Below are 70968 nucleotides of genomic sequence, written 5' to 3'. Positions count from 1 at the left end.
GGAATTTGATAACCTATAGGATATAAACTACGTTAGGAGAGATATCTCAGGAACACTTAATCATCAGAAACCCGTTCGTGACTGCCTTCTCGATGTTTCGCTTTTTTTAGAGGACCAAAAGTGAAGATAGGACGATGCGTTATCTGTGAAGGGGGCAAGGGCACTTTCGCCTTTGGAGAGGATGACTGTGAGAGGGGACTATGAAGCTATTCATCCAATTGTTAATTGCATTAAGGAGGGACGATAGGAAGGTATGCTTCTAAGAATATTTGTATGTTGCCTTGTGCCTTATGATAGTTTCATTTAGTAGTGAGAGTCTCAATCCAATTATACAGTCTCTTTTCAAAACAATGTCGCATTTAGTTGTTAGATGAGACACGCCGGTTTCTCTTATAATGGCATATAATTTGGAGTCATTTGGTTTGAGATTCATTCATGCTGGATTCTTAACCGCCAATCTTTTTCTCATGAATTCAGATGCTTCAGTTCTCATTCTTTCCTTTTTACAGTTGTTTCTCTTAAACTTTCCACAATCTGTTCTATACTACAAGAACTTCTACGTTTAGCTAACTTAGACATTAAAAAGGTATTGTGATAAGTTTACGGCTGGAAACATTTTTTAGATTAGAAGTTCCAAACTCATTGATGAAAAACGGAAACTTTGTAGTTCATCACGAAAAGATATTATACAGTTGACTGAAGAACTCATCATCTCAAAAAGTGTAAGTTCATGCTGACCACGACTTCTGCATCACTAGTTTTCTGTCATTAGTCAACCTGATCTCTTTGAAAATCTGAAAGATGAATTGCAGGTAACTGAAAAAGAAAAGTTTGTAAACGAGAGGAACTAGAAAATTTGGTTTTTCTGGAATATTGAGGAATAGAAAATTCTACAGAAAAATTTTTGAAAATAATCAAAAACACACTTTCAGTTTAGAAGACAAATGCAAAAACATATTCCAGAGTTGTATTCACTAAATTTTAAGTTTCAAATGATATAACCCTCATGATATAACTCCAGTATATTCTACGTTTAGATCATTCAATAACTAGAAAACGGACTTCTCAATGCCAAACTTTTGAGTAGAAACTTTGTCAAAAAATCAAGACTCTGAATTACTTGTTCGCTATTTCTCCTCAACCTAAACAAGTCACGAATCGAAGTTTTGCTAAAAAAAATTTCCTCTGAATAATCAAAAAAGGTATACCAGTAAATATATACACAAGTTTTACTTACAGTTATGAAGTGCTTGCCAAAGTATATCAATCACCTCATCTTTAGAAAAACCTTGGCCGTCTTAATTCAAACTAGAGAAGGTCTCCAGGTAACCGTGGAGTTATGGAACGTGACCTATATCATTGGAAAGCTGAGAAAACGCTGATTCCAAAAATATATTCTGTTTTTCCCCTCAAGGCCTGGTGCTCGAAAAAAAACAAGGCAAAAGTTTAGAAAATAACAAATTATTGCCTTTTGACACGCGAAAAAACGTTTGCAATATTTTTGCAATTTTCGCGTGTTAAAAAGATTAATTCTCAATTTTTCCGAACTTTGACCTTGTTTTTCTCGAATACCAAGCTTTGAGGGCAAAAACTGAATATATATTTGGAATGCCTTGTTTTTTTTCGAACACCAGGCCTCGAGAAGAAAAACTGAATATATTTGGAATCAGCGTGATTTCAGCTTTCCAATGATATAGGTTACGACCCATAACTCCACGCTTACCTGGAGGCCTTCCCTAGTAAGATCTCCCACTTTTTTTATTGACACTTCTTCCACTTACCATCTCTCTACTATTTCTCCGAACGCCATGCCAAGATTCTCAAGACTTCAAGATCACGAATGTCTCCTTTCCCTTCCCTTTCACACACACAAACAGTCATACCATTTTCTCATAAAACGGACACCACATCGGTGATTATGTATTCATTTCCTTCTTAGCCGTTTTTGGCTTTTCGCACACACACACACACAAGATCATGCCAAAACAATGTTTCGGATCGAGAAATCGTGCGGTGAAAACTGCGTTTCCCATGTGTCGAATCAAATTGATTTGCAAGCCGTTTGATGCGCTTTTTTCGAAAAACGACAGTGTACGCCCTTTTCTCCGAGAGAACCGACACCCGAACCTTTCGGTTTATATAGAGAGAAAGTGGACACTCGAAACGATGTTCTTCATGATTTTGAAATTAATCTTTTTGATCTTCATGTGGTTTCTTTGTGACTTCTTTGTGATTACTTCAAAATTTCAGAAATGTTCCCCCGACCGACAGTAATACTATCCTTATTACTTACGTTAAAATTGGTAGATGGATGGTTTCTAGGAATGGTAAGCTAGAATACAGAAGACAACAATTAGTATTTGAAGTTCCAGCTTGGGTGCCAGAATCGATGTCAGACTTACGCTGGATATTATCAGTCTCGGAATCCTAATCCTTATCCTCCACAACAGCAGGTAATCCAATAAAAGCAAATAATGAAAAGGGCAAGGTATTATTAATCTCAAAATGGCCTCCAAAAAAAGATATGAAGTGGGGAATTTCGAGAGAGGAAATGTGCCGGCTCCTGGCACACGCTCTCACACCCCCTCTCCGCCCATATCTCATTTATTTTCAGTCGAATGGGCACACTGTGAGAAACTTGAGATAAGAGCTGAAATAGAATTCGTGTGATCTTTTCTTCTTAGAATAGGGGAAAACTGAAAGATTTTTCTAGAATGTTGACGGATTCAGGAATGTGGGAAAGTTGACTAATTTTGAGAGAATCTTGTGTCACATGTTTCTAGTTTTTAAGTTCGAGTTTCTAGTGTTAGACAGGTATGGTTTCTTGACAAGAAGAATTTTAGGGGTTTCACTTGCAAATTAACTACAGTACCTGCCAAAAATATACCATATTATGTCTCTTTCAGTTGAAAATACCCAACTTTGAGAGTGTGTCATAGTAAAACTAACTGTCCCAAAAAAATTTTTTGTACAGACAATTCCTAGCAAGTTACATATCGACAAAGTAATTCCTCAATCAAATCGACCAATTTCAGTGCAAAATATGTAGTGCGATTTTTGAGCTGTCAACTTAAAATTACTATAACTCTCTAGAAAGTGTCCGCACAGAAAAGTTGTCAACTACAAAAATGAGGCTCTACTCTTGGACTGTTCGATCCCATTAAAAGTTATTTTGAGGGACAGTTAGTTTTACTATGACACACTCTCAAAGTTGGGCATTTTCAACTGAAAAAGGCCAAAATGTAAATCTTACTGCACGGTACTGTAGACTTGAAAAATACGAATATGGAAAATTCCGGTAACTTGACACAGTTACGCTTTTTCTAAAACATCTTAAACTATAACTAGAAAAATATTGAAAAATCAGAACATTTACTCTCAGAACTTCCAGCCGCAAATGCACTATGGTCTCCCCCAGACTCCTCCACCAAACCAGTATGCAACAGCTCCTGCAAACTACGGATTACCTCCACAATCCTATCCAGTTGCCCCTCAATACGCCATCCCAATGACCTCTTATGCAATTCCTCGTTACGCCGTCGCCCCCTCCTACGCAGTTCCTTATCCAACACCTCCAGCTTATGTAAGACCTCCACCAGTGTACGTGACACCTCCACCAACTACAACAACTACGACTACGACGATTCCACCACCAAAATGTTTCCAAAACACGCATGGATACAAGTGTTGTAATAGAGCGTTGGATCAGTTCTTGGATCAAAAAGTTGTTGAGATGCAGAAACCAGAGTGGCAGAGGTGTAACCTTCAACGATTTGCAACACAGCTTCAGGTTTGGTTCACGGGGCATTTGACAGGTGATAGTGGTGACATGAATTTGCATAGGGGATGGGTTTTCATGATCTTTTGGTCATTCAAATAGCTTTGTGAGAGAATAGTTTTTTTACTGAAAAAAGTTTGTTTGTCACGGTGTCAAATACTGTACAACTCTGGAAAAATATCAAGAATGAGTTTAGCGTAAAAATTCGAAATAGGTTTCGTTATGTGTTAAAAAAAATACAAGTTTACCGTAAAAAATGTATTATAACGGCACCTGTAATAGAACGGCACCTGTATTATAACGGCACCTTCTACATGCTCAAAATTCACCACTAGTATTCTCCTGGACATTTTCCATGGTTCTGATTAAAATCAACGTGATCAGAATAGCATTTACAATAGCAAACATAACATCTAGAAAAGTTTTTAACTAAACTTTTAAGAGTCTCAGAAACCCCAAAACTTATCTGGAAGGCAATTGAAAAATACAAGGGCATGCCGTTATAATACAGTTTATACGGTATTCTTGGCATCCCATTTCTCACTTCCTATTCTTATGTTTCCAGCAAGAAACTCAAATGATGTTTAACCACTCAATGGAAGCTATTGTTGCTAGTGGAGATATGGAGAACCTTTCCCAATACAGAGGAGATCTTTATTGCAAAAAGAGAAGTCTTGATGGAAAGGTACATATCTCATTTTTCATTATCTTTTTGTTTCAATTAATTATATTCATTTTGTTTCCAGGTAGTCCTCATCTATGGCTCAGCTGTCCCATACGCATTGGATGCCGGTGTCACCCGACCAATGAATGATGATGAGTTACGAATGGCTAACTATCCAGCGAAATACGAAGAGATCGGAGTGCATGATGGACATGAAGAAAATATTTGGTTTTAGGAATAGTCTATTAGCATTTTGTTTTCTTTTTATTATTATTCTCTCCCACTCTCACCAAAAACTGATCTGGCTTTCTTCTTTCCTTTATTTTTTTTACTTTTCAAAAATTAATTTTATTTCTTTGTTCAAATTAAATTAATAATTATTGTCTTTTCCGTTCCGCTGCCTTACTTGCTCATGTTGTGTTTGTATATAAAAATAAATGTCCTCTTCTCCCCGTTCTTGTTTGAATTCCGTCTCCATGGAGACCCCTGCATATTATTGAGCGAAGGGACACGCTCTTCGTCTCTCCTTCCTCTCTTCCTATTCTATACTATGAATATTTGGGACCTTGCCAAACAAAAACTAGTGGAAAACAAGCAGAGAGCCGCTGAATTAGAGCAGAAATTAGATGATGAGAATGGAGTGGCCACTGATAATTATTGTAAGTTTTTTTTTTCAAAATCGTTTAAAGTTTCATATAAATTGCGAAAAATTTTAGTGGCAGAAGTACGTCGAAGACATGAATCTCATATCATTATTGCCGGGAATCGGAAATGTGTAAGTGTTATTTGTGGAATTTTTAAATGTTTTAGTGTTTGAGTTTTTGTAGGGAAAATCTTCATTCATGTTGAATTTCTTGGAGCGGAAGGAAGATTTGAAGGAGTCTGTTGGATTGGAATTCACGTATGCAAGGAGGACAAGAGGAAATGTGAGTTGAATTCTTTTTAAAGAGAAATTTCAGAAGAAACAATGTGTCTTGAACTTATTATACATATCAGCAGAAAAACGTTTTATGGAGTTTTGATAGGAGACTTATTTCATTTGAAAGCGGAAGTCACACTGAAATCCGTATACTATTGTGATAAAGTCCGGCAGATCACAAAATGTTTTCAAGTTCATAACAGTCGACTGCAATAGGAATTTCAAACTAGAATTCAGAGAAACATCATCTTTCTAATAAGCTTTTCCCAAATTTCAGAATATGCGAAGTGCAGTAGTGTTCAAAAAGATACAAACTTTGGCCGTTTTCAGTTGAAATTATTCTACTTTAAGAGTGTTTCATGGTAATACTGTTTGTCCCATCAAGCAGATTTTTAATGGATCATACAAAGCCAAAGTAGATCATACTTTTTGTAGTTGGAAACTTTTTCGTACGGACATTCCCTAGAGAGTTATCGTCATTTTAAGACGACAGCTAAAAAATCACACTATTTTAAACTGAAATGGGTCGACGTGAAGGAGAAGTTACTTTCTCGAAGTGTAACTTGCTGGGGAGGGCCCGTACAAAAGAGTTGTCAACTACAATAATAAAACCCTATTTTTGATATGTATGATTCATTAAAAACCTACTAGGTGTGACAATCAGAATTTCCATGACACACTCTCAAAGTTGAGCATTTTCAACAACAAAAAAACTGCCCAAGTTCGTATCTTTTTGCACAGTACTGTACATATTCTGGGCAGTTTTATATTTGGGTTCTGTTATTTGACATCTATTGATTATCTCCATATCCGTACGGTAGTTGAAAAGTGATATCACAGGACACCTAATTGAATCTAATCTTCAAATTCAACTTCTCCTCATTTTCAGGTCAAAGATGTCGCCAATCTATGGGAACTTGGGGGAGGCTCATCTGTGACGGAACTTTTATCCGTACCAATTACAATGAAGAATGTGGAGTGAGTTTGGTTTACAAATTTGGAAAGCTTTGAAAAAAACCTATGCATTGTGACATCTTGTGACTTGTCATACTTTTCCGGAAGTTATTTTCCGATATGTTTTGATGATGGCAACATGAATCATTCCTGACGTCAGGAAAATAAACTGAGTCAGTATATCAATATTGACAATGTTTGAACATTTAGAGCGAAAATATAGCACTGAAATTCCAGTTTCGAGACTATATTTCATTACAGAACATGTTCCCTAATTGTCCTTCTCGATATGACAAATCTCGACGAGGTGTGGATTACAATTGAGAAAACTGTTGACACTGTTCGCCGACTCGTCGAAAATCTGGAAAAACAAGACAACAATCTTCAAACAAGACTAGCTGAGAAAATGCGTCTCCGTCTTGAAAAATATGATTCTGGAAGTTTGAAAATGTGTACTCCATGTCCAATACCAATGACTATTGTTGCTACGAAATACGATGAATTTCAAAATTTTGAATCTGAAAAACGACGACATTTGTGCCAATTTCTACGGTTTCTTGCATATTCATATGGTGCAAATCTAATGATGTACTCGTCTAGAATGGAACAATTTCCGAAATTAGTGAAGAACATGATTAGTCATTTTGCTTTTGGAACAGTTTGTCCGCAAGGATATATTACGGATCACAACAAGCCAATGTTCATAAAATGTGGATTTGATAATTTAGAGGTAAGGTTTTCAAGCGATTTTTGAATTTTTGGATATTTTGAACTTTTCAGTCAATTGGAATACCACCAGGATCTGAAAACTTTATGGGAGCATCCTCTCCATTCAACCTGTGGAAAGAATCATTCATTAGCATTTGGCCTCAAAAGGTAGCCTCTCAATTTAATCTTTTCATAATTAATTAAAGGTTCTAGACCGGAAACCTTGACGTGGAAGACACCAAAAAACAAGATCCAATGATTGATCCGGTTTTCAAAGAGCCAAATATCGACAATCTGGTGGAAATAAAACGAAAAGAGTTGGAAAATCATATAAGATCAAAAAGAGATCGAGAGGCTGCAGAGGCTCGTGCTGCGGAGAGAATTGCGAAAATCAACCTGCGATAATCTGGTGTTCGATGGTTTACAATGAATATTTTTGGACTTTGAGTGGTTTTTTGCAATTTGACAAGTTACATGGGGAATGAAAAAAAAGCGGTTTTTCAATATGTGATAGCTGTCCACTTTTCAATGTTCTATGATTTCTTTTCCTGAAAATGACAAACATTTGAGATCAGAATTGTTCATAGCGTGTTGTCCAAACCCAAATCTTCATTTTTGCTTCAAGTTCTCTGCGCTCTCTTTCGATTTGAAACAATGATTTTCAATCGTATATATCTGGAAAGCTAAAAGAGTTATCAAAAAGTGATCAACTACAAAAACAGAGATCTGGATTCGAATAACACAAAAAACAGAAAGTTGTTAAATTGAGACAATGTCTTATCTTGTCTTGACACTGTCAAAGTTTCCTTTAAGATTGTTTCGAGATGTTCTGATTAGTCCTATAGAATCAAATTTTTGGGAAAAGTTAGTTGCCTTAATTTCTACGTTAGATATGTGTTATATGTAGATACCGTAAAAACTGTATTAGAGCGACATGTCGCTCTATTTTTCAACCACTTCTCAGAAAAATTTTGTGGTTTCAGAAACTCATTAAAGTTAAACGAAAAAAACGTTTTTGAAAGTTCTATTTGCTGATCTAGAGGTAGGTTACTATTCACGCTGCTTCTAATCAGAACTAAGAAAATACACTGGGATAATCATATTCATGAATCCTGCTTATAGATGGGTTCCGTTCTATTAAAGGTGTCGCTCTAATACAGTTTTTACGGTATATCGACTGGTTAGACCGAGAGAGCAAATAAGTGATACATCGCTGAAGATGTTGGAGGTGGGGATGGCCAAAGGCACGTGTCTGAAAGACATCAATAGCTTTTGAAGCCCACTACACAGATAAAAACAAAGTTTAAGCAATCCAAATATATTAAAAATATTGAAACCAAGCAATCCATGGTGTTCTGGCATCCTATCAAAAGCTTGATCAAACTTTCTCATTTTAAAAGTTTTTTTTTCAAAAACCACATTCTTCTGTTTTATTTTCTTTGCATTTACCAAAAGTATAATAACCTTTTGATAGTTTGACCTTCGAGTAGTTTGAAAAAAATATTTTTAACCTGTCACTATCATGCGCGGAAACCCTTTCTTAAACAATGAATTACTTCCAAATGTAATTTTTTTTCAAAAAGGGTACATATCTCAATTCAATTCCGTTCTTTCTGTTTCCAATTCCAAACATCTGTCACAAAAAATACATGGAGTTCACCCTCTGATGTCATCCGTTTCTCTCTCCCCCCTTTCCCAAAACCAAACATACAAAACTTGACACAAAAAAAGCAATTTATCACAAAACCGTTTTATCAAAAGTAGAGAAAAAAATCGAACGAAAAAAATCGTCTTCTATTGTTCAACAGGAGAACAAGAACAAGGCATTTTTGGTTTTAAGGCGAGACGTCGTCACCGGAGAGACAGAATAGTTTAACAATTTTTGGGGTTGGCCGCCCTTTTGTCTTTCTTCAAGAAGATAGATCTCTTTTTTTTTCATTTCTCGCTTTTGATTACTTCAATCAGTCGTTTTTCTCCTTTTTTCCAAAGTTTTTCTCAACTTTTTGTGTTGCCGTTCTCTGTATCACACTGGCAAATAGACGTGTCTCTTTGTCTACTTTGTCTCTCTATTAACTTACTGTGAACTCAATACCCAGTTAGTTTCTCTATTTTTATCACCAACTTTAGCTATTAACTTTACCTATTTCTCCAATTTTCGAAATTGTTCCGGGTTCCCTTTTTCGGTGGAATGGGGAAGTCATAAATATTTTATAATGTTGGTCAGTTGAATTCAAACCTTCTCATATCTCTCTCATTTTCTGCCAAAGTGTTACTGTTCTTGATAAAACCGGTACGGTATTTGCAGTTTGTAGACTGGAAAGGCACGCTCCCGCTAGGTAGAACGCCTACATTGATAGGGATGTCATGGTCTCATTACCTGATTTTTTGGTATTGTATTGTTCGTTATGTTTTCGTAGTTGAAAATTTTTCAGTAGTTTTTTTTTCAGACTTTAAAATACAGTACAGGTCGAAAGGTTGTAAACTTTGGTCGTTTTCAGTTGAAATTCTTCAACTTTGAGAGCATGTCATGGTAATACTGATGGTCCCGTCGAGTAGGTTTTTAATGAATTGTACAGATCAAAAGTAGAGCTTTATTTTTGTAGTTGACAACTTTTTTATACAAACGCTCCCTAGAAAGTTATAGTCATTTTAAGACGACAGCTCAAAATTCGCACTATTTTACACTGAAATTGGTCGATTTGAACTAAGTCGATACGTAACTTGCTAGGAAGTGTCCGTATTTTTCCACTGAAAACGGCCAAAGTTTACAACCTTTTGACCGGTACTGTACATGTCTTCGCAATCAAATATCTGAAAAGTAATAAAAATGACAAATTTCAAGGAGGTGTAACAGTATGATGTATACACCAGCTTATCCAATTTTTTTACATTATATAGTTGAAAGATAGATCTCCATTTTTGTAGTTGACAACTTTTATCAAGCTCTTCTAGATTTTGAGATACGAGTCTTCAAAGATGGGAGAGTGAAAAATAGATCTTACAGCAGGCAAAGTTGCTTCTCTTTTACTGTTTTTCTCAAATCGTTTTGTAATATATTAGTTGTAATGTTTCTCGAATTGATCAGTTGGTCAGATAGATCTAAAGTTTGTGACCTGTGATCTGCCACCTATCTGTCAGGTTTTTCAAACCATCACTTCCAAATTATGTGAAGCAGAATGAAAATAAAAATGACTGCTGAATAGATTCGAATGTTAATGAAGGGAGGGGGATGGTTTTGCATATAATTTTTTTGATTAGAATTGAGAAAAATTGATTTGACATTCGACCACATAATGTGGGGTCAACCAGGGTTGGGAAATTCCGGACCGGCTCCTCTAGAAATTTGACATTTTTTGAAATTTTTTGTTTTGGAACATCGATAAAAACTGAAGCGTACGAGAATTTCAAGAAATTTTCGCTGTTTTTTAATGAAAATTTTAAAAAATTTCGAAAAAATTTGTGAAAAACGATTATGTCAGAAGGATCATTCTGTCAGGATTGAAACGATATGGTGATTTTCTCTCAAACTTTTTGAAACCGATATTCATTTTTTCCTCAAAAAAGTTTAACTTTCTGATTGAATTTCAACTTTTTCAAAAGCAAATCAAAAAATCTGAACAATTTACTATCCTAACGAGCGAATGCGATATTCAAGTCGTGTAGCCTTCCGATTTCCAACTTCCGGATATGAATCATAACAAACCTTTGGACTCAAAACATTCTTCCGCAAGCTTTTAAGCATCGTTCGACAACCTTGCTCCCCTGGTGGCGCCACCAACCAACTGGCTCCAAATAAAATAAGTCATAAATCTTCTGAAAACTTTCCCCCGAATCCTCCCACATCCCCCAGATACCGAACAGTTGGTGCTGGTTCTCGAAAAATTGATTCGGTTGCTCTTTGCACTAAATCCGAAATAAATCTCTTTTTCTTCCATTTTTCTCTTCTTTTTTCTATTTTCACGTGTCTTTTTTCTTTCTCGTTGCGATACACTTCTTCTTTTTCTTTTCATTTCTATTGTTTTTGCAGTGTTGGCGGCAACCACCGAGCCAGCTCCCTGCTGTCCATGCTGCTCCAACTTTTAACAATCTCGGTGGTCATCTCAACCGGTATAGCTGAATACAAGAATTATGACGGGTAAGATTTTAATTGGAGTAATTATCTAAATTAATAATTACAGGTTCAAAATTCTAGAGGTCAATTTTCAAAATCCACGTGTCAAAAAATATGTGCAAGAAATAGATAAAAATTTGGGATTTATGGTAAGCACTTATTAGTTCGGCACAATTCTTACAACTGCGCTCCACTGAAATCCCCTTGTCTCTTTTTCTTTGCGTCTCTCAATTTCGCACACAATTTTCTTCGGTTTCGGTAGAGCGCGGTTGTAAGAAGTGTGCAGTGCTAATACTCTTTTTCAGATTTTCGTAAAATTAAAGCAAAATTTCAGCCCGACTTCCTTGGAGAGAACTGGAAACAAAAGCAGGCTCACTACTTCATTGATAAGGATTCGGTGGAGAAAGTGAGGTCGAATTTGGCAATGAATAATATCACTTATCAGATGAGGGGTAAGAACAAGAATTGTAACAACAAAAAAAAGACAAAAAATTTATTCTAGATGTGAACCCGCAGTTATTCAAAGTGCGGAGAAAAAGAAGAGATCTCAACGGCGTTGTCACTATTAATGATGTCAACAATCGCTATTTGAGTTATGACGAGGTAGGGGAGTGCGCTCTATCGCACAAGACTTTCAGCTGGATATTTTCAGCAAATGCAATTCCTGAACACACTCTCTCAACAATATCCGGAGGACGTGAAACTTCAAAAATTGGGAAATTCGTATGAAGGAAGAGCTCTCACTGCTGTTCGGGTATGTCAAGTGATACGGAAATCACCAGTGGAGCGCGATTGCAATAGGTTCATGATCAAAATAAATTTTTAAGATCGGAGACGATGGATCAAATAAACCAATCGTTTGGATTGACGCCGGTGTTCATGCACGTGAATGGATTTCATATAATGTGGCGTTGTACTTGGTTTATACGGTGAGTAGTATAAATTCCAGGGAAAAAAATTATATGGCTAGAAAGCTGAAATCATGAGGATTTTGAATCAGTTTTCAAAATTTATCAAGCATCAATTTGAACGGAGTTACATTGAGATTAGTCAGAGCTCTGCATATGAGTCCAGACTTTGAAACTGTAAGATATGTAACTCAGCTCAATGTTGTCGTACGTGAATTCTGAAACCAGATTCAGAATCCTTATTTTTTCAGTTTTCTAGAAATCTAACACACGCTTGAAATTTGTGAACATTTCGCTGTTTTTAACGGTCTAAGCCCGAACTGGGGAAGGCCTCCGAGTGACCGTGGAGTTATGGGACGTGACCTATATCGTTGGAAAGCTGAGAAAACGCTGATTCCAAATATATACTCAGTTAGTTTTTCCCAGACTTGCAAGATTCCGGGCCGGCCCGGATTTGAATTTTTGAACTTTTTTCACTACAATTTTTTGTCCAAAAATTTATTTTCTGAAAATTTTTCATATTTTTCCTGAAGTAGATTTTTCAAAAACCTTCGAAACCTACAAAAATTGTTTTTAAGAAATATTTTTCAAAAAAAAATCTGGAAATTTTCGAAAAAAAAATTTGAATTTTTTCAGTACTGAACTTCCGGGCCGTGCCCTGGAAATTTTCATTCCGGCCCGGCCCGGCTCGTTGCAAGTCTGGTTTTTCCCTCGAGATCTGGTGTTCGAGAAAAACAAGGTCAAAGTTCTGAAAAATTCCGAAAATTGCAAAAAAATTGCATAGTTTTTTTTCGCGTCAAAAAAACAATAATTTGTCATTTTTCCGAACGTTGACCTTGTTTTTCTCGAATACCAGGTCTCGAGAGCAAAAACTGAATATATATTTGAAATCGGCGTTTTCTCAGCTTTCTAATGATATAGGTCACGTCCCATAACTCCACGGTCACTCGGAGGCCTTCCCTAGTCAGCTCAATGTTCTCGTACAGAAAATCTGAAACCAGATTCTGAATCCTTATGTTTTCAGCTTTCTAGAAATATAACATACGGTTAAAATTTTCCAACATTTTTTCCCTGTTTTTAACTGTCTAAGCCTAAACAGCGGCTATAGTCCACAATCCCTACAAATATCAAATGAATCCCATTTCCAGATCGTAACCCAACCCGCCTACCGTGATCTCCTAAACTCTGTCCAACTAATCGTCGTTCCCAACACGAATCCAGATGGCTACGAGTACAGTCGAACCAACGATCGAATGTGGAGAAAGACGCGTTCGCGCTTCTCGAACAGTCGATGCGGCGGAGCAGATGCCAACCGAAACTACCCGTTCTTCTGGGGAACACAAGGTGTCAGTCATCATCAGTGCTCTGAAATCTACTGTGGATCTCGTCCACAATCCGAACCCGAAGTATTGGCACTGACGAATGCGATTCAGCGAGAGGAGACGAGAATCAAGGGATACATTGCATTGCACTCTTACGGACAAGAGATTCTGTATCCATGGGGACACACGATGCATACTTATCCAAGTGATGTGAAGGATTTGATTCGGGTAAGAGGGAGCTCTTTTATTAGAGGTTTAATTTAGAAATGCGTCATTTTCAGGTGGGAAAAGCTATGGCGAAGGCTATCAAGGCGGTGAATAATACGGATTATAATGTGGTTAATAGTGGAGATGGATTGTGTGAGTTCTAGAATAATTGAGGGATTTTTTCAAGGGGAATATCAATTTTCCAGACCCTGCCGCTGGTGCATCAGATGATTGGGCAAAGTCTCGAGGAATCAAGTACTCCTACACCATTGAGCTCTCTCCGGTTGACGATTAGTGAGTAGTTGCTTCTCACACTTCCACACCTCATCTATCCATTTCAGCACTGGATTCGTTCTCCCAGAAGAGCGCATCAATCAAGTCTGCCGTGAGGCGTTTCAAGCCATTCAAGTGTTGATGATCGAGGTGAAGACAATGTTCGGAATCAGAAGTGTGACGTCATCCGCTTCATCTGCTCAGTCATCACTTCTTCTGAAGCACATGAGATCTACAATCAGTCGGGGATTCGGACGGGGATAGTGAGAAGGTTGACATTACAGAAGTCAGGAAGCTGAATCACGGGTTTTTTGAACATGATTATTGCTTTTTTTATATTCAGTATTTTTTGTTTCTAATAAAAGTTCCTATTTAGTTTTGTTTGCGAACTCTTCAAGCGCTAACACATGCAGGTAATCTTAAAATATTTTACATTCACGGGATAACGATTATTTACAGTTTAGAACTGAAAATAGTTAAATTATTGGAGAGAAAAAGTGACAGATATAATGAATTTGATTATGTTTCGAGAAAGGATTGGGGGACTATGACGATGGAAGAAGTGACAAGTTGAAAAAGGGAGAAATCTAAACGATGCAACTATTTCTTGAAGTAATGGAACAAATTTCGACTCGTCGGTCGTTTATCCGTCGGTTTTCGTGGCGTCATTGGCACAGTTTTGGGTTTAGCGGATACTGGAGTTGTGAGGGATGTCTGTTGGGTTTTGAGTACGAGTTTTCTCGGGGAGAGGAGGGCGATTCGCTCATCTTCTGGTATCACTTTGGCACATGCTGACTCGCCGAATTCGGTGACACTTGGTAATCTGGAAAAGGAGAATACAATTATATATTTTGAGCATACTTGTCAAGGCCCTTTCTGAATGATAATCGAAAAGTTTACTTTTTCGCGAAAAAATTCAAACATTTTCAAAAAAACTTGAAAACATTTGAAATTTGAACTTTCGCGCCAATTACCCGGGCTAGGCCTCGACAACTATGATTTTGAGGAAAAACTAAAGATTTTCAGAATTCAATCAAAATGGCTGAACTATCAGTCATTTCACTACAAAATATCTCGTTTACCTTGCTCTTGTCACCGTTGGCACATTCTCTCCCTTCTTAATCCACCAATCCTCGATTCGCTTCCTTCCAGTCTTCGACAACGACTTGTCACTACTCTCGTCTTCGGAATGGGGCGGCGACTCGCCGAGCATTTTGCGGCGGAATGTTTCATACACAATATTTGGCAAGTTTTTCGTCGGGTGCCTGAAAAAATTATATTAATTTAATACTAATAAAATAAACTTACTCATAGTAGAATGGATTCTTTTTTATCTTTTTGAATCGTATTTGCTGGGGAGTACAGTATCCCTGGATGTTCGAGTTTGATGGTTTCAGCGGGCTGGTGGATGGGGAGGATGACATTCTGTAGAAAAGTTAATAAGTTTTTGTTAAATTTCAATTTATGTATTATACTTTTCTGAAACTTACTTGAAAACCTTCGCCCTCGGCGATTGATGAAGTCTCAACGGTTTCGGACTGGAACAAATCGACTTAAACGGACTCTCAATAATCGGTCGTTTCGATCCCCGACTCTTCTGTGGTGATCCACTCAATCCAGAATCCGCCCGTTGTCTTGGTGACAAAGATATACTATCCAATCCTGTAATCGCCGCATCCGACTCTTTCAACTCGAATGGTTTCACTGATTCGTATGCTAATTCTGGATCATTTTCTGGAATTGAAGAAGTCGAGTACTTTGAATCGTCTTCATCAAAGCATTTCCACGGTCTCCTCTGAATCGGTTCCGTCCAAATTCGAATACCTCCTTCGTCACACGATAGAAAATATTTGCCACGAGAACTCCATCCAACATTCAGCACCTGTTTCAGATGTCCTCCACACGACCATCTCGGCAGTCTCGTTCTTCGTTTATCTATCTCATCTGGAAGTGTCACATCATTCCGATACGAGTACTGATCCTGTAGATCCCATATAACTGCTCGTCCGTTCTCACTTCCACACGCTATAGTATCGGAGACCGGAGAGCACGCAACTTCCGTGTAGAAGTTGTGAATGGTGGCGCCAGTGTACGAGTTGACTGAAATTATGTCATTGTTTATGTGTGTTTCGTGTGTTCTTGAGCGAAACACAGTAAATCGGAAAAAATGTGATCGCGAGGAATTAGAAAACACGAAAAAAGTGTGCCTTCTATGAGCACAGATAGCAAAAATGACAAAAAATGAGTGTTCTTGCTAAAAACAGGAAATTTCAAGGAGTTTTGTTGTGAAAATAAGGAAGCATTATACCAAACGTTAAATTCCGATCGAAAGGTTTGGCGAAATTGAGGTTTTCAATGTTTCTTTCAAACGAACTAAGATATCTTTGCTTATAAATGTTCAAATTTTTGGTTGGAAACAAGGAAAACCCAGTGGAACAGTTTGAGCAAGAATCTCGCCATATTTTATAAATTTATAACAATTGTTATTCAGAAATAAACGGTTTTGTCCTATTCTCTACCTGGTGAAATCGACTCTGACTGTATCGAGTATTCATAAATCGAAGAATCTGTACACGAAGCGAATAGTCGATTTCCGAATCGATCCATCGTCAAACAAGTGATTCCATATGATTTCTTATTAGAAGTTGGCACTTTCAGCACTCTTGCCGGATGCCCAATTCCGTTCTTTGGGGGTTTTCGAATATCCCAAATTCGTATTCCACTCGTCGCATTCTCGGAGGCACTTGCCACGTGGTTTTCATCGAGGAATAGAACTGACGTCACTTTGTGATTCTCTTGGAGAGAGTTTTTCGATTTTGGGGTTCCGCTGGTTTTGGATTTGGAGTCCGCTGGAAAAATAAGAAATCGTTTTATTTTTATTGTAAACGCCTGAAATCAGTGATAACTGTTATTTTTGAAGTAAAAACGCGTCAAAGGTGCACCAGACACTAGAAAATTTGTTTAAAATCGTCAATTTCGAGAAAAAATGACAAAAAATTCGTTTCAAAACGAGTCAAAGGTGCGCCAGATCCGAAAAATTTTGATTGTGGACCAAAAAATAGTCAAAAATCGCACTAGAACTTGAAAAAAGAGCGTCAAAGGCACGCCAGACACACCTGAAAGAAGTAATCCGTCAAAATAATTGAACATTTTCAGTTTTTCTGTCAAATTTCCTATAAAATTACGCTATAAACCGTATTTTAATAGAAAAAAGAGATCATGAAAAAGAAAATGTTTGAAACACAATGCTACAGGCACCATCTAACTAAAAACTATCGAATTCCAGATATAAACTCACAATTCTTCGGATGAGCTGACTTATATGTAATCGTAGCCATCCGGCATTCCTCATCTTGTCGCTTTACTGCAGACACTCTCATATCCCAAATCTTCACCTGAAAATCCCGGCCACCGGTCACGAATACATCTGAAAACTTATTTTTTCGTGAAAATTTTTAATTTTTAATTATAAACCCTACGCGGATTATCCTTAGCAAAGCAAATCGATCTGACAGATCCGGTATGTCCATAGAATATTTGTGACTTTCGATTCATTGCAGGTTGATTCAAATCCCAGCAGCGAGCCGTCGAATCTCCAGAAATCGATACGATTTGAGATTCTTTTTGTGGCACACCCACGACATCCATTATAGCACCATCGTGAGCGGGAAAAACTGAAAATTGATAGGTTTTATTGAATAACAAAAGGGAAATCTTACAATGAAGCTGGCGCTCCTCAAGCGGTACCGATCGATCATGAAACTTTCGCACATCGAAAATTCCGATATTTCCGGGATCGTCGCCCATGTATAGAATGTGTTCTTGATTCCAATGAGGAGAGAATCTGGCTGTAACCCAGCAATCGTGGTCATCTGTCTCTCCCGTTGGCATAAAATAATGTTTTGATTCTAGGTCTTCGTAGACTGCCGACGGGTATCGAAAGTACTTTTTATGTGTTCTTGTTAGTTGAAGAAAGTCCATTTTATGTCTGGAATATAAAAACAAAGTGTGGGAAAGCTTTTATTTGTATAAAAGAAGCGAAAGTGATGCGTCACTTTTTCAAATTTAATGATTTCGCGGATGTTACGACACTCCGTTATCCCGTTTGCGCCTGTTGTTTACCGTAAATCGACACTATTTATTTGGCTGGTTTTCGCATATCTCTCGAATAAAATGATGATTTCTCTTTAATTTCTTTGTTCATGTTGTATTTTTTATGATAAATATAAAATATACTTGCAGAAGAACCTAAATTAACAATGGATGACGATCACATAATGCGCAAGAAGCCAGAAGCGATCGAAATGGAGTTCCAGGATAGTGGAGAATCGGCTCTTGTAAAGGTAAGTCGAGCAGTGAAAAATTGAAGAATGGACGCGAACTGATCTAAGAAAATCTCCTCAAGAAGAAAGTTTAGAGGTATTTTAACGGTTGCGTAGTGAAAAATGTTGAAAATCTCGCTGTTTTCGTGGCTCCGGGACATTTCGCCACTACACGTTTCGCCACCAATTTTCGGAATTTTCCAAAGCTTTATGGGGAGAAAAACATATCACTGCTCGCGATGATTATGATAATTAAAGTGATATGTTTTTCTCCCCAAAAAGCTTTGGAAATTTTCCGAAAATTGGTGACGAATTGTCTGGTGGCGAAACGTCCGATGGCGAAACGATCGGTAGCGAAAATTCACGGAGTCTCCAGCAAAAAGCGGTCTCAAACCGTTCTTAAAATCTCAACATTAAATAAATTTCAGAGCACACTACTCAGCAGCCTGCAAAACAGCGAATGGGAGATCGCGGTGAGGAGAGAAGTCAAAAAGTTCTTGGAGGTTTGTTGTTTCGCTCATTTTTTACCTTTTCTCAACCCTTTCATTTCCAGAAAGCCGGCGACGATGTGAACGCGAAGGAGGTGTTCGACGCCGTCAAGGACATGGCACGACGAGAAATCCCGCAAGAAGCAAAGAAGAAACTTTACGATCAAGTGCTCGAATTCGTTACATCGACGAATAACCGGTAGACAACGACGAGTGAATTTCCCACCTCGATCTCTCATTTTTACTAATTTTCTCTTTCTTTTCATCTGTAACATTTAACATTTCACTCAATTTTCATTTCCAGTAAACACGGTTACAAACCCCCACATGACGATTAATCGGGGAGGCGATAAGCCCAGCAGAGTGACAAACAAGTATAGAAGACACGACATCAATACACACGGTTCTCTCGAATCAAAAAGTTCCGAATCAGTGTAGTTTGAGTGGTAGAAAACTATGAAAATGAGGATTACGGGTGACGTCACGACATGTGCTCGGCGTGCTTGTGGCGCCTTTAATAACTGATAAAAACGTGTATAAATGGGCAGCGAGAAAATGATAATACAACTTGAAATTGGTTCTTTGAATGCTTCGACACTGCGTACTCATTGCACTTGGTGCTCTTTTCTGTAATGCTGCCTCGGATATTGCTGGTCCGTTGACAGACGACTTCCAGGCATGGCTGGTGACGTAAGTGACTGGGGGATAGCAATAAAAATTATTAAAAAATGAGGTGGCGCGGCCAGGAATTGAACTTGTGAGGTGTGCGCGAAAGGCAAAAGCTTACGCCTTGAGACCACGCGGGGCATAGAGAAAGGTGGTGGGAGGGCATTGATAACTGGGAGCTTTCAGGGAGCTTATTACAGTTAAAGAAAAAACTTCAATATTCTAGAAACGGCTACTCATCCTATGACTTCGTTCGTGCTGACTATGGAACTCAGGGAAGTTACGGAGGAAAAACTGAGAATGCACCGAAAGTAGTCAACACGCCAGTCGTCTTCATCCATGGTAACTCAGATGCAGCTCTCCGTAGAAGCTCCGCAGCTACCGGTTGGTCGAACTCTGTCCAATACTTCCTGGAGCACGGATACACTGTTGCTGAGTTGTATGCCACTTCCTGGCAAGATACAAACGCTTTGAATGCAGCTAAGAGAACTCACGATTGTACAGATCTTATCAGACTTCGGAAGTTCCTTGAAGCAGTTCTCGCTTACACAGGAGCACCGAAAATCTCAGTTGTCAGTCACAGTATGGGAGTGACTCTTGCAAGAAAGATTATCAAGGGAGGATCGGTTAGTGCTCCGGATGGATCGTGTGATTTGGGACTTCCATTGAATAAGAAGGTGGAAGTGATGATCGGAATCGCCGGTGCAAACTATGGATTGTGTAATTGTGAGGGAGGAAGTGCCACGTTGGAGAAGACTTGCAATCGGAACAACGGACTGTGGCCTGGAGATTCGTGTGGATTGAACTATTTGGATTGTGGACTCACACCACTTCCATGGCCATGCAGTGGAGTCAACTACTCAGCGTTCTTGATGCAACTCAACTCGGATAAGAACAAGGAGGGAGACTATGTTTTCAGCATGTGGAGTCTTTGTGAGTTTCAGACATTTTTTGGTAAACTTTGATTCTGATTCTGAAGCCAGAATTTCCAGAATGTGGAAAGTTTAGTTGGTTATCAATATGTCTCGTTTCATGTTAGAATTTGAGCAACTCTGAGTTTTAATACGGAATCCAAATAGCACTCTCTCAAATTCAAATTTATAGCAAATCTTGACCCCGTGGAGATACGGTAGGTACGGTTATAGTCTCTCCAAAACAAACAATATTCAAATAATTTTTACTGTAAATTGATGAGAATTCCATTTCTGGAGTCAAAATTAGCAAGATTAAAACGCAGAACAAGTTATGGCTCGGCGAAGATCTCCAATGTGAGGTGCCGAACTTCACCGAGTCATAACTTGCATAGTTGGACGGAATGACATTTTTTGACTTCCGGAATCCGTAATCCGGTACCAGAATGAAAAGAAAACCGGAATTTTTGAATTTCGGAATCCGGATTCCGGACAACTATGATTACGGAAGAGTTGGTATCCTTGTTCCCAAAGTAACATGTTCCTCGAAAAATCGAAGAGTATCAAAGAGCCCATACAGTATCCTTCAGCTCCCAATTTTCTCTCCCCCTTTCCTTTTGAACATTGCCTATTATTCCAGCCGACGACTTGATTGAATACGGAAACATGGTGTGGGGACGATCCACATCGTTCATTCCAACCTCCGACGGAAAAGTGATCTACCACGTGTACACGCACATGGAGACCAAAGAGCTCACTTATGTCGATCAATACCAGATGGTCAAATACAAAACAATCCCATCGCCAACTGCTTAAGAAGTCCTTCTTTTGACTACCCATATCTATACATACATATACATACATTTTTCTATTCTATTTATACACACACATGTATTACTCCCCTCTGTGCCATATGAATATTCTGACTATTACAGGTTGTAAAGCGGTTTAGTTGTGACCTCTATCTTTTTATTTGCAAGAAATGAAGAATGATTAAAAGAAACTGTGTCTGTGTATTGAACTTGTGGGCATGAAACGTGATGACAACGTGGTCATCATGCTTTCGAGCACAACACGGAATAAGAGATTAGAGATAAGGGTAAGAGTCTCTCGAGAGACTACAAAGTTTTAAGTGGTTTTAGGAAATTTTAGGAAATGTTAGTACGACCAGACTTTATCAGGTTAACTCTGGTTGTGTAGATCATACCTTGAGCTACATTTTTGTAGTTGATTAGTTGTTGATAGCTAGACACCCCAAGAAGTTATAGAGCTTAGAAGCTGAGTAGAGAGAGAGGGCGCAGACTACGAGAGTGTCTAGCTGTCTGCGCCCTTGCATCTCTCAGAAGGTGTCAACTACAACAATGTAGGAAATTTCAAGAGCTACATTTTTCTAGTTGAGCACTTTTTGATGGCTCTTCTAACTTTTGAGATACAAAGCGTTATAAATTGGTACGACCACGATGCCCTTGATTCAAACGCTTCTCTGAAGCTTCATGATTTATCAAAAAGTAGCCAACTAAAAAAATGTAGCACAAGTTAGAAACTACACTTTTGTAGTTGATCACATTTTGAGAGCTCTTCCAGCTTTTGAGATATGAGGTGGCGTGAACGTTTTACACTACAAACAATTAACAATTAACATGATTGGTCAATAAAGAAAACCGTGACCTTCACTCGAATTTTGTCGTTTTTTATTTTCCACGTGGCCACTTACCGTTCATTTTTCAACGAAATCCACGGAACTTGTTATTGTATAAATTGAAATAGTTGAAAGTTGAACTAGTAACAAATCATAGTCTTTAATAGATGCCAAGTGTAGAGAAGAGATGTATTGGAGGAGACGCTTCTGGAATTGAGGAGGAATGTGTTGTCATTGAGAAGACTAAATTGAGTTTCCATGGAGAACTCGAGGACTGTAAGTGCGCTCTATTGGCAATAAATCGGATATCGGAAATCGGAATTCCAGTGGATTCCATTAGACAAAAACTACAAAACGTTCGTCACATTGAAAGTGGAGTGGAGGTGGTTGGCACGAATCTGGCAGTTTTCGATTTGTTGGATCATGTGGAGGAGATTAGGAATCCAGATGGTTATGCATTGGAATTCAGAAATAATAAGAATTTGAATAGAATTCGAATGAATGAGTTGAGAGTTTTGGATGGAAAACAGGAGGATGTTCTATTCGAAAACGATCATTTTATAGAGGAAATTCATGGGAATTCTGATTCGTGAGTTTCTAATTCCCTTCTCAAAATATTGATTCAACTCCAGTTTTTCCGACTTTCTCCATCTGGAATCAATTGCTCGTGCTTCTCATAAAAACGAAGAATGTTCTCCAGAATTCGTTAAAATTATAACTTCGGAGGCATCTGAATACGGATGGGATCTCTATGCTCTTATCGTTTCGTGTGCCGTTTTGGCAGTCATTGTCACTGTGCAAACGTTCTATTTGTTGAAAGGGAAGGGGAAGAATCGGAAGAATAAGATGAGGTCGAAAGGAAGAAAGAAGCATAAGAAGGCTAGAGGGAATAGTGAAAGAAGTGAAAAGGACGAAGAATAAAACTCACTTTTTTCGTTTTTTTCTGAAATAAAGGTAAATAAATGATGGGCCTCAGATTTACTCTGAGCTACGAAAGAAATCAGCGAAATATTCGATGATTTCTTCCGGCATACTGTCAGTTTGAAGAGAACACTCGGCAGTTCCTCCGATGGCATTTAGGTATTAGAAACTTTTTGTTTCAGATAATCCAAGATTCCAAAAACCACAGCTTCTTCTTTTCTGGGTTTATCCCAATTCCTCTCAGTTAATTGATTTCATCGAATCTAGCCGCTTCCAGACTCCCAATGTTTTTTTGTTTCTAGATTTTGACGATTTTTGTTAAATAAACTTGTCAAATTTATTCAAGAATCTCTTCTTCTTTTTCGTCATTCAGCAGCTTGCTACCCGAATGAACTCTTGTGGTTTTTTGATGAATTCATTAACTTTTCAGCCCACTTGCTTTCCCAAATCTTCTCCGTGTTTTTGAGAATCCATCAACAGTTATTCAATTTCATTCAAAGACTCCAGAATCCTCTCAATTCTTCCCCTGTTTCCAGATTTCGACGACGTCGTTTGAATTTCTCTAATGTGTTTTTCACGTTCTTCTTCTTATCATTTTTTTCTTTAGTGGCATGCAATCTTGATTGAGAGAATAGGGTTCTGGTCAGGGTTTCCGTTTAAAATAATATACAAGTCCCCAAAAATCCGAAAAAACCGAGAAAAAACCGAAAAAACAAAAATTAAAGTTTTTTAGCATTTTTGCCTAATTTTCGGATTCAAATCCCTCCTTTTTTTCTAAAAAAAAAAGGAAAATTATTTTCGTGAAACCAAAAAAAAACGAAAAATTTGAGAAAGAACAGAAATATGGCATTTTTCTACACACAGGTGATTCGCGACTTATGGGGCTGGGTACAACTTATCATGCGAATAATTAATGATTTATTCGTAAGTGAGGTATAAATCACAAATAATTCGTGAATTATACTCATTTCGCGAAAAGTTCATGTATAATAGGTGAGTCGCGAACTGGTTTTCGCCACTCTTATTTTGTTCATCTATTGTAGATAAGCGTTCGCGACTTTCCAAATATACGCCTAATGGGTACAAATTATACGTAAGTGACAAATTATACGTAAGTCGCGATTCACCTGTGTAATTTAGGTGCTAAACATCTTTTAAAATGGCATGCTATTAGCGTAATTCCGAACGATACAAGAACAAAAATAAGAAAACATCATCAAAAATATTAAATGTTCTATCTCTCGTCAGAAAACTGGGATAATCTCCCTTTTTCCAATTAAAAACCAATTTTTCATGTCAAAAACTTAGTCTCCAGTTGTAAATCGACTCGAACTCACTTGAATTTTGTTTCTCACCTTTGCGATCAGAAAAATAAGTGAAAATAAAGATTTAATGCAAACTTCAGTCATGCCACATCGACTTATCACATCGAAAATGAGACTTTCCGGGATATTTTTGAAAAAATCTCATTTTCAGCTACTCACTTCTAACCCGACTTACCGCGTCTCTCCTCGTCATGTCCTCAAGCTCCGCCAATCAACCGACGTCTTCTGGATCATCTTCAGCAGCTGCCTCTACTGTAAGTTTCAATTTTTACTTGTTTGTTCATAAAAGATGGTTAGAAAATTGTCTAGCTCTTTTTCTTGGTCTAAAACCGGAAAAAAACTATGATACCTTCTTTTTAAATCTAGAAATCTTCCTTTTCCAGAATCCGCCAACACAATCGTCCATCTCTCAAGTCTCGCTATCGATGCTTCACGATGTTCCATCGATTCCTCAATTGGTTCTACACGGCAGCATCACAAATTTCACGATTGGGGCGTCGAATTTCAATGTGGCCGAAAAGAGCGAACAAACTGATTCGGAAAAGACGGACTTCGTTCAAAAAATCCAAGAATTAGAGCAACAACTGATGGAAAGGAACGAGTTAATGCAGAAAGCACTCGAATCGGAGAACAAACTGAAAGAAGATATGAGGAGACTGTTGGAGAGAAATGAAGAGCAAATAACAGAAAATCAAATACTGAAAAACCAGAATCATCAATTGAAAGAAGACATGAAGGAACAGATGAAGACGAATATGGAACTATTCACAGAAAATCAGTATCTGAAGACTCAGAATAATCAATTGAAAGAAAATATGGAGGAACTGATGAAGAGAAATGAGGAATCGACCACGGAAATTCGGATTCTGAAGAGTCAGAATCAACAATTGAAGACCGAAACCGAAATCATGCGACAACGCGCACAACACAGCGAAGAAGAAATGAGCATGCCAAGATGGAAGAAGCGAGGGAGCTCAATGTCAAACTAGAGGAGTCCGTTGTGGCAAGGAACCAACAAATTAAGACATTGAAAGAAAGAAATCGATACCTAATGAACTCTCTTCTTCGAAGAATGGACGAACTGGAACAGTTGCAAAGTAAGTGGAAATAATCTAATGGAGAAGATAGAGCTAGCCTTAACTTTGAAAATTCCCCAATAATTACTATGAATTCCATTGCAGCCCAAGCCATTCGCCGTTCCACTCGAGCCCAGCCAGGACAATAGCTCCAGATCCCTCTCAATCCATCCGCTCTTGCCTCGAAAACCCATCCGCTCTCGATTCCAATTTCTTCATTATCCGATAGTTCGTTTTAGCAAATGGCGGTAACTTTCTGGAGCATCTCTGCCGACAGTATGCGGAGCACCTTCAGAAAAGTTCTAAAACTTCCGCAAAAAATGGACAGAAGTTCCTCAGACAGATGATGGCACATGACAACATGACAAAGTGCTGTAGAAAGGTGAGGGTCATAAGAATTATTCTAGTAGGGAACTTTTCAAACTTTCTTCATACAGATCTCAGTGTTGTCAATCAATTTTCTGAAGCAATCAATGAGTTTTAGAGATATTTCATCAAATTCTTGCCACCCTTAACAAAGTATTGTAGAAAGTTGATGGTGGCCAACTTTCTACAGCACTCTGTTGAGGGTGGGGGTCGCCAAGAATTTGATGAAAAGTTCTCTAAACCTCAGTAAATACTTCAGAAAATCGACAACACTGAGACCTTACGAATACACTTCTAGATAGAACGAAAGAACTGGCGAGTTGAAAAGTAAGTGGCAATAATCGATAAATGGAGAAGAGAAAGCTACCTCGAGAGAGCTAGCCTTAACTTTAAAAATTCCCCAATAAGTATTTATCAATTCCGTTTCAGAACAAGTTCATCCCCGTTCAACAAGAGCCAAGCCTGCTCAATAACTCTCTCTCTCGCTTCGAATGCTTCATGATCCGATTGTTCGTATTAGCAAATTGCGGCAACGTTCTGGAGCATATCTGCCGACAGTATGCAAAGCATCTTCAGAAAGTTTCTAAAACTTCCACAAAAAATCGGCAGAAGCTCCTCAGACCGTTGAGGGTACATGACAAAGTGCTGTAGGAAGTTGAGGGTGGTAAGAATTTGATGAAATGTTCTCTAAGCTTTAGTGATTGCTTTAGAAAGCCGACAACACTGAGAACTGTCTGCAGAAAAATGGGAAAGTTTCCCTATTATTGTAACACGGAACTCGATCTTACGACCCTCACCTTTCAGCACTTTGTCATGTGCCATCAACTGTCTGAGAAGCTTCTGACAATTTTTTCGCGGAAGTTTTAGAAAATTTCTGAATATGTTTTGCATACTTTTGTCAGAGATGCTGCAGAAAGTCGCCGTAGTTTGCCGAGTTGCCAATCTATTAAAAATTATAATTATTGAATGTAAAATTTATTGTAATTGTAAGTCGTTGTAAAATATCATTGTATTGTTAAATAAATAAATGCAAATATTCCCGCTTTTATTAAAAGGAACTAATATAGGATGACACTGAAGGAAGTAATCCACGTGGTCAGAAAAGAACGAGAAGAAGCAAAGTCAGCTCAAAACCACCTGACTCAAGAGCTTCACAAAGAAAAAACTCGCGTTGAGAATCTCAAGAATGAATTGGAGAATCTGAAAAGATCGAAAAAGGAACATGAGGAACAATGTCAAATGATTGAGAGTCAGCTCAAGCGTGGATAACGCTCCAAGAAAGAAGAATAACTGAGTTGGAGCAAGAAGTATGACAGGTAAGGGATAATTATACATGGCAGGAAAGGGAGAAATTATATGATGATAGGATAGATTTGGGGTTTCCAAGTTTTAAATAATGCTCTACTCCATTTTATCAAATTTTTCTACTTCGCGTCTCGCAGCTGAATTCGATGCCACCTCCGAGCACTCCAAACCCTCAAAGAAGCAGTTAACGGTCCAAATGTCTACACGATTCAACCATTGAGGTTTTCTCTCATTTTTAATGTATTTATCTCATAGCCATATCAAATAGTTTGAAAAATAGTATCATCATCATTTGAATCTAAGCTGTATTATGAATGTTGTGCGCCTCAAATGATTTTTTTTTTCGATTTTAGCGTTTTTTTCCAAAAGAAACTAACAAGTTCTCGCTTTACAAATCAGTCTTCCAACTGCACCGACGAAACCAAGTTTATTAGAATTATTTCAGCTGGTCTTTCAATTTTCGATGTCGAAACCATGACGAAGGTCACGAAAAACCAAATACAGTACCGGACAAAAAGATATCAAGTTTTGGTTTTTCGACCATAACTTGTTTCAAATTGGTCGGATTGACTTGAAACTTTGGGAAAACATTTATTGTAGAGTTATTGTTATATTTAGTTAACATTCTGGGTGAAAAATCATTTTTTACAAGTTTTTTGTAAAATTTTCGAAAATCGTGAAAAATCAAAAATTGGATATTTTTATTTCCATGACCGGTGTATCAAAAATAGAGCGTATATTTAGTATTTATAATTGTTTTCTAATACAAACAGTCCTGATGTTTATTTTTTGACCACTGGACCCCTACTTTTGACTTGTTACCCATATCTCCCGTGCTGTCAAAGATTGGTAGTACTAATATATGGAGTTGTACACTTCAAACATCTGTAAAACTTGTATTTTTGCAGGAAACAATGTAAAAGTGTACCAAACTATTAAGAAGAATGTGGAAAACCTGAATGTGACATTTTTATCTTGATAGAACCCCTCAACCAATTTTTAGAGACCTTCGATTATCAAATACTGCATATCTGATATCGATGTATGACCAGTTCCGGAGCGAAATTATACATTTATTCGGTATCTTTGGTTATTTGAACGTATGAAACCTGTTATTTGAACAATTGTGAATATTCTGAGCCTAGTTTCGGTACACAATTTTGTATTAATAATGTTGAATCACTCGCTGGAATGTTACTCTCACTGGGTTGAAAGTATCAAAACTATGTGTTTTTGTTTTTACTGAAAATTCATAGTGTATTGATGGCATATTTGATCATTCACGTCAGAAAAGAACCTAGATGAGTTTTAAAATGCTAGAAGTGTCCTCTCGCACATTTTCTCAACTTTTCATGAGAGAGCCAAAAGATGCTGTCAAAATATGATCCCGACGAAGTTTCTTTTCAATGTAACAATACCTCAACAACTAATCATTCATCAAATTTTGGTTCAGAATATCCAAAATTGTTCAAATAACAAGTTCCATACGTTCAAATAACCAAAGATGCCGGATAAATGTATATTTTCGCTCCGGAACTGGTCATACATCGATATCAGATATGCAGTATTTGACAATCGAAGGTCTCTAAAAATTGGCTGAGGGGTTCTATCAAGATAAAAATGTCACATTCAGGTTTTCCACATTCTTCTTAATAGTTTGGTAGACTTTTACATTGTTTCCTGCAAAAATACAATTTTTACAGATGTTTGAAATATAAAACTCCATATATTAGTACTACCAATCTTTGACAGCCCGGGAGATATGGGTAACAAGTCAAAAGTAGGAGTCCAGTGGTCAAAAAATAAACATCAGGACTGTTTGTATTAGAAAACAATTATAAACACTAAATATACTCTCTATTTTTGATACACCGGTCATGGAAATAAAAATATCCAATTTTTGATTTTTCACGATTTTCGAAAATTTTACAAAAAACTTGTAAAAAATGATTTTTCACCCAGAATGTTAACTAAAATTAACAATAACTCTACAATAAATGTTTTCCCAAAGTTTCAAGTCAATCCGAACAATTTGAAAAAAGTTATGGTCGAAAAACCAAAACTTGACATCTTTTTGTCCGGTACTGTACTTAAAGATTCCTGGAAAAAGTGGAGAAGAACATTTCAACGGAACTTCATACGCACTAAAATCCAATTGAAGCCGTACGCACATCCCAAAGACTACTCCCAATTGTCGTGTGGTAGATAGAGGAAGTCCCTTATATAAAAGCTATTTTTAAACGGCATGATCTACCAAAGTCCATCTATCTTAACGGTTGAAACGGAGATGCTATTCTCTAATAAACTCATTTCAACATTCTTCTTTGTAGTGCGAGTCCTCATGTAACCCTTACCCCCGATTCTTCTATTTCTTTCATCGTCAGTCTCCGCCGCCGCATATATTTATGGTCTAAAGAACATAGCCGCTCCTTATTTAATTAACCCCAAAATAGCAAGTTCAAATAAGAATTGACCTGTGTTCAAGATACTTGATTATTCACATTCTGCATCTCGTCGTTCCATTCTGTGATCAACTTTTCTGTCTAATCAGTTTCAAAATCGCGAATGAAAGTTTTGATTAGAACTAAGAGTGCTCTTACAACGGTTGTAGGATAATTATTCCTACTCCAGATGAAGTGAACTTGTCTGAAGATGATGAAAAAACAGGTCCAATGCGACATCTGATTCAACCACAAACACTCTTGTAGTGGCGAGAACTAGCAAGCCGTAGCCTAGTGAATGTCCAGCCACGCTTTCATAACATCGTCGACAAGGATCAAGGAAGTTTGACGTACTCCCAGTTGGATACCCGAATGCAGTAGGCCCTGCTGAAGACATCGTTGTGAACCCTCAAGGTTGAGAAGCAGTGGACTCGAGATAAGTGGATCACCTCTAATCAGATCGGAGATGCAGCAGAGTCAAGAGGAAAGGGGAAGATCGAGAATGTGAAATACACGAGGTGGCATCTTGAATCGTTCTCGGAACCACTGTGAGCTGTGTTCTAAAACATCATGGAGATTGCATTGTCGTCGATCTGCCATAAAAGAAGTCATTTTTACTCTCCAATTCTGGAATCAGTAGTGCTTAATGAAATAATGAGCAGACTCGCTTCTCATCGTTGCGTGTATTGTCCTTGTCAATGAGTCCGATCCTTGATGACTCCGTCGTTGGTTGATTTTGATAACAAGAAAGAAGATTGGGTGAAGAAGTCAATTAAAAGAAAGAAAGTAACTTATTTCTTGATACTTTGATAGCAATCTCAACGTACCCTAGATCGGGAGGATTCAAACCTGCGTCTACTGAAGTTAACCTCAGCCCGGGTATTATAGACTACTACATCCTCTGATCGACGAGTCTATCCGGTACCGACACAGATAAGAATGGGGGGGGAAGTTAATTTCATAAAAAATACCCTGTTTTTAGGAATTTCAATTATAATTTTATTGATTTCTAGATTAAAAAAAGTCCTGTTTTTTGGAATTTCAATCATAATTTTATGGATTTCTATATTTAAAAATGTCCTGGTTTTAGGAATTTTAATTATAATTTTATGGATTTCTAGATTTAAAAATGTCCTGTTTTTAGGAATTTTAATTATAATTTTATGGATTTCTATATTTAAAAATGTCCTGTTTTTAGGAATTTTAATTATAATTTTATGGATTTCTAGATTTAAAAATGTCCTGTTTTTAGGAATTTTAATTATAATTTTATGGATTTCTAGATTTAAAAAAGTCCTGTTTTTAGGAATTTCTATTATAATTTCGTTGATTTCTAACCCGGGAGGATTCAAACCCGCGTCTACTGAAGAAAACTTCAGCCCGTTTATTATAGACTCCTTCACCCTCTGGTCGAAGTGTGTCTAACCGGTTCCGACACAGATAAGAATGGTTGGGGAAGTTATTTTCATAAAAAGTACCCTGTTTTTAGGAACTTCAATTATAATTTTATGGATTTCTAGATTTAAAAATGTCCTGTTTTTAGGAATTTCAATTATAATTTTATGGATTTCTATATTTAAAAATGTCCTGTTTTTAGGAATTTTAATTATAATTTTACTGATTTCTAACCCGGGAGGATTCAAACCCGCGTCTACTGAAGTAAACCTCAGCCCGTTTATTATAGACTCCTTCACCCTCTGGTCGAAGTGTGTCTAACCGGTACCGACACAGATAAGAATGGTTGGGGAAGTTAATTTCATTAAAAAATACCCTGTTTTTAGGAATTTCAATTATAATTTTGTGGATTTCTAGATTAAAAAAAAGTCCTGTTTTTAGGAATTTTCATTATAATTTTGTGGATTTCTAGATAAAAAAAAGTCCTGTTTTTAGGAATTTTAATTATAATTTTATGGATTTCTAGATTTAAAAATGTCCTGTTTTTAGGAATTTTAATTATAATTTTATGGATTTCTATATTTAAAAATGTCCTGTTTTTAGGAATTTTAATTATAATTTTACTGATTTCTAACCCGGGAGGATTCAAACCCGCGTCTACTGAAGTAAACCTCAGCCCGGATAGTATAGACTCCTTCACCCTCTGGTCGAAGTGTGTCTAACCGGTACCGACACAGATAAGAATGGTTGGGGAAGTTAATTTCATTAAAAAATACCCTGTTTTTAGGAATTTTAATTATAATTTTACTGATTTCTAACCCGGGAGGATTCAAACCCGCGTCTACTGAAGTAAACCTCAGCCCGGATAGTATAGACTCCTTCACCCTCTGGTCGAAGTGTGTCTAACCGGTACCGACACAGATAAGAATGGTTGGGGAAGTTAATTTCATTAAAAAATACCCTGTTTTTAGGAATTTTAATTATAATTTTACTGATTTCTAACCCGGGAGGATTCAAACCCGCGTCTACTGAAGTAAACCTCAGCCCGGATAGTATAGACTCCTTCACCCTCTGGTCGAAGTGTGTCTAACCGGTACCGACACAGATAAGAATGGTTGGGGAAGTTAATTTCATTAAAAAATACCCTGTTTTTAGGAATTTTAATTATAATTTTATGGATTTCTAGATTTAAAAATGTCCTGTTTTTAGGAATTTCAATTATAATTTTATGGATTTCTAGATTTAAAAATGTCCTGTTTTTAGGAATTTTAATTATAATTTTACTGATTTCTAACCCGGGAGGATTCAAACCCGCGTCTACTGAAGTAAACCTCAGCCCGGATAGTATAGACTCCTTCACCCTCTGGTCGAAGTGTGTCTAACCGGTTCCGACACAGATAAGAATGGTTGGGGAAGTTAATTTCATTAAAAAATACCCTGTTTTTAGGAATTTTAATTATAATTTTACTGATTTCTAACCCGGGAGGATTCAAACCCGCGTCTACTGAAGTAAACCTCAGCCCGGATAGTATAGACTCCTTCACCCTCTGGTCGAAGTGTGTCTAACCGGTACCGACACAGATAAGAATGGTTGGGGAAGTTAATTTCATTAAAAAATACCCTGTTTTTAGGAATTTTAATTATAATTTTACTGATTTCTAACCCGGGAGGATTCAAACCCGCGTCTACTGAAGTAAACCTCAGCCCGGATAGTATAGACTCCTTCACCCTCTGGTCGAAGTGTGTCTAACCGGTACCGACACAGATAAGAATGGTTGGGGAAGTTAATTTCATTAAAAAATACCCTGTTTTTAGGAATTTCAATTATAATTTTATGGATTTCTAGATTTAAAAATGTCCTGTTTTTAGGAATTTCAATTATAATTTTATGGATTTCTATATTTAAAAATGTCCTGTTTTTAGGAATTTTAATTATAATTTTACTGATTTCTAACCCGGGAGGATTCAAACCCGCGTCTACTGAAGTAAACCTCAGCCCGGATAGTATAGACTCCTTCACCCTCTGGTCGAAGTGTGTCTAACCGGTTCCGACACAGATAAGAATGGTTGGGGAAGTTAATTTCATTAAAAAATACCCTGTTTTTAGGAATTTCAATTATAATTTTATGGATTTCTAGATTTAAAAATGTCCTGTTTTTAGGAATTTCAATTATAATTTTATGGATTTCTAGATTTAAAAATGTCCTGTTTTTAGGAATTTTAATTATAATTTTATGGATTTCTAGATTTAAAAATGTTCTGTTTTTAGGAATTATAATTATAATTTTATGGATTTCTAGATTTAAAAATGTCCTGTTTTTAGGAATTTTAATTATAATTTTACTGATTTCTAACCCGGGAGGATTCAAACCCGCGTCTACTGAAGTAAACCTCAGCCCGGATAGTATAGACTCCTTCACCCTCTGGTCGAAGTGTGTCTAACCGGTACCGACACAGATAAGAATGGTTGGGGAAGTTAATTTCATTAAAAAATACCCTGTTTTTAGGAATTTCAATTATAATTTTATGGATTTCTAGATTTAAAAATGTCCTGTTTTTAGGAATTTCAATTATAATTTTATGGATTTCTATATTTAAAAATGTCCTGTTTTTAGGAATTTTAATTATAATTTTACTGATTTCTAACCCGGGAGGATTCAAACCCGCGTCTACTGAAGTAAACCTCAGCCCGGATAGTATAGACTCCTTCACCCTCTGGTCGAAGTGTGTCTAACCGGTTCCGACACAGATAAGAATGGTTGGGGAAGTTAATTTCATTAAAAAATACCCTGTTTTTAGGAACTTCAATTATAATTTTATGGATTTCTAGATTTAAAAATGTCCTGTTTTTAGGAATTTCAATTATAATTTTATGGATTTCTAGATTTAAAAATGTCCTGTTTTTAGGAATTTTAATTATAATTTTATGGATTTCTAGATTTAAAAATGTTCTGTTTTTAGGAATTATAATTATAATTTTATGGATTTCTAGATTTAAAAATGTCCTGTTTTTAGGAATTTTAATTATAATTTTACTGATTTCTAACCCGGGAGGATTCAAACCCGCGTCTACTGAAGTAAACCTCAGCCCGGATAGTATAGACTCCTTCACCCTCTGGTCGAAGTGTGTCTAACCGGTACCGACACAGATAAGAATGGTTGGGGAAGTTAATTTCATTAAAAAATACCCTGTTTTTAGGAATTTCAATTATAATTTTATGGATTTCTAGATTTAAAAATGTCCTGTTTTTAGGAATTTTAATTATAATTTTACTGATTTCTAACCCGGGAGGATTCAAACCCGCGTCTACTGAAGTAAACCTCAGCCCGGATAGTATAGACTCCTTCACCCTCTGGTCGAAGTGTGTCTAACCGGTACCGACACAGATAAGAATGGTTGGGGAAGTTAATTTCATAAAAAATACCCTGTTTTTAGGAATTTTAATTATAATTTTGTGGATTTCTAGATTTAAAAATGTCCTGTTTTTAGGAATTTTAATTATAATTTTATGGATTTCTAGATTTAAAAATGTCCTGTTTTTAGGAATTTTAATTATAATTTTATGGATTTCTAGATTTAAAAATGTCCTGTTTTTAGGAATTTTAATTATAATTTTATGGATTTCTAGATTTAAAAATGTCCTGTTTTTAGGAATTTTAATTATAATTTTATGGATTTCTAGATTTAAAAATGTCCTGTTTTTAGGAATTTTAATTATAATTTTATGGATTTCTAGATTTAAAAATGTCCTGTTTTTAGGAATTTTAATTATAATTTTATGGATTTCTAGATTTAAAAATGTCCTGTTTTTAGGAATTTTAATTATAATTTTATGGATTTCTAGATTTAAAAATGTCCTGTTTTTAGGAATTTTAATTATAATTTTGTTGATTTCTAGATTTAAAAATGTCCTGTTTTTAGGAATTTTAATTATAATTTTATGGATTTCTAGATTTAAAAATGTCCTGTTTTTAGGAATTTTAATTATAATTTTGTTGATTTCTAGATTTAAAAATGTCCTGTTTTTAGGAATTTTAATTATAATTTTATGGATTTCTAGATTTAAAAATGTCCTGTTTTTAGGAATTTTAATTATAATTTTATGGATTTCTAGATTTAAAAAAAGTCCTGTTTTTAGGAATTTTCATTATAATTTTGTGGATTTCTAGATAAAAAAAAGTCCTGTTTTTAGGAATTTTAATTATAATTTTATGGATTTCTAGATTTAAAAATGTCCTGTTTTTAGGAATTTTAATTATAATTTTATGGATTTCTAGATTTAAAAATGTCCTGTTTTTAGGAATTTTAATTATAATTTTATGGATTTCTAGATTTAAAAATGTCCTGTTTTTAGGAATTTTAATTATAATTTTATGGATTTCTAGATTTAAAAATGTCCTGTTTTTAGGAATTTTAATTATAATTTTATGGATTTCTAGATTTAAAAATGTCCTGTTTTTAGGAATTTTAATTATAATTTTGTTGATTTCTAGATTTAAAAATGTCCTGTTTTTAGGAATTTTAATTATAATTTTATGGATTTCTAGATTTAAAAATGTCCTGTTTTTAGGAATTTTAATTATAATTTTGTTGATTTCTAGATTTAAAAATGTCCTGTTTTTAGGAATTTTAATTATAATTTTATGGATTTCTAGATTTAAAAATGTCCTGTTTTTAGGAATTTTAATTATAATTTTGTTGATTTCTAGATTTAAAAATGTCCTGTTTTTAGGAATTTTAATTATAATTTTATGGATTTCTAGATTTAAAAATGTCCTGTTTTTAGGAATTTTAATTATAATTTTATGGATTTCTAGATTTAAAAATGTCCTGTTTTTAGGAATTTTAATTATAATTTTGTTGATTTCTAGATTTAAAAATGTCCTGTTTTTAGGAATTTTAATTATAATTTTATGGATTTCTAGATTTAAAAATGTCCTGTTTTTAGGAATTTTAATTATAATTTTGTTGATTTCTAGATTTAAAAATGTCCTGTTTTTAGGAATTTTAATTATAATTTTATGGATTTCTAGATTTAAAAATGTCCTGTTTTTAGGAATTTTAATTATAATTTTATGGATTTCTAGATTTAAAAATGTCCTGTTTTTAGGAATTTTAATTATAATTTTGTTGATTTCTAGATTTAAAAATGTCCTGTTTTTAGGAATTTTAATTATAATTTTGTGGATTTCTAGATTTAAAAATGTCCTGTTTTTAGGAATTTTAATTATAATTTTGTTGATTTCTAGATTTAAAAATGTCCTGTTTTTAGGAATTTTAATTATAATTTTATGGATTTCTAGATTTAAAAATGTCCTGTTTTTAGGAATTTTAATTATAATTTTATGGATTTCTAGATTTAAAAAAGTCCTGTTTTTAGGAATTTTAATTATAATTTTGTGGATTTCTAGATTAAAAAAAAGTCCTGTTTTTAGGAATTTTCATTATAATTTTGTGGATTTCTAGATAAAAAAAAGTCCTGTTTTTAGGAATTTTAATTATAATTTTGTTGATTTCTAGATTTAAAAATGTCCTGTTTTTAGGAATTTTAATTATAATTTTATGGATTTCTAGATTTAAAAAAAGTCCTGTTTTTAGGAATTTTAATTATAATTTTATGGATTTCTAGATTTAAAAATGTCCTGTTTTTAGGAATTTTAATTATAATTTTATGGATTTCTAGATTTAAAAATGTCCTGTTTTTAGGAATTTTAATTATAATTTTATGGATTTCTAGATTAAAAAAAAGTCCTGTTTTTAGGAATTTTAATTATAATTTTGTTGATTTCTAGATTTAAAAATGTCCTGTTTTTAGGAATTTTAATTATAATTTTATGGATTTCTAGATTTAAAAAAAGTCCTGTTTTTAGGAATTTTAATTATAATTTTGTGGATTTCTAGATTAAAAAAAAGTCCTGTTTTTAGGAATTTTCATTATAATTTTGTGGATTTCTAGATAAAAAAAAGTCCTGTTTTTAGGAATTTTAATTATAATTTTGTTGATTTCTAGATTTAAAAATGTCCTGTTTTTAGGAATTTTAATTATAATTTTATGGATTTCTAGATTTAAAAAAAGTCCTGTTTTTAGGAATTTTAATTATAATTTTATGGATTTCTAGATTTAAAAAAAGTCCTGTTTTTAGGAATTTTAATTATAATTTTATGGATTTCTAGATTTAAAAAAAGTCCTGTTTTTAGGAATTTTAATTATAATTTTGTTGATTTCTAGATTTAAAAATGTCCTGTTTTTAGGAATTTTAATTATAATTTTATGGATTTCTAGATTTAAAAAAAGTCCTGTTTTTAGGAATTTTAATTATAATTTTATGGATTTCTAGATTTAAAAATGTCCTGTTTTTAGGAATTTTAATTATAATTTTGTGGATTTCTAGATTAAAAAAAAGTCCTGTTTTTAGGAATTTTCATTATAATTTTGTGGATTTCTAGATAAAAAAAAGTCCTGTTTTTAGGAATTTTAATTATAATTTTGTTGATTTCTAGATTTAAAAATGTCCTGTTTTTAGGAATTTTAATTATAATTTTATGGATTTCTAGATTTAAAAAAAGTCCTGTTTTTAGGAATTTTAATTATAATTTTATGGATTTCTAGATTTAAAAATGTCCTGTTTTTAGGAATTTTAATTATAATTTTGTGGATTTCTAGATTAAAAAAAAGTCCTGTTTTTAGGAATTTTCATTATAATTTTGTGGATTTCTAGATAAAAAAAAGTCCTGTTTTTAGGAATTTTAATTATAATTTTGTTGATTTCTAGATTTAAAAATGTCCTGTTTTTAGGAATTTTAATTATAATTTTATGGATTTCTAGATTTAAAAAAAGTCCTGTTTTTAGGAATTTTAATTATAATTTTGTTGATTTCTAGATTTAAAAATGTCCTGTTTTTAGGAATTTTAATTATAATTTTATGGATTTCTAGATTTAAAAATGTCCTGTTTTTAGGAATTTTAATTATAATTTTATGGATTTCTAGATTTAAAAATGTCCTGTTTTTAGGAATTTTAATTATAATTTTATGGATTTCTAGATTTAAAAAAAGTCCTGTTTTTAGGAATTTTAATTATAATTTTGTGGATTTCTAGATTAAAAAAAAGTCCTGTTTTTAGGAATTTTCATTATAATTTTGTGGATTTCTAGATAAAAAAAAGTCCTGTTTTTAGGAATTTTAATTATAATTTTGTTGATTTCTAGATTTAAAAATGTCCTGTTTTTAGGAATTTTAATTATAATTTTATGGATTTCTAGATTTAAAAATGTCCTGTTTTTAGGAATTTTAATTATAATTTTATGGATTTCTAGATTTAAAAATGTCCTGTTTTTAGGAATTTTAATTATAATTTTATGGATTTCTAGATTAAAAAAAAGTCCTGTTTTTAGGAATTTTCATTATAATTTTGTGGATTTCTAGATAAAAAAAAGTCCTGTTTTTAGGAATTTTAATTATAATTTTGTTGATTTCTAGATTTAAAAATGTCCTGTTTTTAGGAATTTCAATTATAATTTTGTGGATTTCTAGATTTAAAAAAAGTCCTGTTTTTAGGAATTTTCATTATAATTTTGTGGATTTCTAGATAAAAAAAAAGTCCTGTTTTTAGGAATTTTAATTATAATTTTATGGATTTCTAGATTTAAAAATGTCCTGTTTTTAGGAATTTTAATTATAATTTTATGGATTTCTAGATTTAAAAATGTCCTGTTTTTAGGAATTTTAATTATAATTTTATGGATTTCTAGATTTAAAAAAAGTCCTGTTTTTAGGAATTTCAATTATAATTTTGTGGATTTCTAGATTTAAAAAAAGTCCTGTTTTTAGGAATTTTCATTATAATTTTGTGGATTTCTAGATAAAAAAAAGTCCTGTTTTTAGGAATTTTAATTATAATTTTGTTGATTTCTAACCCGGGAGGATTCAAACCCGCGTCTACTGAAGTAAACCTCAGCCCGGATAGTATGGACTCCTTCACCCTCTGGTCGAAGTGTGTCTAACCGGTACCGACACAGATAAGAATGGTTGGGGAAGTTAATTTCATTAAAAAATACCCTGTTTTTAGGAATTTCAATTATAATTTTATGGATTTCTAGATTTAAAAATGTCCTGTTTTTAGGAATTTTAATTATAATTCTGTTGATTTCTAACCCGGGAGGATTCAAACCCGCGTCTACTGAAGTAAACCTCAGCCCGGATAGTATGGACTCCTTCACCCTCTGGTCGAAGTGTGTCTAACCGGTACCGACACAGATAAGAATGGTTGGGGAAGTTAATTTCATTAAAAAATACCCTGTTTTTAGGAATTTCAATTATAATTTTATGGATTTCTAGATTTAAAAATGTCCTGTTTTTAGGAATTTTAATTATAATTTTGTTGATTTCTAACCCGGGAGGATTCAAACCCGCGTCTACTGAAGTAAACCTCAGCCCGGATAGTATGGACTCCTTCACCCTCTGGTCGAAGTGTGTCTAACCGGTACCGACACAGATAAGAATGGTTGGGGAAGTTAATTTCATAAAAAATACCCTGTTTTTAGGAATTTTAATTATAATTTTGTTGATTTCTAGATTTAAAAATGTCCTGTTTTTAGGAATTTTAATTATAATTTTGTTGATTTCTAACCCGGGAGGATTCAAACCCGCGTCTACTGAAGTAAACCTCAGCCCGGATAGTATAGACTCCTTCACCCTCTGGTCGAAGTGTGTCTAACCGGTACCGACACAGATAAGAATGGTTGGGGAAGTTAATTTCATTAAAAAATACCCTGTTTTTAGGAATTTTAATTATAATTTTGTTGATTTCTAGATTTAAAAATGTCCTGTTTTTAGGAATTTTAATTATAATTTTGTTGATTTCTAACCCGGGAGGATTCAAACCCGCGTCTACTGAAGTAAACCTCAGCCCGGATAGTATAGACTCCTTCACCCTCTGGTCGAAGTGTGTCTAACCGGTACCGACACAGATAAGAATGGTTGGGGAAGTTAATTTCATTAAAAAATACCCTGTTTTTAGGAATTTCAATTATAATTTTATGGATTTCTAGATTTAAAAATGTCCTGTTTTTAGGAATTTTAATTATAATTTTGTTGATTTCTAACCCGGGAGGATTCAAACCCGCGTCTACTGAAGTAAACCTCAGCCCGGATAGTATAGACTCCTTCACCCTCTGGTCGAAGTGTGTCTAACCGGTACCGACACAGATAAGAATGGTTGGGGAAGTTAATTTCATAAAAAATACCCTGTTTTTAGGAATTTTAATTATAATTTTGTTGATTTCTAGATTTAAAAATGTCCTGTTTTTAGGAATTTTAATTATAATTTTATGGATTTCTAGATTTAAAAATGTCCTGTTTTTAGGAATTTCAATTATAATTTTATTGATTTCTAGATTTAAAAAAGTCCTGTTTTTTGGAATTTCAATCATAATTTTATGGATTTCTATATTTAAAAATGTCCTGGTTTTAGGAATTTTAATTATAATTTTATGGATTTCTAGATTTAAAAATGTCCTGTTTTTAGGAATTTTAATTATAATTTTATGGATTTCTATATTTAAAAATGTCCTGTTTTTAGGAATTTTAATTATAATTTTATGGATTTCTAGATTTAAAAATGTCCTGTTTTTAGGAATTTTAATTATAATTTTATGGATTTCTAGATTTAAAAATGTCCTGTTTTTAGGAATTTTAATTATAATTTTACTGATTTCTAACCCGGGAGGATTCAAACCCGCGTCTACTGAAGTAAACCTCAGCCCGGATAGTATAGACTCCTTCACCCTCTGGTCGAAGTGTGTCTAACCGGTACCGACACAGATAAGAATGGTTGGGGAAGTTAATTTCATTAAAAAATACCCTGTTTTTAGGAATTTCAATTATAATTTTATGGATTTCTAGATTTAAAAATGTCCTGTTTTTAGGAATTTCAATTATAATTTTATGGATTTCTATATTTAAAAATGTCCTGTTTTTAGGAATTTTAATTATAATTTTACTGATTTCTAACCCGGGAGGATTCAAACCCGCGTCTACTGAAGTAAACCTCAGCCCGGATAGTATAGACTCCTTCACCCTCTGGTCGAAGTGTGTCTAACCGGTACCGACACAGATAAGAATGGTTGGGGAAGTTAATTTCATTAAAAAATACCCTGTTTTTAGGAATTTCAATTATAATTTTATGGATTTCTAGATTTAAAAATGTCCTGTTTTTAGGAATTTCAATTATAATTTTATGGATTTCTAGATTTAAAAATGTCCTGTTTTTAGGAATTTTAATTATAATTTTATGGATTTCTAGATTTAAAAATGTCCTGTTTTTAGGAATTTTAATTATAATTTTATGGATTTCTAGATTTAAAAATGTCCTGTTTTTAGGAATTTCTATTATAATTTCGTTGATTTCTAACCCGGGAGGATTCAAACCCGCGTCTACTGAAGTAAACCTCAGCCCGTTTATTATAGACTCCTTCACCCTCTGGTCGAAGTGTGTCTAACCGGTACCGACACAGATAAGAATGGTTGGGGAAGTTAATTTCATTAAAAAATACCCTGTTTTTAGGAATTTCAATTATAATTTTGTGGATTTCTAGATTAAAAAAAAGTCCTGTTTTTAGGAATTTTCATTATAATTTTGTGGATTTCTAGATAAAAAAAAGTCCTGTTTTTAGGAATTTTAATTATAATTTTATGGATTTCTAGATTTAAAAATGTCCTGTTTTTAGGAATTTCAATTATAATTTTGTGGATTTCTAGATTAAAAAAAAGTCCTGTTTTTAGGAATTTTCATTATAATTTTGTGGATTTCTAGATAAAAAAAAGTCCTGTTTTTAGGAATTTTAATTATAATTTTGTTGATTTCTAGATTTAAAAATGTCCTGTTTTTAGGAATTTCAATTATAATTTTGTGGATTTCTAGATTTAAAAAAAGTCCTGTTTTTAGGAATTTTCATTATAATTTTGTGGATTTCTAGATAAAAAAAAGTCCTGTTTTTAGGAATTTTAATTATAATTTTGTTGATTTCTAGATTTAAAAATGTCCTGTTTTTAGGAATTTTAATTATAATTTTATGGATTTCTAGATTTAAAAATGTCCTGTTTTTAGGAATTTCAATTATAATTTTGTGGATTTCTAGATTTAAAAAAAGTCCTGTTTTTAGGAATTTTCATTATAATTTTGTGGATTTCTAGATAAAAAAAAGTCCTGTTTTTAGGAATTTTAATTATAATTTTGTTGATTTCTAGATTTAAAAATGTCCTGTTTTTAGGAATTTCAATTATAATTTTGTGGATTTCTAGATTTAAAAAAAGTCCTGTTTTTAGGAATTTTCATTATAATTTTGTGGATTTCTAGATAAAAAAAAGTCCTGTTTTTAGGAATTTTAATTATAATTTTATGGATTTCTAGATTTAAAAATGTCCTGTTTTTAGGAATTTTAATTATAATTTTATGGATTTCTAGATTTAAAAATGTCCTGTTTTTAGGAATTTTAATTATAATTTTATGGATTTCTAGATTTAAAAAAAGTCCTGTTTTTAGGAATTTCAATTATAATTTTGTGGATTTCTAGATTTAAAAAAAGTCCTGTTTTTAGGAATTTTCATTATAATTTTGTGGATTTCTAGATAAAAAAAAGTCCTGTTCTTAGGAATTTTAATTATAATTTTGTTGATTTCTAACCCGGGAGGATTCAAACCCGCGTCTACTGAAGTAAACCTCAGCCCGGATAGTATGGACTCCTTCACCCTCTGGTCGAAGTGTGTCTAACCGGTACCGACACAGATAAGAATGGTTGGGGAAGTCAATAACATTTAAAAAAAATCCCGTTTTTGAAAGCGCTTACCAGTTTTCGAGTCTCCCTTTGCGATCATCTCTCCTCGTCCGGCATTCGTCGATCTTAGTCACTGAAGTTTTCCATCTGCAGATGTGGAGGCTGTGTTAATCTCGGCTTGGTACGCGGTGCTGAAATAAACAGTTTAATTAAAAGTGAATGATATAACGTGTTGTGGAAAACTATAAGAAATAGACAAAACAATAGACTAATTAGAAAGACCGCCTTCTATGCCGGAATGAGGAGAGAATGACTGATTACTGGTCTTCTAGCAGATGTGTGCAGAGGGCGGGGCCTATTGTCAGCGTCCGGTATGATTTCCCAAGAAGATAAGGTGGCAGATGGTAATATGTGAAGAACAATGTCACAGACATCATACCGAGGGAGACAACGTGTGAATTAGTTGACATGTTTACGTTGGATAAAGACATCTGCTGTTTGTTTGATCTACCGCAGTAGGAGCCAATAATAGGGGTCAGGGAAAAATAACTTTTGGAAAAACTAAGAGATAAAAAAAGAACTGAGAAGATTGATTAGTTATAAATTTTTGTATTTTCTTGAAAAGAGTAGCAATTAATGGAGATATTTGTGATGCCAAGGCTGTCAAAAGAGCGGTGGGGGGCAATTTTATATCAGATTTTCCATACATGGAAAAATGACTGGAATACAAAGACTAGTGAAACTAGCAGGAAAGTTATGAATTTTATTCGCCATCAAAATAGAAGAAGTAGGAACATTCGTTTTGATTCACTCTAGTTGAATTATGATTCGAATTTTCGAATCGATTGTTCTTAAATTGGGTTTAGAAATGAAGTAGAGAGGAGAGGACTAGAGAGATAGTGGGGGAAGTCAGAAGAAAAGAAAGAAAGTTTACTGCTTTTCATACTTTGATTGAATTTACGAAAAATTGAACTGAAAATCAAAATATCAGTTAGTGAATCTGATAAGCTCACAAGAAGAGGTAACTCAAGGGAGAAATTAAGATTCAGCGCGGGTAGATCGAATGCAATTAAAAACAGGGAGAGCTCAAAAAGAGACGACTGCTCAGTGCGGGAGTGAAAGGGACAACTGACTGTATTCCACCAGTCTGATCTCATTAGGACTGGGGGCGTGTCCAGTTTGCTGTCTGATTTCCCAGTAAGATAAGTGAAGAACAATAAGAGCGCTGGCCTTCTTATAAACTATTAATCCGTCGTTCACACCTGTCTGCATGAGATTTGTTTTGGCTCGATCAAAATATCTATTAGATTTTCCAGGAAGATAACTGACAGGTGCGAGTGTGTGTGGGAGAGAAGAACAATGAGAACACTGGCCGATTTCTTCACATTCAAAATTATTGAGTCTGCATGATCCCAGTTCACACCCTCGATTCTCACATCTATTGTCGGAATGATAAAGTTCCGACTTTTTTTTTGAACTGAAATCATAAAGACATAATAAATTTGAATGTGAAGAAATCGGCCAGTTTTCTCATTGTTCTTCTCTCCCACACACACTCGCACCTGTCAGTTATCTTCCTGGGAAATCAAACAGGTGATGACAAATAAGACACGCCCTCAGTCATAATAAGGTCAGACTGGTAGAATACAGTCAGTTGTCCCATTCACTCCCAACCGAGCAGTCGTCTGTTTTTTGGCTCTCTCAGTTTCTCAATGCATTCGATCTACCTGTGTTACCTATACACCTTTCATAATCTCTCAAGTTATTTCTTCTTATGAGCTTATCAAGTTTGCGTTGTAGCATTCACGTATTATTCAATTATTTTTTTCAGCACCGCAGACCACCATCACTGACTCCGCAACAACAGATTGAAGGGCAAAACAATACAATGACTTCGACGATTCGATGAGTGCCCGACGAAGAGAAATGCCTATCACAAACCACTGGTAAGTGCAAAACAGGAATACTTTTTATGTTATTGACTTCCCCCACCATTCTTTTCTGTGTCGGTACCGGATAGACTCGTCGATCAGAGGATGTAGTAGTCTATAATACCCGGGCTGAGGATTACTTCAGTAGACGCGGGTTTGAATCCTCCCAGGCTAGAAATCTACGAAATTATACATGCAACTCCCAAAAACGGGATAATTTATTTTCTATTGACTTCCCCCACCATTCTTATCTGTGTCGGAACCGGTTAGACACACTTCGACCAGAGGGTGAAGGAGTCTATACTATCCGGGCTGAGGTTTACTTCAGTAGACGCGGGTTTGAATCCTCCCGATCTAGGGTACGTTGAGATTGCAAAGTGTCAAGAAAATATTTTTCCTTATTCAATTTTTTTTTTCAAAAACATCACCTAACAACGCACGATGGAATCAATGATTGGACGTAGTGAAAAGGACAATACACCAAATGCAACGATGAGAGGCAACTCGGATACATGGGAAACGTGTTCATTCGGCATCGGATTCCAGAATTGGTAAGTTATCTTAAAAACTAATGCATTGATTTTTCGGGGAGGTTCAGAATATTAAAACTAGGCATTGTCCCATTAAGCACCGTTGGGTAGCATTCACAAACAGTTTTGCTCAAAATTCAATTGATCTGGGGTCCCTAGCTCTACACACCTCCGATCTTTGAAAATTCTGATTCGAGGTTCTGGCTGATTGCATTTTCTTTTGAGTATTTCTGTCATATTGAGTTTTGGTCGAAATATTTGTTACGCGTGATCATCGGCTTAGGTCGTCGTCAAATGTCTTTCATAATCTCATTGTGTCTCTTACCTTTGATTTGGTTTCTCTCTAACTATTCTGATAATACCGTTTTGATACAGCTGCTTTTTGGCATCGTACTGACAGCAAAAAATTAATAGTTGTTTATGACGAATTGAACTGCAAATTTAGAAACAAAAAGGTTTACAACCCCGGTCCGGCGTCTTCTCGATATCCGCCGCGCTGCTTTCGTAACTCCAACAGATAAAATGAATGGAAAGTTTTATCTAGATAGGCTGAAGACCAATTAGAGTCTGTTGTTTTAAATCAATCGCTTGCAGAGCACTTCAGATTCATAAAATTAAACTATGAACATAGACCATTGAGAAAATGTCAATCACACATCTCATTTTCATGCTCTTCTGTTCCACCTGCCACTAATCATTCTCTATGGGAATCTGGACATATGGATGCTCAGAAAGACGCGCAATAAGCCCCGCCCCTACAGTCATACAGGTCTCTGGTTACTGTCATATGACCAACATTGCTCCGTGGTAGACAGTCGTTCTCTTCTTTCCTCTTTTTCTTTAGTGTACCCTCGGTATCAGTTCTACCTCTACTAATCATACGTACTCTCTGAACGCTTTTTAAAACAAACCTTTCTAAAAATTTGAGTCATTAATGAATTAGAGTGAACCTTATCTAATTTTCATAGACCTTTTTCTGTGTCGACGTAAAATAAAATTCAGAACTTTCATATGAGATTCTCGAGTTTTTGTTTTCTAGTGGCTTCTTATAGCAAGACAATCTACAGTATCTAGTTACAGTATCTTGAAGAAGCCAACATTTTCCATGCCAGGAAAATCTGATATAAAATTGCCCCACCGCTTTTTGACACTTTTTTGACTATATTGTCTGTGACATTGTTCTTCTTCACATATTACCATCTGCCACCTTATCTTCTTGGGAAATCATTCCAGATGCTGACAACAGGCCCCGCCCTCTGCACACATCAGCTAGAAGACCAATAATCAGTCATTCTCTTCTCATTCCGGCCTAGAAGGCGGTCTTTCTAATTAGTTTATTGTTTTGTCTATTTCTTATGGTTTCCCACAACACGTTATATCATTCACTTTTAATTAAACTATTTATTTCAGCACCGCGTACCAAGCCGAGATCAACACGGCCTCCACATCGGCAGATGGAAGACTTCAGTGACTAAGATCAACGAATGCCGGACGAGGAGAGATGAACGGAAAGGGAGACTCGAAAAATGGTAGGCGCTTTCAAAATTGGAACATTTTCTATGAAATTAACTTCCCCCACCATTCTTATCTGTGTCGGTACCGGATAGACTCGTCGATCAGAGGATGTAGTAGTCTATAATACCCGGGCTGAAGATTACTTCAGTAGACGCGGGTTTGAATCCTCCCGGGCTAGAAATCTACACAATTATATATGAAACTCCCAAAAACGGAATAATTTCTTTTGATCTAGAAATCATCAAAACTATAATTGAAACTCCCAAAAACGGGATAATTTATTTTCTATTGACTTCCCCCACCATTCTTATCTGTGTCGGAACCGGTTAGACACACTTCGACCAGAGGGTGAAGGAGTCTATAATACCCGGGCTGAGGTTTACTTCAGTAGACGCGGGTTTGAATCCTCCCGGGCTAGATTTAATCAGAAATCCATTTAAAAAAATTATAACGAAAACCTGTTCCTTATGTCTTTTCAATTGATTTATTTATATAATTTTACTTCGTTTCAAAAAATATCTATCAACAACGGAATCGGTTGCACGGAAAATGTCTTCATCAGGTAATACGGATTCCAGAATCAGTGAGTTATTTGAAAAACTGGAATAATGATTTTACTTTTATTGCTTTTTTTCGAATCTGTGACATATAATAATCAGACTATATCGCTATTATGTAGGACGAATATACTACGACAATTCATAATAATGATAGTAGTAGAGAAGAGGTTTCGTAGTAGAAGAATTCAGGGAATGAGTACTCAAGAGAGTGCAATACTACGGTTCTGAAGATAGCGTGCATTCCCAACACTCCCCCACTTCACAGACGAATTGAGTTGATCTATCCGTGTCATTGTCGTAAACTAATTCTAATAGACAATAACAGGAACTCTGAAAAAAAAGAAAAAAAAACAGGACTGCAAAAAACGGAGAAGAATTCTGATGGGGCATCAATTGGTATCGTTACGCGCAGAGTCACGTATTAAATATTTTTCTCCTACTCGTTCGTCCCGCCTCGTCTTGCAGTGAATGAATAAATAAAGGTTTCAAATCAAAATTGAGATACTCTCCGTCTCCTGGAGGTTAAAGAATCACGGAGCAGTTTTTTAGGTGAATCAATGCTACAAATAAAAATAAACAACATCACGAAATGCACGAAATCTGTTAATTTGAGTCTCGCGGGTGATATTTTCCAAGTCGTAAACTTTGATGTACTAGGGACCAACCAAGTAAGCCTTTTTATTCGACAGAAAACGGTGGTCGTCAGTTTAGTTTAGTCAAAAAAGTGGGTACCTTTTTGAATCGGGTCGGCCGGCTCGGTTCGATTTTTGACAAGTTTGGTGATGCTAGTGAGTTCAGATGATGGAATGCTTTGTTGGCACTGGAGTATAACATAAAAATCCTTTGGTGTTTTAATGTTACAAATGTCTGATACATCCTCGAGTTGTTGAAGCAAAGCAAGTTTCAGACATGGCGCTTTACCAAAAGACTCATTGAGCAGTTGTGGAGAAGTTTCACAATTTTTATATTCGGTAAGGTTTTCGTTGTGGCAGAATACAAAACCGTTTAAAGAAAATATTTTATCTGGGCACAGGTGACAATGTTCAATGGACAAAATTATATCGACATCTCGCTTTTTGCAGCTGGCAACTGTTCAGTATGTGCCCTCGGAAAATATCTGAAATAACCTTGACGTTGGAAAAACAAAAAGAAAAGAAGGTGTCAGACAGATGCAATTTCTCATCAAGTTATCAGACTACAAGACGAAAATTTTCTGTGAAATGACTACATATGCTCCCACTCCATTTTCGTCTCGTATCGATTGAGATTCAGAAGTGTTAGATTCTCGTTCAAATCACTCATAGTTTTGAAACAAAATCACATTCGTTGTACCTGCGATCATAGAGTTGTCAAAACAGAATATTGGTTTTTAAAAACTGTGTTTTGACATGTTTTAACAACATTCCGCCATAATCTGTGTTTTTGCGTTTTCAGTGGAAAACTCGAACGTATAGAGGTACGTGGAAATGGCTCTAAGTCTCTAAAATGAAAAGTGAGCCATATTCGGATATACATGGTCCCCCGAGACCTTTTTTCGAAAATGGCTACTTTCTGAATTTATGAGTACTGACAATTTTCACATTTATGAATCGTGTCTTTATAGGTTTTAGTTTTCGTAATAAAGTCCAGTAAGCTTTTTTGTAGCCCATATCTTCACCTTTTTATAACACTTTGAATTTTATGAAATCTTTCAAAATGAACAAAATTACGATGTCTCAAAATGACTCAACCAAAAAATTTGAAAAAAATGAAAAATGTTTGCTATTCGCTGGAAACGAGTTTGTTGCACCTAAAACATATAGTGTTGTTCTAGTCTCAGTAATGCCTATTTTTGGTGAGAACATCGTTGAGAAACTCGAGTCACACTCAGGATCATTCCCTTGTGAGATCTTACTAAGAAGGAGTCGGAAATTCATAAGTTATGTTCAGTGAATTCAGGTATCATAAAATATGAAGGCGTATTTTTTTTCGAATTGGGAAAGATCAACCGTTTTCTTTCTCTTCTCCTTTTTGTCTTTTGTGTTTGAATTCGCATCGTCCATCATCGGAGGTCTTTCTTTCTTTTTTTGCTGTTTTCAGTTCTTGTTGATTAGCAAATAATAAGATGATTTTCGGAATATTGTTCTCTGTAGAAACCAGACTTGTCGAAAATCTTTGCTATTATTGTTTCAAAAATAAACTATTATTGTTTCAAAATTATTCAAATGTTTGTTTCGAAGACTTATCATTATATTCTGCACCTTTTCGACTCATCACGTCAAACTTGCTACTCCTAAACTGATAGGTCGGGCAGCGTTCTAGATAGATTAAAAATGGAATTTCCAGAAGATTGGGAAGACTGTGAGAGCGATTATGTTACAGTGGCCCGACCATCATCATCGTCACGTTAAACTCCATTTAGAGGCCTCAGATTAACTTTAAGCTTCAAACCAATTCAATAAGATTTCGTTGATTTCTTCTGGCATACTGTCTGTTAAATTTAAGACAGAAAAATGTAAAAGAGAAGCGAAGTGGACATAACAGCATGGTCAAAAAATTGTTTTGTGAACAGCTCTTGTTGAGCACGCTGGTTTCTTTTTTTCCAGATCGCATAAAAAAGCTTGAATAACTCGATTTCAAAAAATTCGTTCTCAGAATGCATATCAGTTTCTTGTAGAGCACAGTCTCCCACACAGCGAGAAAATACTGCAAGCGAAAGTTTTTAGCGGAGCGCAAAGGCCGCACGCTACAGTAGTCAGAAATAATTTTTATTAATTTTTCAACTAAAAATTTTGATTTTATTAATTACGAACAATAAAGGAAATAAATAGTGAAAACTGTTTATTACAAAACACGAGAAAGATAAAAGCAACATTTCGGAAAAAAGTAAATTGGAGTAAAAATAAAGGCGCTGATACAGATCGAAGTTTTGGCCTGAAAAATCAGTTCTTCCTTATTTCTCGAAACTTATTCGGCAAAAAAGTCATCCATCCATCAGAAATGAAGATCTATTTATTCTGGATATTTTGAGCTACAATTGAGATGGAGACGTCGACAAATAGAGAGCTGGATACAGTTTGAAGTAGAGAATTCGCCAAAAAATTTCCGTGGAAAATGTTGTGTTCTTAGAAATTTTATCAAAAGCAACACACAAATGACATGATATCATGGTTTTAAGAAGAAAAATTGTTTTTTTCTTGATGTATTCATCACATTAAGCTTTATTGAAGTGAGTTTTCCGACTTTGAGCTTTACGCTAAAAATTAAAAATACACTTTTTTACCTGCAAATTTCTCAAATTTTTCGTTTTATGAGAGGAGATCAAAAATTTCCTTGCAGTTCTTTTTCGGACTTTAGTAAGCCGTGTAGAGAAAGACATTTTATACAACTTTGTGAATTTTCATATTTTAAAATTGTTCATTCGTTCTGCCGACTCGATTTTAATGCAAAATCAGTCTTACTAAAGCTGTGAAGAAACCGAGTTTTTTGGTGATACTTCAGCTGGATTTTCAATTTTCGATGTCGAAACCATGACGAAGGTCAGAAAGAACCAAATAGAGAAAGGGTTTCTGGAAAAAGTGGACGACAAGATTCCAACGGAAATTCATACTCACTACAATCCAATTGAAGCGGTACGCATATCCCAGAAGACTACTGCCAAGTTTCGAATGGTGGTAGATAGAGGAATTCACTTATATGAAAACTATTTTTAAACGGCATGATCTACCAAAGTCCATCTATCTTAACGGTTGAAACGGAGATGCTCTTCTCTAATAAACTCATTTCAACATTCTTCTTTGTAGTGCGAGTCCTCATGTAACCCTTACCCCCGATTCTTCTATTTCTTTCATCGTCAGTCTCCGCCGCCGCATATATTTATGGTCTAAAGAACATAGCCGCTCCTTATTTAATTAACCCCAAAATAGCAAGTTCAAATAAGAATTGACCTGTGTTCACGATACAGTACTGGTCAAAAAGAATGCGAAACTTGCTGTTTTTAGTTGAAAATGGTCAACTTTGTGAGTGTGAAACGGCATTCCTGATAGTCTCACAATATTGATTTTTATGGAGTATATAGATCAAAAGTAGAGCTTCATTTTTATAGTTGACAACTTTTTTGTACGGGCACATCCTAAGAAGTTATCAATGGTCAAACTGTTTTGTCAATCACGAAGGGAAAGACAAGAAATATGAAGATTGATAAGCTTGATTTGAGTAGAATATCCACGCAGAACTAGCAAGTGGATATAATAGAGTAGATTATCCACGACGAACTAGCGAGTGGATGGAGGAGAGAACAAGAAACTTATGCAGATCCGTTGAGCGAGAACATAATGTCAGATGACTGACGAAGATTCAGACGAACATCGTGGACAAGGACTCGAGATTCATAACATAATCTGTTAAAGTTATAAAGAGAGACTGTGCACCTGAAAGTGTAGTGAGAAGAACCTGAATGAGAAAGAAAGAACAATTATACGATAAAGATTTTATTATCGTACGGGAGACAGGAGAAGATTAACTCCTGAACCAAGTGATAATAGGGGCCTAAAAGGGTAGCCGAATCGCTGCCGGCTAAGAAGTTATGAAAGGGAAATGAATAAAGGGCCTTGACTTTGTGCTCAAGAGGTCAATTAGTTGGCACAGTTTGTTAAAGGAAAAGAGTCACAGGGATTAATTAATATACACAGCAAATTGCATAAGAGAAATTATATACGCGTTGGAGCGAGAGCCCAACGCTTGCCTCGCCAACCCCCGCTGGTCTCGCCACGATTCCGCACGAGAACGACGCGCCACTGGAGAGACGCAGACAGGCTGATGTAGATTTACGGAGAGTGAGGAGTCGGAAGGGCAATGTGACGAAAGACGCACGATGACTGGGAAATCTGAAAGGGAAATTATTCTGAAAGTAATGATGATTAGTTATTATAATAATTGTCTTAATCGATTGTGGTTTAATGTATTATAGAGATAATGTTGAGAATGTAGCGGGTAATTCTTATAATCTTATTATTCTCAAGAGTTCAACTTGTGGAACGTAGTTTCCACAACACTCCCCCCCCCGGAGGGTTTCGACTTCGGGATAACCAGGTTATTCCGAGTCGGAATCCAAAGAATAATGAACTCCTTCTTTGGCTCTTCTCGGTGGCTGTAGTCTTGTGGAGGTTATTTTGTGGTCCGAATTATCTGTGCGTGATTCATTCTGGTTTACTTTGTGTGGTATTCTACTAGTTGTGGCATGTTCTGGAGTTTGTATCGTCTCTTGTTCTTCGTCGATCTCGAGAGGGATCAGCTGGTTTACTGCTCTTTCTTTGATGGATCCTTTGTACAGTACTTCGACCGATTGTACGAGGGGAGGTGTTCCTATCAGTTTAGTGATTCTGCCCACCGGCCATGTATGTCGTGGTATCATTTCTTCTTGAATCAGTACAACTTGACCGACCCTCGGTGATACTTTGCTAAATCGATTGTTTCTTTTTGCATTTTCCCGTAGGAGTAGTAAGTAAGATGTCGACCAGATTTTCCAGAGCTTTTCCATGACTCTGTCCATCTTCTTTAAGTGTTCTCGAGTTTCTTTCTCGGTTGTGCTTACTGTAGGGTCATACAGTATGTCTCCCTTTAGATTATCTGTATCATTTGGTACTTCGAGAAGCACAGCTGGTAACAGGAAATCTATCGGTCTCAAGACTGGCACATCGTTGACGTGCACTGGATTTCTGATCAGGGGTCTCGAGTTTATTGCTCCTTCTACTCTTTTCATTATTGAATGAAGTTCTGGGAAGGAGAATATCTGCTTTCCGATTTCTTTGCGGAATTGCTTTTTTGCGATTCCGACGATACGCTCATATACGCCGCCTTGCCACGGCGCCATGGGAGTAATATGGCGGAAGTTGATATCTTCTCGAGCTAGGAAATTGATAAGTCTTGACTCTGGTTCGTAGCTTTTGATGTCTTCTCTCAGGACTCTTTCTCCTAGCTGGAACGTTTGTGCGTTGTCCGAATATATGTATTTTGGTACTCCTCTTTGCGCAAAGATGGCTTTCAGAGCATTTAAATAACTGGTCGTGGAACTATCAGCACAAATCTCCAAGTGTGTGCATCTCGTAGTGAGACAGGTGTAAATTAACACGTATCCTTTTTCTAGTTCGGTCTCATTTTTGTTCTTGTACTGTAGTGGGCCAAAAAAATCGAGCCCTACTTTGGCGAATGGAGTGGATGGGACTGTTCTATTTTCTTTGAGGGATGTATTATATGGATAGAGAAAGGGGAAAGATTTGACTTTGCGACACGCTACGCATCTTGAGATGGTAGAGCGAGCTAATCTTCCATCAGTTTGGATCCAGTATTTTGACCTCAAGGCGGTCACAAGATAGTTAGCTGGAAGGTGGACATTTTCCTTATGGATTTCATCCATGAGCATTACTGCCAGTTTATGTTCTCTATGGACGAGGATTGGCTCGCTTGTTTCTAGTGGGATGTTTGGTGACTGGTAATGCTTTTTTGTTCTCCATAAGCCGTCTTTTGACTGGAAAGGATTGAGAGTTTCTTTAAATTTCCAATCTCTACTTTCGGCTTCCTTGTAGTGTTCTGTGAACACTGTGAGCCGTGCTAGCTTTCTTTGTCTTGTTTCACGCTCCACTGTATCTGTAGTTTTGTTGCATTCTGTATATTCTTTCAGTGGTTCGCTTTGTAGTATTTTATTTTTTGATACTGTACTTATGAACTTTAAGACCATGTTTGTGATTCTCGTCAATGATGATAGTGAGTTAGTGTACTCAAATGGTACGAAGGATGTGTAGATTTCGGTGGTCTGTTTTGGTTTTTTAGATGTACTTACTGTAGCGTTTACACTTGTCTCTACCAATACTAGGTTAGCCATCGCTTCAGCTCTTTTCTTTTGTCTGATTGATGTATTTTTGGGTTTACTCGTGTTTCTCATTTCTAGATTAACCTCATCTTTGTCTTCAATTGGGCACTGGATCTCTCCTTCCAACTTGGTTTCCCAATTCTTTCTTGGTTCGGAGAGGAAACTTGGGCCATTCAGCCAGAAGGTGCAGTTTTGTAGGGATGTGGAGTCTATTCCTCTTGTTGCTAGATCAGCTGGGTTTTTATCTGTCGTGACATGGTGGTACGATACTTCCATTCCTGACTCTTTAATGGCTTTGTCTACTTCATGTACTGTGGTCACTCTATTGTTGACCCATTGTTTCTTTTGTTCTTCTGTAAGAATCCAGTATAGTGCGATCATGGAGTCGCTGAATATGTCCAATGACACTGGTTTGTCCTTTTCGGGTAGTTCGTGAATTAAGCTTTCAGTGTATCTCATTCCAATTTCCATTGCTAGCAACTCAAGTCTTGGAATAGTCCAACCAGCTCCACTACTTGGTCTGACTTTGGATTTAGCTCCTATCAGGTTCGATTCAACTGAACCATCTGGGTGTCTGTATACTATGTATACGGCGCATGCGTACGTATGCTGTGATGCATCGCAGAATACTACAATTTCCGGTTTCTCATTTGGATGATACTTCTGTCGCAGTTTTCTGGGAATTACTAGAGCTGTGTCTTTGTATTGTTGTTTGATAATTTCCCATTCTTTGTTCAGTTTGTCGGTTAGTGGTGCTTTCCATTCCAGTCCATTTTGCCAGATCTTCTGTACAAATTTCTTTATCTTTACATGCAGGGGAGCACTGTATCCCATGGGGTCGAATGTTTTTGCAAAAAACGATGCAATATCCCGTTTTGTTGGTCTGTTGACTGATGGTTCTGGGATCAGTACTGTGATTGTATCGTCTGTTGTATTCCAACTGTATCCAAGGAACTTTGAAATATGAGACTCTGCTCTATCCGCTTCAGGTATTTCTAATAGAGCTGGGTGATAGTTTGTTCCGAACTCTCTGACTGGCATGCTCATCACTCTGAACTCTTCTTGAATTCCTTTAATTTTTGGGAGTACTTCTTCTGCATAGTTTGTTGATACCATAATGTTATCGACGTATAAGTTTTTGTCGATTTCGATGCTCAATATGCTCGCTGCCATCAACAAGTAGTGGCGGATCGTTGCCGCGAGCAGGAAAGGAGAGCATTTCATCCCAAAGGGAATCCTAGTGAATCTATACTCCACCAGGTTATCTCCTGTCGGGGGTTTCTCAATATCCTCTACCCATAACCACTTTGTCACATTTCTGTCTTTCTCTTGTAGTCTCACTTGGTGGAAAGCTCGTGCAATGTCTCCAACAATTGGGTACTGATCAATTCTGTGTCTCAGATGTAGTCCTGGAGCTGTACGTAGCATGTTCGGTCCCTCAAAGAGACAATCATTGAGTGAAAGTTGCCCTTTCTGGTGGGATGATGAGTCTCCGACGATTCTTACTTTGGTATTCGCAGAATTCGCTTTAAATACCGCATTCTGTGGTGCATAGTAGCTTTTTCCTTGTTTTTGCATTTCTGGTGTTACTCGTTCGATGATTCCTGCTTTCAATTGTTCCTTGATGATTTTATTGTACTCTCGTAATAGATTCGAGTTGTTTCGTAGCTTTTCAATTAGACACATAAGTCTTTTATAAGCTAGATTTTTGTTAGTTCCCATTCTGATTTCTTTTCCGTTCCAAGGGAGTGCAACTGCGATTTGTCCACCTTCTGTGATCTCTAGAGTATCTTCAAACCATAGTAGCAATCTGCGTTGATCGAGGTATTCTTCCTCTCTCAGAGTAGCTGACTCTACTCCACAGTTCTCGCTTTTCCAAAGCTGCAGGATTAAGTCAGTTAGGTCGTCTTCGCCTGCTCTTCCATATTTTTGTGCCATAAGTGTATTGATGGAATGTTCTTTTCTTTCTTTTTGTACTACCGCTTTGTTGTCTTTCGTTGGTGTGTCCATCACTGGGCAATGTCTGGCTCTTGGAAATGTCATTTTTGCGAACGGACTCAGTTCGATATATCTTCCCGAGGGTAAGCAGATTCTTTGTGATCCTCTGATGAAATGTGGGAGGATATCATTTCCAAGGATCATTCCGATACGTTTCCTGTCAAATTCTTCACAGGGTATTACATCTCTGTTGGTCAGACCGTATAATTCTAGTTCTTTGTGATCTTCTTCACTGAAGACTGGTGTTTTGTATCTGATTTCTGGTAGATCTGGTACCCCAGCTACAAATGTTTTGTATTCAAGGGTTCCGCCTTTGATTATTATTTCGTAGATGTTACTGGAGCTTCGGCTTTTGCCCTTGTAGCCGTTCACTGTCAATTTGATTTCTTGTGCTACTTTCAATCCGAGATCTTTAGCTGCTTGGTCTGCGATTAATGTTATGCTTGCTCCTGTATCTACGAGGGTTAAGATTTGATCATTGTTGTCTAGTTGTAGTGTAGTTAATGGGAGCGAGATGTCCTCCTCATTGACATTTAGTTCAGTTGGTTCGAATGATTCCGTTTGTAGTGTATGGGTGATTTGGTGTATTCTTGCTTCTTTGTTTACGATTGGAGCGTCGTCATATAGACGAGTGGTGTCGAATAAAATGTTCTCCGACGGACTAACGAGGAGAATATTCTTTTGCTGTGCATCTGATTTATCAGGCGTTGTATTTTTATGTAAAGCTTTTATGGTATCTGTGTTATTATTCACCGAAGAACTAGCAAGGGGAATAATATGTGGCTTGCTATCTGTTACGGATTTCTTTGTATTTTCTTGATTTTTTATTGATATGTTATCTTTGTTATTAATCTCCGAAGGACTAACAAGGAGATTAATTGATGTATTTTGTATTGTTTGAGGTGGGTATTCTGATTTATTCTCATCCGCTGATGACTTATCCACCATTTCTGGTGTTTCTTTTATTAACTTTAATGATTCACTCGCCCTTTTTGGCTCTATTAGTATTGAATTTACGAGAGGATTGGATGATTGATTTTTAGTGTTGTTGGTCTCGAAAAAAATCGATTCCGTTTGGTTTCACTGCAGTTGGTGGATAGTTGCGGAAGTCTCGATACGCTTCTTTCAATTTGCATGCTCCGGTATGGTGTTTTCCGCAGCAATAAAAGCAGCTGACTTGCGAGTTGCAGTCAGTGACGGTGTGAGTTCGTGAGGCGCAGTTGCTACACGCGTTCTTTTCATCTATCCATTTACGGACGTTCGAGCTGCTTAGTAGACATCTTACCAACTTATGTCCTTTTCCACAGACTTGACAGTAGGAGTTCTCGTCGTAATCGCGAGGAAACGTGTATCGAATGAGTTCAATATTAGGGCCTGGTCCCAGATTATAGCGTTCCGGATCTCGGCAATCCGTAAGTGGTTTCATTGCTTCTTCTTGGATCGACAGCTGTATGCCCGTAGAGTGTCCCACAGAGGGTGGTGACCCGTTCTCCTTGAACCATGTTCTGGCGCTAGATCTTTGCTGACTTTGACCGAACGATGCCGGGCTGTTATTATTTTGAGGTACTGGGTTGTATCCCAATTGGTTTCTTGGGTCTTGGCTTTGAGTCAAGTTTCTGGCTAGTCCGCTTTGCTGCTGATTCGTGAAGTTTTGTTGTTGCCCCGGTGGGTTATTGTAGTAGTTTATATGACTTGGTTGCGGAATCCAAGGATTTGAGTTCACCGGCGCTGGAACGTGACTCTGGACTTGGGTTTGATTCGAGTTCATCTGATATGGGTACTGAGCGAATTGAGGTTGATATGGACCGAACTGATTATTGGTTTGGTGAGATTGCGGAAATTGGTTATGATGTAGCATGTATGGTTGGTATGGTGCTTGTGTCCCCATATTTCCCATATTTGGCTGATTTTGAAATTGAGCTGGCTGTTGAGTCGACTGTTTCTGATTGGATTTTAGTGCAGTAACATCGTTGTTGACTGTTTGATCGCTTCTGACTTGCTGGCTGTGCAGTGTTTTTGAAGCTTGAAATTTAGGTTTCTCTCTTTTTGCTCCAAATGCGAGCAACTCGGCTGTGCTTTCGTCTTCTGAATCCTTATCCGTTTCTTCTTTAGGATCGGTTTCGGACTGAGTTACGTGCAGTTCAGTTTTCCATTTCTTCAGAGATTGGTTTGCCGATCTCCCTGTGATTTCCGCGTCTTCAATCTGATTCTCAAGGTGCTCTTCCGCTTTTTCATAAATTTTCTCTGTGGTCAGAGTCTCGTTCCGAAGCATTTTATTACACATGGCGCGTACTGCATCCGGCATTCTGCCTAACAGGGCTTTTGTGGAATGATACTCGAATCCATGTGGTTCTTCTTCCAAGACCTTATCATGGAGGCTTCTTGATAATGCTAACGATTTGATGAAAGTATCGATACTTTCGTCTGAAACGACAACTTTCTCGAACTGGTTTCTGACTGAAGTTGATCCTTTTCTATTATACGTTCTGTCGAGGTTTTTCATTGTTGCCTCGATGGCTTTTCCCGGATCGTTCAGGATTGATTTGTGCACCGCGGCTTCTCCGCTGATTTTTTGCATAAGAGTATCCCGTCTTACTGCTAATGAGACAGTTTCTGAGTCAAGATAGTCCGTCATGATGTTACGAAACGACGCGTATTCTGAAACTACTCCGGTGAATGGTTTGATCGTAGCTACGTGTCTGGCCAATTCTCTCTCTAAGATCTCGTTCTTTCGCTCAGCGTATCTTGGTTGATTATTAGCTCTGTGTTGATGAGTGGAATTCCGATTATCCTGATTCGATTCTTGATCATTAAATTGGTTTCGATTTCTCGATTCTTCATGGTTCTTTTCTGTATTCATTCTTGCTTGTTCCTTTTCCAGGTATAGTAATGGGCAGCCAGTGACAGGATGACCCCCTGTTCTGCATTTCGGACAAATTCCGATTTTTATGCATACTCTAGCGACTACTTCATTGTTCTGGTTACAAAGGGTGATTTCATGATCTCCTTCGCACACTTCGCATCTTTTACCTGGTATCTGTTGATTATTCCAGTTGCCTTGAACTTGACGAGTTTGATTTTGTTGGTAATGGTACTGTGACTGATTGATCAGGTGATCCGGATATTCTGAGTATCTCATTCTATTATATATTTGTTGTTGCTGATAGTGTTCTGAATGCTCATTTCCGTTGAAGTTTCTCTCATGGCAGTTATTCTGCTGGTTTTCTTCACTGTATTCGAATCTTGGTTGACCGATAATATTGTTGAGATTATTTCGTGTATTTCCTCTTACGTGTCCTGATTGACTATTCATATTCGATTGGCTAAAGCCAGCTGCTGCTGGGTAGTTACTGTTTTCATTAATATTCTGTCGACCTTTTTGTCGCATGTTAACTGGTTGGTAAACTATGTTCCCTGTTGGGAGGCCTCCGAGCTCGGGGTTAATATGACAATTACTTTTAAGGATGGGAGTGTCCGCGGCTGTAGTCTGCTTCTCTAACGTGCCGTTAAGGTTCAGATCCTGAATCCTTTCCGGTAACTGGTGTGTCTCAGGCAACAGCTCGGAATTGTTCCCAATCATTCCAGTCGAATTGTCCATATGAAGTTCATGATACAGTGGGTATTTCATGGGAGAGGTTACCACCAGCTCCTGATTTGGAGAATCGATGGACTCTGCCATGATATGGAGGACTTGTTGAGGGGACAATGGAGGGGGTGGAACAGTTTCTTCACTCGCCTCGTGGATTTCTCTGAACATTTCGATCTTTGCTTTCACCGCGATTAACAGGTGTTTGCGCTGATCTTCTCGTTCTTCGACGGCAAGTTTGCACAGATTTTCGAGTTCTTCCCAATCCTCGTTGTTTTCCTCTGCTTCCTCCACTAACTTGGCTGCTTTGTCCTGAAGAATTTGAGGTAACCCTTCCAGCTGGGTTTCCATCGATATCAACGTATTTAACGCATCCGTCGTTACGGCTAGATCAGGGTTGGGATGACCTCTGTTTTCCTGTTCAGCTGCCTGACAGGCTGCTTTTCTATCGGCTTCCTATTGATCCACGTATTCCAGAACTTGTTTCGATCCGTCGATCACTCTTGTAATGCAGGTTTTGAGTCGTCCTGCCCGTTGAGCCAAGGTCTGGATCCGATGAGTCGGAGCCATTGATGAATGATGCCAAATGAAGAGAAAAAGGAGTCTGAAATAAATTTAATTATAAGGGAAGGGGGTCTAAAGGACCGAGAGAGGAAGGACGAGAGGAGATAGAGAAAGGAAAGAGAAGTAATAATAAAAAAAAATAAAGGGAGACGAGTGGAGAGAGTAAAGGCAGAGTTCATAACCAAATCTAGTTTAATACAATCTTGTTTAATATCATCTTGTTTAGAGTCATCTTGTTTAATATTATCTTGTTTAGCACGTTTTATGAAGAGAAGTCAGTAGGTTTTGTAACGACCGTACTCGCGAAGTACGATTGGACTCGGAAAGGTCTGTCCTATCGATCGCTAGGCTAATAGTGAGGAAGTTTGGCAGAGCTCCCATTGGTGTCGACCCCAACGGTTTCTCCTTCCTACTACAGTGAACCTTTATGGTCTCTGTCCTTGTCATTACTCCACCATGACTATTTGAGAGTTTTATTCATTTTACAGGGTTTTATTATTTTTATTTTACGTGTGACGTGTTCTTTGACGTGTTTGCAAAGACCAGTTGACGAAATGTTCAACAGATGTGTGCTTTATTTGTAAAGACACACGTCGGGTGTCTGGCCCGACAACATAAGAACAGTGTTTCCTCAAGGCGGTTTTTTCCGCTACGGATGTATTTTAACAGTTGGTAACAAATTAAAAGGTAGAAAAAGGAAAGAAAAAAAAGAAAAAAGGGGGTATAACTAAAGAATGTATCCTTTAAGAGGACCTATTTGAGAATTTACTACGAGTTGGGAAGAGAGTACCTAATGGGATTTTTGTCTACGAGTTATTATATTTAATTTTGGTCCTACTAGAAAGTGAAGAAATTATACTAGTGTAAAGGGGAGGGAAGGTAATGTAGACTGGATACAACAAAGAGAGAGATGGGGGGAGAAAGAATTATGTCTACTGATGATGAGTAGTTTGGTTCGATGGACCTGGCTGCTGTTGGTAGTAGCCGTATTGTTGAAGTGGTATCGGCTGCATTGGCATTGGGACCATCTGTTGTGGGTGCTGGTATTGGTATTGCTGAGGTGGAATCATTGGATTCATCTGATAACCGGGTCCGAAGGCTGGACCAGTTGGCATCACTGAAATATTTTTGTTTTCTTTTTCTTTTATCTGGTCTCGTATTAAGTTTAATAAGATTCTTATGTTATTTGCTTACTTGGTTGCTGTTGGTATTGTTGTTGTACCATTTGTTGCTGAAGTTGTGCTGGTTGAGGTCCTTGCGTTGCAGCTGGGTTTTCTTTTGCTGGCGACTTGGATCTGGGACGCTGCGCCGAGAACTTTTGGCGTCTATACTCAGTTTGACTTGGTCTCTTGGAGACGTGCGTTTCGAAGATGCAAATCTCCGAGATATGCAGCGTCTTTCCGAACTCTTGTTTGCCTTTACAGATTTGGCACTGAATCGTTGCTTTTGGGCAGTTGATTCTCGAACACTGAAGATTTCCGCAAGTGCAACAGATCTGACGTTTTCGGAATTGTTGGAGCTTCTCCAGCTTACTAGCAAATTGTGGACAATCAGCCAGCCGATGTCCGCTATCCCTGCACAATGGGCAGTCCTTCAATGATTTCCGAGTGATCGATGAGGAATTCTCCTCGATTTCACCAGTTGGTCCTCTCTTCTCGGACATCTTAGGGATCTTGAATGGAGATGGAGAGAAGCAGTCCAGCGGGCTTTCCTTCGGTTCTCCCAGAAGTCTATGCTTCAATTCCTTCACAGTCTCTTTGAGGCGACTGACTTCGTCTTCAATTCCTAATTGGAAGCATTGAAGATCAGCTTTAGTTGACATTTGCTGATCTATTTTTTCCGATAGATTTGATTGATCGGTTGCGATTTGATCTAGGACGTCGCGATGCGCTTCGCTTTCCTTTTCGAGGGAGTCGATTTTACCGGCTACGAGAAAGTAAGCCGTTCTGAAATGATAGTTTGACCGTTTGTCTATATCTATAGTTTTCACTCGAACACTTACTGGATTGACAAGATCTTCTCTTCCTGTGACTCTCTCAATTTGGCACCTTCCTCTGTCTCCTTGACGCTTACAATAGCCTTGTCGTCTGCTGACGGGTCTTCATGGGTGTTGGCCTGAATAAATTAATGAGTTAACAGTCATTTAGTGTGCTTTGGAATATTCTTTCTTTGTTCGAAGTAGGTTTAATACTTACGACTTGCCGTCCTTGAGTACACCGTAATCGGAGTGTTTTTGACCATCTTCGTTGATAGTCGATTGCTTGTTTGGATCAGTCATCTTCTGAGTCTTCTTACGTCTCTTGGAGGACTTGGATGCTCCTCGGATGATTCTTTTTTGGTGTCCTATTTTGTTCAATTTACTGAACTGAATAGGATCTGCCGATAGAAGAATAGGACTACGGACTAGAAGTATAGTATAGACACTTCACTTCTCGAGTTGAAAGATGAAAGGAGAAAATGAAGGAAATAACTTTAATTAGATGGTGGCCTAAATTTTAGGGTCTCGACACGACGACGTGGAATGTTCCGGAGCGTGATGTACCTTTAAAGTGGCGGAGCTTCGTTGTCTCTTCCGGGAGTTCTTGAGGATAGATATGATAAGCGATGTCTTCGCATTGATATAGACATGTGCATAATGAGATGATATAATTTGATTAAATTTATTTAATGCAGACTTGCAGGATACAACAATTCGGGGAAATAACAACAGCAAAGGAATGACATTTTAGATGAACCATAATAGAGTTATTTTCTTATAGAGAAGTTCGATGAAATATAGCTTAACGGAAGTGGTGAACATGAAGAGGTATTATTGTGGGCGAGCGTGGCTCCCATAATTATCGGAACGAGACCTAGTAGATGTAGATGGATTTGAGGTGGTTGACCTTCCTTTCCCATTCTCGTCTTAATCTAGCCGTTTCTTCTTTTTGTATTCGTTCTAATTCTAGCCGTTTTCTTTTCTGAGTGGCTTCGTAACCTCTTCTGATTTGATTTTACTCCAATCAGATTGAAACTATTGATGTTACTCCAATCAGATTGAAACTATTGATGTTACTCCAATCAGATTGGATTCCACTGATCCATCTGGGTGTCTATATACCAGATATACCGCACATTTCCTTCCAGACAAAGCTCTTTTACCAAATTTTTCGTACAAATTTTTTGATTTTGACATGTAGACGAGAGAACTAATCTCTAAATGATTCCTGCTTGCTCCTCTTTAAATTTTTTCCAAGGAAGCGTCACTGTAATCTGTCGGTCTTCTGTATTTTGTAGACTGTTTTGAAACCATTGTAGCAATCTATACTTGTTGAGGTATTCTGTTTTATTACTTCTGTTATTACTATTTAAACACTGAGTTTGCTTGAAGATGAGACAATTACGATGAAGTGAGGTTTATTTTGTCTTGAAACTATTGATTTGGAATTATTTTTATGTTAATCTTTTGTAGCGAACTGAATTCAAGCTTATACGAGACCGATTATTACTTATCTCTATATACTTTTTCTTCATCTGACCAGCTGGGCTTTAATTAATTGATTTCAAGCAAAATTTCTTTATAACAGGTTAGATTTACATTGACGCGAGCTGAAAAATGAGAGTTTTTAGTCTTGAAATTATTTATTTAAAACGATTTCAAATATAATTTTTATAGCGAACTGATCTTAAGTATATGCGAGCGATTCCTGGTTTATCTATATAGATAATTTCTCTTATTACGATCTGCTGGTCTATTATTTATTAATGTTTACCAGATTTTCTTTAGTTTTGGCGATATTCTTTTCTAACACGCGTATTTGAGTCTATGCGCGAACGATACTTATTTATCACTATATACTTTTTCTCGTTATGACCTGGCTATTACTGATCGATTTTAGTTTCTTTATAACAAGTTCGATTTTGATTGAAGCAAGCTCACTTCGTTACTGCAATTTGGTATTCACAATCTTATTTGACCTGCTGGTCATTTCTGAATTATCGATTTTTCGCGATAATTCTCCGTGAAGATCGAGTGTTCAGCTGAATCTCGGTCACCCGGAACATCGACTTTGGGTTCAGTGGTATCATTTGGTCGATGCACCATTTTGTCAATCACGAAGGGAAAGACAAGAAATATGAAGATTGATAAGCTTGATTTGAGTAGAATATCCACGCAGAACTAGCAAGTGGATACAATTGAGTAGAGTATCCACGACGAACTAGCGAGTGGATGGAGGAGAGAACAAGAAACTTATGCAGATCCATTGAGCGAGAACATAATGTCAGATGACTGACGAAGATTCAGACGAACATCGTGGACAAGGACTCGAGATTCATAACATAATCTGTTAAAGTTATAAAGAGAGACTGTGCACCTGAAAGTGTAGTGAGAAGAACCTGAATGAGAAAGAAAGAACAATTATACGATAAAGATTTTATTATCGTACGGGAGACAGGAGAAGATTAACTCCTGAACCAAGTGATAATAGGGGCCTAAAAGGGTAGCCGAATCGCTGCCGGCTAAGAAGTTATGAAAGGGAAATGAATAAAGGGCCTTGACTTTGTGCTCAAGAGGTCAATTAGTTGGCACAGTTTGTTAAAGGAAAAGAGTCACAGGGATTAATTAATATACACAGCAAATTGCATAAGAGAAATTATATACGCGTTGGAGCGAGAGCCCAACGCTTGCCTCGCCAACCCCCGCTGGTCTCGCCACGATTCCGCACGAGAACGACGCGCCACTGGAGAGACGCAGACAGGCTGATGTAGATTTACGGAGAGTGAGGAGTCGGAAGGGCAATGTGACGAAAGACGCACGATGACTGGGAAATCTGAAAGGGAAATTATTCTGAAAGTAATGATGATTAGTTATTATAATAATTGTCTTAATCGATTGTGGTTTAATGTATTATAGAGATAATGTTGAGAATGTAGCGGGTAATTCTTATAATCTTATTATTCTCAAGAGTTCAACTTGTGGAACGTAGTTTCCACAACAAACTGCAAGTGTCGCATTCTTTATGGCCGGTACTGTACTTGATTATTCACATTCTGCATCTCGTCGTTCCATTTTGTGATCAACTTTTCTGTCTAATCAGTTTCAAAATCGCGAATGAAAGTTTTGATTAGAACTAAGAGTGCTCTTACAACGGTTGTAGGATAATTGTTCCTAATCCAGATGAAGTGAACTTGTCTGAAGATGATGAAAAAAAACAGGTCCAATGCGACATCTGATTCAACCACAAACACTCTTGTAGTGGCGAGAACTAGCAAGCCGTAGCCTAGTGAATGTCCAGCCACGCTTTCATAACATCGTCGACAAGGATCAAGGAAGTTTGACGTACTCCCAGTTGGATACCCGAATGCAGTAGGCCCTGCTGTAGACATCGTTGTGAGCCCTCAAGGTTGAAAAGTAGTGGACTCGAGATAAGTGGATCACCTCTAATCCGATCGGAGATGCAGCAGAGTCAAGAGGAAAGGGGAAGATCGAGAATGTGAAATATACGAGGTGGCATCATGAATCGTTCTGAAAACCACTGTGAGCTGTGTTCTAAAACATCATGGAGATTGCATTATCGTCGATCTGCCATAAAAGAAGTCATTTTTACTCTCCAATTCTGGAATCAGTAGTGCTTAATGAAATAATGAGCAGACTCGCTTCTCATCGTTGCGTGTATTGTCCTTGTCGATGAGTCCGATCCTTGATGACTCCGTCGTTGGTTGATTTTGATAACAAGAAAGAAGATTGGGTGAAGAAGTCAATTAAAAGAAAGAAAGTAACTTATTTCTTGATACTTTGATAGCAATCTCAACGAACCCTAGATCGGGAGGATTCAAACCCGCGTCAACTAAAGAAAACTTCAGCCCGGGTATTATAGACTACTACATCCTCAGATCGATGAGTCTATCCGGTACCGACACAGATAAGAATGGGGGGGAAGTTAATTTCATAAAAAGTACCCTGTTTTCAGGAATTTCAATCATAATTTTATTGATTTCTAGATTTAGAAAAGTCCTGTTTTTAGGAATTTCAATCATAATTTTATTGATTTCTAGATTTAAAAAAGTCCTGTTTTTAGGAATTTCTATTATAATTTCGTTGATTTCTAACCCGGGAGGATTCAAACCCGCGTCTACTGAAGAAAACTTCAGCCCGTTTATTATAGACTCCTTCACCCTCTGGTCGAAGTGTGTCTAACCGGTTCCGACACAGATAAGAATGGTGGGGGAAGTTATTTTCATAAAAAGTACCCTGTTTTTAGGAATTTCAATTATAATTTCGTTGATTTCTAGATTTAAAAAAGTCCTGTTTTTAGGAATTTCAATTATAATTTCGTTGATTTCTAACCCGGGAGGATTCAAACCCGCGTCTACTGAAGAAAACTTCAGCCCGTTTATTATAGACTCCTTCACCCTCTGGTCGAAGTGTATCTAACCGGTTCCGACACAGATAAGAATGGTGGGGGAAGTTATTTTCATAAAAAGTACCCTGTTTTTAGAAATTTCAATCATAATTTTATTGATTTCTAGATTTAAAAAAGTCCTGTTTTTAGGAATTTCTATTATAATTTCGTTGATTTCTAACCCGGGAGGATTCAAACCCGCGTCTACTGAAGAAAACTTCAGCCCGTTTATTATAGACTCCTTCACCCTCTGGTCGAAGTGTGTCTAACCGGTTCCGACACAGATAAGAATGGTGGGGGAAGTTATTTTCATAAAAAGTACCCTGTTTTTAGGAATTTCAATTATAATTTCGTTGATTTCTAGATTTAAAAAAGTCCTGTTTTTAGGAATTTCTATTATAATTTCGTTGATTTCTAACCCGGTAGGATTCAAACCCGCGTCTACTGAAGAAAACTTCAGCCCGTTTATTATAGACTCCTTCACCCTCTGGTCGAAGTGTGTCTAACCGGTTCCGACACAGATAAGAATGGTGGGGGAAGTTATTTTCATAAAAAGTACCCTGTTTTTAGGAATTTCAATTATAATTTCGTTGATTTCTAGATTTAAAAAAGTCCTGTTTTTAGGAATTTCAATTATAATTTCGTTGATTTCTAACCCGGGAGGATTCAAACCCGCGTCTACTGAAGAAAACCTCAGCCCGTTTATTATAGACTCCTTCACCCTCTGGTCGAAGTGTGTCTAACCGGTTCCGACACAGATAAGAATGGTGGGGGAAGTTATTTTCATAAAAAGTACCCTGTTTTTAGGAATTTCAATTATAATTTCGTTGATTTCTAGATTAAAAAAAGTCCTGTTTTTAGGAATTTCAATTATAATTTCGTTGATTTCTAACCCGGGAGGATTCAAACCCGCGTCTACTGAAGTAAACCTCAGCCCGTTTATTATAGACTCCTTCACCCTCTGGTCGAAGTGTGTCTAACCGGTTCCGACACAGATAAGAATGGTGGGGGAAGTTATTTTCATAAAAAGTACCCTGTTTTTAGGAATTTCAATTATAATTTCGTTGATTTCTAGATTTAAAAAAGTCCTGTTTTTAGGAATTTCAATTATAATTTCGTTGATTTCTAACCCGGGAGGATTCAAACCCGCGTCTACTGAAGAAAACTTCAGCCCGTTTATTATAGACTCCTTCACCCTCTGGTCGAAGTGTGTCTAACCGGTTCCGACACAGATAAGAATGGTGGGGGAAGTTATTTTCATAAAAAGTACCCTGTTTTTAGGAATTTCAATCATAATTTTATTGATTTCTAGATTTAAAAAAGTCCTGTTTTTAGGAATTTCAATTATAATTTTATTGATTTCTAACCCGGGAGGATTCAAACCCGCGTCTACTGAAGAAAACTTCAGCCCGGGTATTATAGACTACTACATCCTCAGATCGATGAGTCTATCCGGTTCCGACACAGATAAGAATGGTGGGGGAAGTTATTTTCATAAAAAGTACCCTGTTTTTAGGAATTTCAATCATAATTTTATTGATTTCTAGATTTAAAAAAGTCCTGTTTTTAGGAATTTCTATTATAATTTCGTTGATTTCTAGATTTAAAAAAGTCCTGTTTTTAGGAATTTCAATCATAATTTTATTGATTTCTAGATTTAAAAAAGTCCTGTTTTTAGGAATTTCTATTATAATTTCGTTGATTTCTAACCCGGGAGGATTCAAACCCGCGTCTACTGAAGTAAACCTCAGCCCGTTTATTATAGACTCCTTCACCCTCTGGTCGAAGTGTGTCTAACCGGTTCCGACACAGATAAGAATGGTTGGGGAAGTTATTTTCATAAAAAGTACCCTGTTTTTAGGAATTTCAATCATAATTTTATTGATTTCTAGATTTAAAAAAGTCCTGTTTTTAGGAATTTCTATTATAATTTCGTTGATTTCTAACCCGGGAGGATTCAAACCCGCGTCTACTGAAGAAAACTTCAGCCCGTTTATTATAGACTCCTTCACCCTCTGGTCGAAGTGTGTCTAACCGGTTCCGACACAGATAAGAATGGTTGGGGAAGTTATTTTCATAAAAAGTACCCTGTTTTTAGGAATTTCAATCATAATTTTATTGATTTCTAGATTTAAAAAAGTCCTGTTTTTAGGAATTTCTATTATAATTTCGTTGATTTCTAGATTTAAAAAAGTCCTGTTTTTAGGAATTTCAATTATAATTTCGTTGATTTCTAGATTTAAAAAAGTCCTGTTTTTAGGAATTTCAATTATAATTTCGTTGATTTCTAACCCGGGAGGATTCAAACCCGCGTCTACTGAAGTAAACCTCAGCCCGTTTATTATAGACTCCTTCACCCTCTGGTCGAAGTGTGTCTAACCGGTTCCGACACAGATAAGAATGGTGGGGGAAGTTATTTTCATAAAAAGTACCCTGTTTTTAGGAATTTCAATCATAATTTTATTGATTTCTAGATTTAAAAAAGTCCTGTTTTTAGGAATTTCTATTATAATTTCGTTGATTTCTAACCCGGGAGGATTCAAACCCGCGTCTACTGAAGAAAACTTCAGCCCGTTTATTATAGACTCCTTCACCCTCTGGTCGAAGTGTGTCTAACCGGTTCCGACACAGATAAGAATGGTTGGGGAAGTTATTTTCATAAAAAGTACCCTGTTTTTAGGAATTTCAATCATAATTTTATTGATTTCTAGATTTAAAAAAGTCCTGTTTTTAGGAATTTCTATTATAATTTCGTTGATTTCTAGATTTAAAAAAGTCCTGTTTTTAGGAATTTCAATTATAATTTCGTTGATTTCTAGATTTAAAAAAGTCCTGTTTTTAGGAATTTCAATTATAATTTCGTTGATTTCTAACCCGGGAGGATTCAAACCCGCGTCTACTGAAGTAAACCTCAGCCCGTTTATTATAGACTCCTTCACCCTCTGGTCGAAGTGTGTCTAACCGGTTCCGACACAGATAAGAATGGTGGGGGAAGTTATTTTCATAAAAAGTACCCTGTTTTTAGGAATTTCAATCATAATTTTATTGATTTCTAGATTTAAAAAAGTCCTGTTTTTAGGAATTTCAATTATAATTTCGTTGATTTCTAGATTTAAAAAAGTCCTGTTTTTAGGAATTTCAATTATAATTTCGTTGATTTCTAGATTTAAAAAAGTCCTGTTTTTAGGAATTTCTATTATAATTTCGTTGATTTCTAGATTTAAAAAAGTCCTGTTTTTAGGAATTTCAATTATAATTTCGTTGATTTCTAACCCGGGAGGATTCAAACCCGCGTCTACTGAAGTAAACCTCAGCCCGTTTATTATAGACTCCTTCACCCTCTGGTCGAAGTGTGTCTAACCGGTTCCGACACAGATAAGAATGGTGGGGGAAGTTAATTTCATAAAAAGTACCCTGTTTTTAGGAATTTCAATTATAATTTCGTTGATTTCTAGATTTAAAAAAGTCCTGTTTTTAGGAATTTCTATTATAATTTCGTTGATTTCTAGATTTAAAAAAGTCCTGTTTTTAGGAATTTCAATTATAATTTCGTTGATTTCTAACCCGGGAGGATTCAAACCCGCGTCTACTGAAGAAAACTTCAGCCCGTTTATTATAGACTCCTTCACCCTCTGGTCGAAGTGTGTCTAACCGGTTCCGACACAGATAAGAATGGTGGGGGAAGTTAATTTCATAAAAAGTACCCTGTTTTTAGGAATTTCAATTATAATTTCGTTGATTTCTAGATTTAAAAAAAGTCCTGTTTTTAGGAATTTCTATTATAATTTCGTTGATTTCTAACCCGGGAGGATTCAAACCCGCGTCTACTGAAGAAAACTTCAGCCCGTTTATTATAGACTCCTTCACCCTCTGGTCGAAGTGTGTCTAACCGGTTCCGACACAGATAAGAATGGTGGGGGAAGTTAATTTCATAAAAAGTACCCTGTTTTTAGGAATTTCAATTATAATTTCGTTGATTTCTAGATTTAAAAAAAGTCCTGTTTTTAGGAATTTCTATTATAATTTCGTTGATTTCTAACCCGGGAGGATTCAAACCCGCGTCTACTGAAGAAAACTTCAGCCCGTTTATTATAGACTCCTTCACCCTCTGGTCGAAGTGTGTCTAACCGGTACCGACACAGATAAGAATGGTGGGGAAAGTTAACTTCATAGAAAATGTTCCAATTTTGAAAGCGCTTACCAGTTTTCGAGTCTCCCTTTACGCGATCATCTCTCCTCGTCCGGTATTCGTCGATCTTAGTCACTGAAGTTTTCCATCTGCAGATGTGGAGGCTGTGTTGATCTCGGCTTGGTACGCGGTGCTGAAATAAATAGTTTAATTAAAAGTGAATGATATAACGTGTTGTGGAAAACTATAAGAAATAGACAAAACAATAGACTAATTAGAAAGACCGCCTTCTATGCCGGAATGAGGAGAGAATGACTGAGTACTGGTCTTCTAGCAGATGTGTGCAGAGGGCGGGGCCTATTGTCAGCGTCCGGTATGATTTCCCAAGAAGATAAGGTGGCAGATGGTAATATGTGAAGAACAATGTCACAGACATCATACCGAGGGAGAC

The 70968-nt window shown here is 36.4% G+C and overlaps 11 protein-coding genes across 11 annotated transcripts; 8 read left to right on the top strand and 3 right to left on the bottom strand.

Annotated features, from left to right (window-relative positions):
* Positions 1 to 3397: 3397 nt before the first annotated feature.
* Positions 3398 to 4677, top strand: GCK72_017406 (uncharacterized protein; the record flags this gene model as incomplete). The annotated part of the gene is made up of 3 exons (XM_003102356.2): positions 3398 to 3790; positions 4344 to 4463; positions 4525 to 4677. 3 exons carry the CDS (start codon positions 3398 to 3400, stop codon positions 4675 to 4677), a joined length of 666 nt encoding a protein of 221 aa, XP_003102404.2.
* Positions 4678 to 4992: 315 nt separating this feature from the next.
* GCK72_017405 (uncharacterized protein) lies at positions 4993 to 7428 on the top strand (the record flags this gene model as incomplete). Its single annotated transcript, XM_003102329.2, has 7 exons — positions 4993 to 5101; positions 5159 to 5217; positions 5270 to 5368; positions 6251 to 6339; positions 6577 to 7045; positions 7096 to 7191; positions 7237 to 7428. The coding sequence occupies 7 exons, from the start codon at positions 4993 to 4995 to the stop codon at positions 7426 to 7428; spliced, it is 1113 nt and encodes a 370-aa protein (XP_003102377.2).
* Positions 7429 to 11087: 3659 nt separating this feature from the next.
* Positions 11088 to 14108, top strand: GCK72_017404 (uncharacterized protein; the record flags this gene model as incomplete). Its single annotated transcript, XM_003102332.2, has 10 exons — positions 11088 to 11158; positions 11202 to 11283; positions 11469 to 11586; positions 11637 to 11737; positions 11787 to 11888; positions 11962 to 12063; positions 13191 to 13592; positions 13646 to 13724; positions 13778 to 13865; positions 13913 to 14108. 10 exons carry the CDS (start codon positions 11088 to 11090, stop codon positions 14106 to 14108), a joined length of 1341 nt encoding a protein of 446 aa, XP_003102380.2.
* A 336-nt stretch (positions 14109 to 14444) lies between these two features.
* On the bottom strand, positions 14445 to 17825 carry GCK72_017403 (uncharacterized protein; the record flags this gene model as incomplete). The annotated part of the gene is made up of 8 exons (XM_053732070.1): positions 14445 to 14667; positions 14927 to 15109; positions 15153 to 15269; positions 15335 to 15944; positions 16364 to 16693; positions 17143 to 17271; positions 17324 to 17518; positions 17564 to 17825. 8 exons carry the CDS (start codon positions 17823 to 17825, stop codon positions 14445 to 14447), a joined length of 2049 nt encoding a protein of 682 aa, XP_053580983.1.
* A 278-nt stretch (positions 17826 to 18103) lies between these two features.
* Positions 18104 to 18857, top strand: GCK72_017402 (uncharacterized protein; the record flags this gene model as incomplete). Its single annotated transcript, XM_003102347.2, has 3 exons — positions 18104 to 18187; positions 18595 to 18669; positions 18720 to 18857. 3 exons carry the CDS (start codon positions 18104 to 18106, stop codon positions 18855 to 18857), a joined length of 297 nt encoding a protein of 98 aa, XP_003102395.1.
* Positions 18858 to 19240: 383 nt separating this feature from the next.
* GCK72_017401 (uncharacterized protein) lies at positions 19241 to 21047 on the top strand (the record flags this gene model as incomplete). The annotated part of the gene is made up of 3 exons (XM_003102290.2): positions 19241 to 19344; positions 19547 to 20253; positions 20872 to 21047. 3 exons carry the CDS (start codon positions 19241 to 19243, stop codon positions 21045 to 21047), a joined length of 987 nt encoding a protein of 328 aa, XP_003102338.2.
* A 214-nt stretch (positions 21048 to 21261) lies between these two features.
* On the top strand, positions 21262 to 22791 carry GCK72_017400 (uncharacterized protein; the record flags this gene model as incomplete). Its single annotated transcript, XM_003102327.2, has 3 exons — positions 21262 to 21330; positions 22038 to 22459; positions 22503 to 22791. 3 exons carry the CDS (start codon positions 21262 to 21264, stop codon positions 22789 to 22791), a joined length of 780 nt encoding a protein of 259 aa, XP_003102375.2.
* A 1516-nt stretch (positions 22792 to 24307) lies between these two features.
* GCK72_017399 (uncharacterized protein) lies at positions 24308 to 25105 on the top strand (the record flags this gene model as incomplete). The annotated part of the gene is made up of 2 exons (XM_003102340.2): positions 24308 to 24370; positions 24500 to 25105. 2 exons carry the CDS (start codon positions 24308 to 24310, stop codon positions 25103 to 25105), a joined length of 669 nt encoding a protein of 222 aa, XP_003102388.2.
* Positions 25106 to 25167: 62 nt separating this feature from the next.
* GCK72_017398 (uncharacterized protein) lies at positions 25168 to 26827 on the top strand (the record flags this gene model as incomplete). Its single annotated transcript, XM_053732069.1, has 4 exons — positions 25168 to 25213; positions 25432 to 25574; positions 25988 to 26115; positions 26626 to 26827. The coding sequence occupies 4 exons, from the start codon at positions 25168 to 25170 to the stop codon at positions 26825 to 26827; spliced, it is 519 nt and encodes a 172-aa protein (XP_053580982.1).
* A 25254-nt stretch (positions 26828 to 52081) lies between these two features.
* Positions 52082 to 56803, bottom strand: GCK72_017397 (uncharacterized protein; the record flags this gene model as incomplete). Its single annotated transcript, XM_003087805.2, has 1 exon — positions 52082 to 56803. One exon carries the CDS (start codon positions 56801 to 56803, stop codon positions 52082 to 52084), a length of 4722 nt encoding a protein of 1573 aa, XP_003087853.2.
* A 4134-nt stretch (positions 56804 to 60937) lies between these two features.
* GCK72_017396 (uncharacterized protein) lies at positions 60938 to 65372 on the bottom strand (the record flags this gene model as incomplete). Its single annotated transcript, XM_053732068.1, has 4 exons — positions 60938 to 61122; positions 61200 to 61951; positions 62008 to 62120; positions 65133 to 65372. 4 exons carry the CDS (start codon positions 65370 to 65372, stop codon positions 60938 to 60940), a joined length of 1290 nt encoding a protein of 429 aa, XP_053580981.1.
* Between the last annotated feature and the right edge of the window lie 5596 nt (positions 65373 to 70968).

Source organism: Caenorhabditis remanei, chromosome V (genome assembly GCF_010183535.1).
Source record: "Caenorhabditis remanei strain PX506 chromosome V, whole genome shotgun sequence".
Lineage (NCBI taxonomy): Eukaryota > Metazoa > Nematoda > Chromadorea > Rhabditida > Rhabditidae > Caenorhabditis > Caenorhabditis remanei.
This window is presented reverse-complemented; position numbering and strand designations above follow the sequence as displayed.